A 60,948-nucleotide genomic window follows, 5' to 3' on the forward strand; every position below is an offset into this window, starting at 1 on the left:
CCGGCTAGTATTCTGAAACTTACCCCGGCTAGTATTTTGAAGCTTACCCCGGCTAGTATTCTGAAACTTACCCCGGCTAGTATTCTGAAACTTACCCCGGCTAGTATTTTGAAGCTTACCCCGGCCAGTATTCTGAAGCTTACCCCGGCTAGTATTCTGAAACTTACCCCGGCTAGTATTCTGAAACTTACCCCGGCTAGTATTCTGAAACTTACCCCGGCTAGTATTCTGAAGCTTACCCTGGCTAGTATTCTGAAACTTACCCCGGCTAGTATTCTGAAACTTACCCCGGCTAGTATTCTGAAACTTACCCCGGCTAGTATTCTGAAGCTTACCCTGGCTAGTATTCTGAAACTTACCCCGGCTAGTATTCTGAAGCTTACCCCGGCTAGTATTTTGAAACTTACCCCGGCTAGTATTTTGAAGCTTACCCCGGCTACTATTCTGAAACTTACCCCGGCTAGTATTCTGAAACGTACCCCGGCTAGTATTCTGAAGCTTACCCCGGCTAGTATTCTGAAACTTACCCCGGCTAGTATTCTGAAACTTACCCCGGCTAGTATTCTGAAACTACCCCGGCCAGAATTCTGAAGCTTACCCCGGACAGTACTCTGAATCTTACCTCAGCCAGTATTCTGAAGCGCTGGTCAGTCTGAGTACACCTCCTCACGATCTCCACAGCACTCTCATAGTTATCTATGAAACCACGATACACACCTAGCTGGCTCACCTGTGTGTGTGAGAATAGGTGTGAAATAAGACTCCTGTAGCTGATAGTGGGTCAATAAAAGGATGGGTGGATGGAGCAGAAGGAGTAACTCACAATCTTAAGGAAGAGGTCTCCAACAGTTAGTTGGAAGCCCATTTGGTCCTGCTCTTTCCCCGGCCTCTGCCCCGGGTCTGTCTCTGGGTGTATTTGTGGCCCCAGCGGCCCCAGGCGGTCCCTCAGGCAAGTGTAGAAGTCTCTGTGCAGGTCTCTGAGCTCAGGCACCTGATAGAACACAGATTGGACCTGCTGGCTGGATAGAACTGGCTGAGACGTCCCTGCTGTGGCCTTCAAGGCCTTCATAGGCTGGGGAAGGAAGGAGGTGAGGGAGGGAATAGGAGAGAGAGAGAGAGAGAGAGAGAGACAAAGAGTGGGTATGAGAAGAAAAGTTGAGAAAGAGGGAGGTGAGAAGAGAGTGACGAGCACAGCTTAAATGTTCACACGTTAGTAAATATAGACACACAGTACACATGTATCTGTCAAAAGCCTTTTTGACACCCACTCTCACAGCGCACACAAACGCACACTACAAATTCTCTCTAACACACTAAGCTTTACACACTGTCATACAGTACTCACACTACACACAAGCGTCTGGAAAAACAGCCCGAACTTTTCAACACGGGTGGGTCTGACCAACCTTACCATACCAACCCAAGTGGGGGTTATTTCTCTATTTGTGTTGCTTGTTGACACAAAAGCAGAAGCATGACTATTATAATGAGATGGAGATAAAGGAGAAGAGAAATTAAGAGATAAAAAAAGGACCTGGTCACTCGTTATTGCAAAACCACTTCCTATCACAGTCACTCACTACTAATGCTGCCTACTTGTAATTCCAATACAAAACCTCACCCACTTCCCTCAGCCCTAGTTCACTAGGTGTAAGCAATATGGAGAAAACAATCCTTTCCAAAGCTTAGGTGGAGATATTACCATATTACACCATGGGCTACCATACATTTTACACCTTATCCCTTTCAGGACTGTGAGGTGGAGTCAACAGGTAGAGAGGGAAGGGAGCATGGTTTTCATAATGAAATCAAGCCCTGGACAAAAGAGAGAAGTCATTCTCTCAACAAAGAATTACAGAAGTGTTGTGGCTACAGGAGGAAGCAGTATGCCACCCGACAACAGAGCCAATATAAAATGTGTGTTGTAATTGTTATTGCAAATGATGCTGTATGCCACAATACATAACCGCGTGCTTAAGGACCCTTGGATAAACACACCAAAGCCCCTGAGCAGTGTGTTCATGTGTGTGTGTGTTACCATTAACAGTGTCTCTAGCTCATTGAGGTAGATCTTCTCACTGTCCAGGACCGTTCTCAGGACCATGAGCCTCCTAACCAGCATCTCTTCCCAAGTACGCAGGACCTTAAAGACAGAGAGAACACTCTGCTGTAAATGTGTGTGTGTGTGTATGTGTGTGTGTGTGTGTGTGTGCAGTTCTGACCAATAGGAGAGGAAGGCGCCATGGAAGGCGCAATTTTTTTATCAGCTACAGGAGTCGTGCAATAACTCACGGGGGTGTCGGGCAGGTCCATGCTGTCTGTCTGGAGGGGGGAGAACACATCCTCCTCTTGGAACACATCATCCTCCAATGGATCAGGCCCTGTACCACCAGCAGCCTCCACTGAGATAGAGTAGAAACACACACATCATTTACACAGAAAGAAAACATGCATACAAACACACGCTTATGGCAAGACACACACTAATGTACTTGCCTGGGATATGCTGTGTCTCAAGGTAATCCACTGCCTCCTTGAATAGCTCCATTGCACTGATATAACTGTAACCCTATCTCTGGGTGTCTTGGTGAGGCGACTGAGAGTGTGTATCTACAGAGGCGAAATAAAGAGAACACTCGTAAGCAGCAGCCGTTAAACTTCCTGTTTCAGTGGAACCAAAAAAAGAGGGGGAAAGAGGGGAGGTGATAGCCTATCAGGACAGGAGTGAAACATTTGCGAAGCAGTATTGTCTGACATTAAACTGTCTGGACCAATATCCAGTAGCCTAATTTGCCAAGTAAAAAAAAAAAAAAGACAATGGGTTCTGTAGCCTATTCACAAATAAACTACTTCAACTTTACACAGGATGAGAGCAGTGAGCACCGCTCAGTTTGACGTCTCGGCTCATCATGTTGGTTAACCATAACGTTGATTTGAACCATAATCTCGAATGCAGCACCTTGGTCAGTGCAGGCAGGAAACGGACGGCACGTACACATGCAGCAGCAAGACTGTGACCCAGAAACACTTGTGATACTGATGACAAGCAAAATAATAATTTCAGCAGTAACTCGCTGCAATTGTAAAAGTATGGTAAAACTACTGACATGCTGTTGTAGAATATTTTTTTTTTATACACAATGATAGCCTATGGTTTAGATATAAAAGATGAATGTCACTGTGAACCAATCGCTTATTACAGGGACGGTAAAGGGGTTCTTTACTTATGCAACAGGGCCATCTTGTGGTCAACCTTGTGATAAACATTTTTTTTTTATCTGATAAAGTTGATCACGTCATGCCTTGTTTTATGATTCTACTCACCGTTGCGTCGAAGTTACATTATGACATCACATAGCATCGTGAAGTTAAGTTCTCTGTCTTGTGATAACAATTCTAGAATGGCTGGTTACTGTCATGCGAACAGATACATTCAGAAGTCTATTTTATAGATTTTTAGATCCGGTTTCATTTTCTTCTCTATCCTCAGAGCATCTTCTGAGAGATAAGGGGAAGAGAAAATCGGATCATTCAATATGCACTACCATCTATATAATTCAATTCAATTCAAGGGGCTTTATTGGCATGGGAAACATATGTTAACATTGCCAAAGCAAGTGAAACAGATAATATACAAAAAAGAAATAAACAATAAAAATTAACAGTAAATATCACACTCATAGAAGTTTCAAAAGAATAAAGACATTACAAATGTCATATTATGTATATGTACAGTGTTGTAACGATGTGCAAATGGTTAAAGTACAAAAGGGAAAATAAATAAACATAAATATAGGTTGTATTTACAGTGGTGTTTGTTCTTCACCGGTTGCCCTTTTCTTGTGGCACCAGGTCACAAATCTAGCTGCTGTGATGGCACATTGTGGTATTTCACCCAGTAGATATGGGAGTTTATCAAAATCGCCTTTGTTTTCGAATTCTTTGTGGATCTGTGTAATCTGAGGGAAATATGTGTCTCTAATATGGTCATGCATTTGGTAAGAGGGTAGGAAGTGCAGCTCAGTTTCCACCTCATTTTGTGGGCAGTGCGCACATAGCCTGTCTTCTCTTGAGAGCCAGGTCTGCCTACGGCGGCCTTTCTCAATAGCAAGGCTATTCTCACTGAGTCTGTACATAGTCAAAGCTTTCCTTAAGTTTGGGTCAGTCACAGTGGTCATGTATTCTGCCACTGTGTACTCTCTGTTCCGGGCCAAATAGCATTCTAGTTTGCTCTGTTTTTTTGTTAATTCTTTCCAATGTGTCAAGCAATTATCTTTTTGTTTTCTCGTGATTTGGTTGGGTCTAATTGTGTTGCTGTCCTGGGGCTCTGTGGGGTCTGTGTTTGTGAACAGAGCCCCAGGACCAGCTTGCTTAGGGGATTATTCTCCAGGTTCATCTCTCTGTAGGTGATGGCTTTGTTATGGAAGGTTTGGGAATCGCTTCCTTTTAGGTGGTTGTAGAATTTAACAGCTCTTTTCTGGATTTTGATCATTAGCGGGTATCGGCCTAATTCTGCTCTGCATGCATTATTTGGTGTTTTAAGTTGTACACTGAGGATAGTTTTGCAGAATTCTGCATTCAGTCTCAATTTGGTGTTTGTCCTATTTTGGAAATTCTTGGTTGGTGAGCGGATCCCAGACCTCACAACCATAAAGGCCAATAGGTTCTATAACTGATTCAAGTATTTTTAGCCAGATCCTAATTGGTATGTCGAATTTTATGTTCCTTTTGATGGCAAAGAAGGCCCTTCTTGCCTTGTCTCTCAGATCGTTCAGAGCTTTGTGGAAGTTACCTGTGGCGCTAATGTTTAGGCCAAGGTATGTATAGTTTTTTGTGTGCTCTAGGGCAACGGTGTCTAGATGGAATTTGTATTTGTGGTCCTGGCGACTGAACCTTTTTTGGAACACCATTATTTTGGTCTTACTGAGATTTACTGTCAGGGCCCAGGTCTGGCAGAATCTGTGCAGAAGATATTGGTGCTGCTCTAGGCCCTCCTTGGTTGGTGACAGAAGCACCAGATCATCAGCAAACAGTAGATATTTGGCTTCAGATTCTAGTAGGGTGAGGCTGGGTGCTGCAGACTTTTCTACTGCCCTTGCCAATTCATTGATATACACTGCTCAAAAAAATAAAGGGAACACTTAAATAACACATCCTAGATCTGAATGAATGAAATATTCTTATTAAATACTTTTTTCTTTACATAGTTGAATGTGCTGACAACAAAATCACACAAAAATTATCAATGGAAATCAAATTTATCAACCCATGGAGGTCTGGATTTGGAGTCACACTCAAAATTAAAGTGGAAAACCACACTACAGGCTGATCCAACTTCGATGTAATGTCCTTAAAACAAGTCAAAATGAGGCTCAGTAGTGTGTGTGGCCTCCACGTGCCTGTATGACCTCCCTACAACGCCTGGGCATGCTCCTGATGAGGTGGCGGATGGTCTCCTGAGGGATCTCCTCCCAGACCTGGAGTAAAGCATCCGCCAACTCCTGGACAGTCTGTGGTGCAACGTGGCGTTGGTGGATGGAGCGAGACATGATGTCCCAGATGTGCTCAATTGGATTCAGGTCTGGGGAACGGGCGGGCCAGTCCATAGCATCAATGCTTTCCTCTTGCAGGAACTGCTGACACACTCCAGCCACATGAGGTCTAGCATTGTCTTGCATTAGGAGGAACCCAGGGCCAACCGCACCAGCATATGGTCTCACAAGGGGTCTGAGGATCTCATCTCGGTATCTAATGGCAGTCAGGCTACCTCTGGCGAGCACATGGAGGGCTGTGCGGCCCCCCAAAGAAATGCCACCCCACACCATGACTGACCCACCGCTAAACCGGTCACGCTGGAGGATGTTGCAGGCAGCAGAACGTTCTCCACGGCGTCTCCAGACTCTGTCACGTCTGTCACATGTGCTCAGTGTGAACCTGCTTTCATCTGTGAAGAGCACAGGGCGCCAGTGGCGAATTTGCCAATCTTGGTGTTCTCTGGCAAATGCCAAACGTCCTGCACGGTGTTGGGCTGTAAGCACAACCCCCACCTGTGGACGTCGGGCCCTCATACCTCCCTCATGGAGTCTGTTTCTGACCGTTTGAGCAGACACATGCACATTTGTGGCCTTCTTTACATAGTTGAAGGGCACCAGTGGCGAATTTGCCAATCTTGGTGTTCTCTGGCAAATGCCAAACGTCCTGCACGGTGTTGGGCTGTAAGCACAACCCCCACCTGTGGACGTCGGGCCCTCATACCTCCCTCATGGAGTCTGTTTCTGACCGTTTGAGCAGACACATGCACATTTGTGGCCTGCTGGAAGTCATTTTGCAGGGCTCTGGCAGTGCACCTCCTGCTCCTCCTAGCACAAAGGAGGAGGTAGCGGTCCTGCTGCTGGGTTGTTGCCCTCCTACGGCCTCCTCCACGTCTCCTGATGTACTGGCCTGTCTCCTGGTAGCGCCTCCATGCTCTGGACACTACGCTGACAGACACAGCAAACCTTCTTGCCACAGCTCGCATTGATGTGCCATCCTGGATGAGCTGCACTACCTGAGCCACTTGTGTGGGTTGTAGACTCCGTCTCATGCTACCACTAGAGTGAAAGCACCGCCAGCATTCAAAAGTGACCAAAACATCAGCCAGGAAGCATAGGAACTGAGAAGTGGTCTGTGGTCACCACCTGCAGAACCACTCCTTTATTGGGGGTGTCTTGCTAATTACCTATAATTTCCACCTGTTGTCTATTCCATTTGCACAACAGCGTGTGAAATTTATTGTCAATCAGTGTTGCTTCCTAAGTGGACAGTTTGATTTCACAGAAGTGTGATTGACGTGGAGTTACATTGTGTTTTTTAAGTGTTTACATTTACATTTACATTTAAGTCATTTAGCAGACGCTCTTATCCAGAGCGACTTACAAATTGGTGCATTCACCTAATGACATCCAGTGGAACAGCCACTTTACAATAGTGCATCTAAATCTTTTAAGGGGGGGGGGGGGGGGGGGGGCAGAAGGATTGCTTTATCCTAGGTATTCCTTGAAGAGGTGGGGTTTCAGGTGTCTCCGGAAGGTGGTGATTGACTCCGCTGTCCTGGCGTCGTGAGGGAGTTTGTTCCACCATTGGGGTGCCAGAGCAGCGAACAGTTTTGACTGGGCTGAGCGGGAACTGTACTTCCTCAGTGGTAGGGAGGCGAGCAGGCCAGAGGTGGATGAACGCAGTGCCCTTGTTTGGGTGTAGGGCCTGATCGGAGCCTGAAGGTACGGAGGTGCCGTTCCCCTCACAGCTCCGTAGGCAAGCACCATGGTCTTGTAGCGGATGCGAGCTTCAACTGGAAGCCAGTGGAGAGAGCGGAGGAGCGGGGTGACGTGAGAGAACTTGGGAAGGTTGAACACCAGACGGGCTGCGGCGTTCTGGATGAGTTGTAGGGGTTTGATGGCACAGGCAGGGAGCCCAGCCAACAGCGAGTTGCAGTAATCCAGACGGGAGATGACAAGTGCCTGGATTAGGACCTGCGCCGCTTCCTGTGTGAGGCAGGGTCGTACTCTGCGGATGTTGTAGAGCATGAACCTACAGGAACGGGCCACCGCCTTGATGTTAGTTGAGAACGACAGGGTGTTGTCCAGGATCACGCCAAGGTTCTTAGCACTCTGGGAGGAGGACACAATGGAGTTGTCAACCGTGATGGCGAGATCATGGAACGGGCAGTCCTTCCCCGGGAGGAAGAGCAGCTCCGTCTTGCCGAGGTTCAGCTTGAGGTGGTGATCCGTCATCCACACTGATATGTCTGCCAGACATGCAGAGATGCGATTCGCCACCTGGTCATCAGAAGGGGGAAAGGAGAAGATTAATTGTGTGTCGTCTGCATAGCAGTGATAGGAGAGACCATGTGAGGTTATGACAGAGCCAAGTGACTTGGTGTATAGCGAGAATAGGAGAGGGCCTAGAACAGAGCCCTGGGGGACACCAGTGGTGAGAGCGCGTGGTGAGGAGACAGATTCTCGCCACGCCACCTGGTAGGAGCGACCTGTCAGGTAGGACGCAATCCAAGCGTGGGCCGCGCCGGAGATGCCCAACTCGGAGAGGGTGGAGAGGAGGATCTGATGGTTCACAGTATCGAAGGCAGCCGATAGGTCTAGAAGGATGAGAGCAGAGGAGAGAGAGTTAGCTTTAGCAGTGCGGAGCGCCTCCGTGATACAGAGAAGAGCAGTCTCAGTTGAGTGACTAGTCTTGAAACCTGACTGATTTGGATCAAGAAGGTCATTCTGAGAGAGATAGCAGGAGAGCTGGCCAAGGACGGCACGTTCAAGAGTTTTGGAGAGAAAAGAAAGAAGGGATACTGGTCTGTAGTTGTTGACATCGGAGGGATCGAGTGTAGGTTTTTTCAGAAGGGGTGCAACTCTCGCTCTCTTGAAGACGGAAGGGACGTAGCCAGCGGTCAAGGATGAGTTGATGAGCGAGGTGAGGTAAGGGAGAAGGTCTCCGGAAATGGTCTGGAGAAGAGAGGAGGGGATAGGGTCAAGCGGGCAGGTTGTTGGGCGGCCGGCCGTCACAAGACGCGAGATTTCATCTGGAGAGAGAGGGGAGAAAGAGGTCAAAGCACAGGGTAGGGCAGTGTGAGCAGAACCAGCGGTGTCGTTTGACTTAGCAAACGAGGATCGGATGTCGTCGACCTTCTTTTCAAAATGGTTGACGAAGTCGTCAGTGTTCCCTTTATTTTTTATTTTTTGGAGCAGTGTATATGTTGAAGAGGGTGGGGCTTAAGCTGCATCCCTGTCTCACGCCATGGCCTTGTGGGAAGAAATGTGTGTGTTTCTTGCCTATTTTAACCTCACACTTGTTGTTTGTCTACATGGATTTTATAATGTCGTATGTTTTTCCCCAACACCACTTTCCATCAATTTGTATAGCAGACCCTCATGCCAAATTGAGTCGAAGGCTTTTTTGAAATCAACAAAGCATGAGAAGACTTTGCCTTTGTTTTGGTTTGTTTGTCAATTAGGGTGTGCAGGGTGAATACTTGCCTGTCGTACGATAATTTGGAAAAAAGCCATTTGGCATTTGCTCAGTACATTGTTTTCACTGAGGAAATGTATAAGTCTGCTGTTAATGATAATGCAGAGGATTTTCCCAAGGTTGCTGTTGATGCATATCCCATTAATGGGGTCAAATTTGTCTTCACTTTTGTGGATTGGGGTGATCAGTCCTTGGTTCCAAATATTGGGGTAGATTCCAGAGCTAAGGATGATGTTAAAGTGATTTATTATAGCCAATTGGAATTTGTTGTCTGTATGTTTTATCATTTCATTGAGGATACCATCAACACCACATGCCTTTTTGGGTTGGAGGGTTTTTTATTTTGTCCTGTAGCTCATTCAAGGTAATTGGAGAATCCAGTGTGTTCTGGTAGTCTTCAATAGTTGATTCTAAGATTTGCATTTGATCATGTATATGTTTTTGCTGTTTGTTCTTTGTTCTTTGTTATAGAGCCAAAAAGATTGGACAAGTGGTTTACCCATACATCTCAATTTTGGATAGATAATTATTTGTGTTGTTGTTTGTTTAGTGTTTTCCAATTTTCCCAGAAGTGGTTAGAGTCTATGGATTCTTCAATTACAATGAGCTGATTTCTGACGTGCTGTTCTTTTTCCGTAGTGTATTTGTGAATTGTTTTAGTGATTCGCCATAATGAAGGTGTAGACTCAGGTTTTCTGGGTCTCTGTGTTTTTGGTTGGACAGGTTTCTCAATTTCTTTCTTAGGTTTTTGCATTCTACATCAAACCATTTGTCATTGTTGTTCATTTTCTTCAGTTTTCTGTTTGAAAGTTTTAGATTTGATAGCGAAGCTGAGAGGTCAAACAGAAAACTGTTAAGATGTTCTACTGACAAGTTTACACCTTCACTATTACAGTGGAACATTTTGTCCAGGAAGTTGTCTAAAAGGGATTGAATTTGTTGTTGTGCCTAATTGTTTTTTTGGTAGGTTTCTACACTACATTCCTTCCATCTATAACATTTCTTAATATTACTCAGTGCCTTTGGCTTTGATGCCTCATGATTGAGTATTGCTCTGTTCAAGTAGACTGTGATTTTGCTGTGGTCTGATAGGGGTGTCAGTGGGCTGACTGTGAACGGTCTGAGAGACTCTGGGTTGAGGTCAGTGATAAAGTAGTCTACAGTATTACTGCCAAGAGATGAACTATAGGTGTACCTACCGTAGGAGTCCCATCGAAGCCTACCATTCACTATGTATATACCCAGCGTGTGACAGAGCTGCAGGAGTTGTGACCAGTCACGGGAAATACTTGTGTTTAGCCGCTGTATGGACACCAGAGTTTAGACACACTGTGTTTGGGAAAAAGTGGACTCCCATTTGAGTCCATAAGGAGTACCGTCTGTGTCTTGTGTATGTCCTCAGTGGGTGTGGGGGGGTTGTCAGGGGGGCTATCAGGGGTGGCTGACAGGGGGGGTGCTCAGAGGGGTGAGATCCCCTGGGCTTGGGGTTCTTCATTTATCTGTCGACATGGTCAGGGTCTGGGGTGGACTGTTCTGCTGTGGTGTCGAGACTTTTGTCAGGAGCTGAGGCGGGCTGTTCTGCTGTTCTATGCGGGGGTGGCCACCTCTCTAGTGAGTTGTTCTCTGTCACACGCCATCCCCCTTACGCTCTCCTCCAGCAGTCCAGCAGTCTGATCCTCTCCTATAGTGCTCTGTTCTTCTCCTGCTCCTACTCTTTCTCCTGTAGATGTTGTCTCACCACTGTCCAGAGTGCAGATATGTCTCTCTCCACCTCCAGCTCTCCGGGTCTGGTTAAGGGGGTGTTGTTGTGCTGGACTGTTGTCTGGGTCTGTGCTGACTGGAGTGTAATCACCTGCTGTTCCAGCTCCAACTGCCTTACCTCCAGCTGGGTAAATGTATCCTTCATTTCAACGAGGGAGTTGTACTCTGTGCTGGGAGGTTGACTTTCCGCTTGGGGTTGCTCATCTGTGGGGTTTATAATGAAGAGGTCTGGTCTGACCCGCTCGGGGTGGGGGTATCTTTCTCAAGGGAGAGCTTCTCCTGCTGAGCTGAAACTGTTTGAGGTTGCCCTGTACCAATACTGTTCCAGACTTATGGCGATTCATATTTGCTGACTCAGAGTCCTTGTTGTCTAGTATCCTGAGTTTCCACCCATCGGTAACACCCCCCCCCCCCCCCCCCTTAACTGTGTGCAAGATGAGGTTGCTGATGGTCCCATTTTTATAATAGTCAGCAAAAAGTGTCTCTTGGGTTTCCATAAGGAGCTTCATTTTGTGCTCTTTTCGTGTCATATCATTCTTTACATACACAGGATACTGTATTTAAATTACTTTTGAACAGCCAGAGGCAGCTTTTAAGGCCTCTCCATTTGGTTGGAGTAGACTGTGCGACTCTCCTGCCATTGTTGGACTAAAGGGCTTTGACACCTCTCACTTGACACATCAGTGCTAATTAAAGTTGTATCAAGCTTGGCAGCCTTAATTTAGCATTCAGTCCTTATAAAGTAATGTAATGTATTTTTCTTCTTGGCTTTGGAAATAAAATATAGCTTCAGACTAAACATGAGTCACTCAGTTCCAGGTTGGATGGTGTTTTCAGGTTTCTGTTGTTTCCCAGAGCATTTGCTGTATAGTTTTGGAATAATAATCTTTGGTAGTTGTAAGCCTTCCAGGTGATTCCGTAATTCCATTCAAAATCAGGTTGTAGGTTTTGATTTGGAGTGAAGGTTATGTTGTAGAGGGTAGCATCCTATTTAGGTCCCTGACAAAAAAAATCCAAGTTTATCTAACTCTAAATCTATCTTTTTTTAAGAAAATGCTAAAAAATGCAGGAACTCATCTGCTCATGACCTCTCCTCTCTCTCTCAGGACCCTCCTCTATCTCGGGAGTTGCGACAGACCAGGGAGCACAGTGGACCTGGGCCGGCTGAGAGTCGGGGCACTCGGCTGAGAGTCAGACTCGGCAGACGTCATGTGGCCCTGGGCCACCTTCAGCAGTATTTCTTATGGATAGGACGCGGGGACTGAGCTCGGCACGATTCCGGTGTGAGTTATTTTGACCAAATGTATTACTTGGCCCTCAGGCCATTGGGCCTACACTCTGGCAGATGATTACACGGGCTGCTTTATATAATTAACATTTTGTTATTTCTTTTTCCATATTTTCTCATTGTTTCTGTGATAATTTTTTAAAAATTCACATTTAAATGAAATTCCTGTCCTGTGTTGTATTTTAGTATTTTGATACTCGTGCAAGGCAGTTGATAAGCATTACAACTTTGGGATAGGAGCCTCCCGAGTTGCGCAGCGGTCTAAGACACTGCATCGTGTTGCTACAGATGCTGGTTCGAGAACCGTGTCGGCTGCGACCGGGAGACCCATGGCGAAGCACAATTGGCCCAGCGTCGTCCGAGTTAGGGAATGGTTTGGCTGGCCGGGATGTCCTTGTCCCATCGTGCTGTAGAGACTCCTGTGGCGGGCCAGGCGCATGCACGCTGACACGGTCACCAGGTGTATGGCGTTTCCTCCAACACAAAACTTTTTTTTTTTGTGGATGGGTATTCATTTGTACAGTGGGGCAAAAAAGTATTTAGTCAGCCACCAATTATGCAAGTTCTCCCACTTAAAAAGATGAGAGAGGCCTGTAATTTTCATCATAGGTACACTTCAACTGAGAAAAGAAATTCCAGAAAATCACATTGTAGGATTTTTAATGAATTTATTTGCAAAGATTTATCATCTTTTTAAGTGGGAGAACTTGCACAATTGGTGGCTGACTAAATACTTTTTTGCCCCACTGTATGTATAAAATGTATAATATTAATATTTAAAATTACTAAATCGGGTAATTTTGTGTACATTTTTTTTAAATTTGCATCGGGCCGCTTCTGGGGGGATTCTGTTAAGATGCCTGCAAAGCCTGAATTCTGGTACAAGGAAACGGCCCGATGTACTTGGGCCAATTCTGGGCAGTCATTCATTTTGATTCCGGGCTGAGTCCGACACCCGATTCTGGGCTGATTCAATCAGTTCCGGTCCCCCGGAAGAGGGCCGCTTCCTGGCCGATTCCTCATTGCTAGCTGGGAAGGCTCGACAGGTGCTTAAGATACGAGCTTTCAAGACCATAAATCACTATCATCTCTTTGCTACAAATTTATATTTTATAGGTCCAATAATATTCTGCTACTCTGTGATAATATTTCATCTCCATCAAGTGCATACATTGGCATCCAGGCCTTATTAGGCCTACTTGTAACCTAGCCTATTGATAGGAAGATGACTGATAGCTAAACATTTACCAAGATTATTCATTTGATGATTCCTTCAATCTCTCTCCTTTCTCTTAGGGCTGTTTTGCTGTGTGTATATTTCAGAATTGGTCAAACACAGTCACACATTTGGTGTTTGGGAATCTGCCGCTCCTTCGCCTCCACGGACCTTCTCAGCAATTCTCAGCCGCAGTCTGCACACAGTGCACATTCCCTAGACAGCCTGGAGGGGGTGGGATTGCTACACTCAGGTATGGACCAAGCACCTAGCCATGGATTTATATTCTCTCTCTGTCTCTGTCTCTCTCTCACTCTCTTATTATTTCTGGGGTGTTATTAATTAGGGTCCCCATTAGCTGTTGCTAATGCAGCCGCTACTCATCCTGGGGTCTCTCTCTAACGTGAATGTCCTTGAGTGGCTTTCATCATCTTCTTTACTGCTTTCTGTGGATGGACGACCAGTTTCTTACACTCACCAATCCTTTCACCTTAACCCTGCATAACGTTATGGGACAGTCCCTTCCTGTCTCCTCAGAGTAATTTCTCTCTCTCTCTCTCTCCCTCTCCCTCTTTCAGGCTTTCCCTTCCCCCACTTTCTCTAAACACATACTAATTTCAAGAGAAAGGAAAGTCAACGATACAACACACCCATTTTACACAAACGACACAGGAAATGGGAGAGGAAGGGGTTAAGGACTTTTACAAGTGCACTCAAATTCAAACCCCTTGAGCCTTTGTGTGTGTGTGTCTGCCTAAGTGCTTGTGTGCATGTGTGTGTGTGTGTGTGTGTGTTACAAATGGTCTAATGTCCCCATAATGATGTTAGGGTGTATACAGAGCACTAATGAAGTAAACAGAGGAGATGGCTGTTAAATAAAATCTCCCATCTCTGCTCACATGAAAAGTTCAAATCAAATCAAATTGTATTTGTCACATGCTTTGTAAACAACAAGTGTAGGCTAACAGTGAAATGCTTACTGTCCCTTCCCAACAATGCAGAGAGAAAGAAAATAGAGAAATAATAGAAAAGTAAAACACGTAATAATAAAAGTAATAATAGATACATAATGAGGTCACATACACATATTTAGCAGATGTTATTGTGGGTGTAGTGAAATGCCTGTGTTCCTAGCTCCAACAGTGCAGTAGTATCTAACAATTCACAATAACACACACAAATCTAAAGTAGAAGAATGGAATTAAGAAATATATAAATATCAGGACGAGCAACGTCGGAGTGGCATTGACTAGGACTAGAATGATATGATAACTTAGCAATATACACGGGGCACCAGTACCAAGTTGATGTGCATGGGTACGAGGTAATTGAGGTAGATATCAAATCAAATTCATATGTTATTTGTCGCGTACACATATTTTGCAGATGTTATTGAGTGTGTTGCGGAATGATTATGTTCCTAGCTCCAACTGTAATACTTAACAATACAAAACAATACACTCAAATCCAAAAAAGAAAAAAAAAGTAATTAAGAAATAGACATTTTACAACGAGGAATGTCAGAGCCAGGAATAGAAATATACATGTACAGTGCCTTCGGAAAGTATTCAGACCCCTTGACTTTTTCTACATTTTGTTACATTAAAGCCTTATTCTAAAATGGATTAAATAAATAAAAAATCCTCAGCAATCTACACACAATACCCCCTAATGAGAAAGCGAAAATAGTTATGTTTTTTTTTTGCTAATATATTAAAATAAAAAACGGAAAAACTTTATTTACATAAGTATTAAGACCCTTTGCTATGAGACTCGAAATTGAGCTCAGGTGCATCCTGTTTCCATTGATCATCCTTGAGATGTTTCCACAACTTTACTGTAGTCCACCTGTGGTAAATTCAATTGATTGGACATGATTTGGAAAGGCACACACCTGTCTATATAAGGTCCCATTGTTGACAGTGTATGTCATAGCAAAACCAAGCCTTGAGGTTGAAGGAATTGTCCATAGAGCTCAGAGACAGGATTGTGTCGAGGCACAGATCTGGGGAAGGGTACCAAAAAGGGTACCAAATACAGGTGTGCCAAGCCTGTAGCGTCATACCCAAGAAGACTCAAGGCTGTAATTGCTGCCAAATGTGCTTCAACAAAGTATTGAGTAAAGGGTCTGAATACTTATGTAAATGTAATGTTTCTACAAACCTGTTTTGCTTTTTCATTATGGGGTATTGTGTGTAGATTGATGAGGGGAAAAAACAATTGAATCAGTTTTAGAATAGGGCTGTAACCTAACAAAATGTGGAAAAAGTCAAGGGGTCTGAATACTTTCCAAAGGCACTGTACATGATGGTGTGTATAGATAGACAGTATGGACAGTATACGAATAGAAAAGGTGTGTTCAGCAGTAGTTATATAGGATGAGCCTTGACTATAAAACAGTATATACAGTTGACGTCAAAAGTTTACATACTCCTTAGCCAAATTCATTTCAACTCAGTTTTTCACAATTCCTGACATTTAATCCAAGTAAAAAGTCTCTGTCTTAGGTCAGTTAGGATCACCACTTTATTTTAAGAATGTGAAATGTCAGAATAATAGTAGAGAGAATCATTTTTTGCAGCTTTTATTTCTTCTATCACATTTCCATTGGGTCAGAAGTTTACATATACTCAATTAGTATTTGGTAGCGCTGCCTTTAAATTGTTTAACTTGGGCCAAACGTTTCGGGTAGCCTTCCACAAGCTTCCCACAATAAGTTTGGTGAATTTTGGCCCATTCCTCCTGACAGAGCTGGTGTAACTGAGTCAGGTCTGTAGGCCTCCTTGCTCGTACACGCTTTTTCAGTTCTGCCCACAAATTTTCTATAGGATTGAGGTCAGGGCTTTGTGATGGCCACAAATACCTTGACTTTGTTGTCCTTATGCCATTTTGCCACAACTTTGGAAGTATGCTTGGGGTCATTGTCCATTTGGAAGACCCATTTGCGACCAAGCTTTAACTTCTTGACTGATGTCTTGAGATGTTGCTTCAATATATCCACATAATTTTCCTGCCTCATGATGCCATCTATTTTGTGAAGTGCACCAGTCCCTCCTGCAGCAAAGCACCCCCACAACATGATGCTGCCACCCCCGTGCTTCACGGTTGGGATGATGTTCTTCGGCTTGCAAGCATCCCCCTTTTTCCTCCAAACATAACGATGGTCATTCTGGCCAAACAGTTCTATTTTTGTTTCATCAGACCAGATGACATTTCTCCAAAAAGTACGATCTTTGTCCCCATGTGCAGTTGCAAACCTGAGCGGCCTTTCAGATGGTGAAGCGTGATTCATCACTCCAGAGAACGCGTTTCCATTGCTCCATACTCCAATGGAGGTGAGCTTTACACCACTCCAGCTGACCCTTGGCATTGCACATGGTGATCTTAGGCTTGTGTGCGGCTGCTATCACTTCGCATTTAGACGTTTCCACTTCACAATAACAGCACTTACAGTTGACCGGGGCAGCTCTATGAGGGCAGAAACTTTACAAACTGACTTGTTGGAATGGTGGCATCCTATGACGGTGCCACGTTGACAGTCACTGAGCTCTTCACCACGACCATTCTATTGCCAATGTTTGTCTATGGAGAGTCCATAGCTGTTTGCTCGATTTTATACACCTATCGGCAACAGGTGTGGCTGAAATAGCCGAATCCACAAATTTGAAGGGGTGTCCACATACTTTGTGTACATAGGGCAGCAGTCTCCAAGGTGCAGGGTAGAATTGCAGGTGGCAGCCGGCTAGTAACATACTGTAAGTTTATTCCTAGATATGTAAATATAAAGTGACAGATAATTAACAGTAGCAGCAGCGTATGTGATGAGTCAAAAAGGTTAGTGCAAAAAGGGTCAATGAAGATTGTCTCAAAAAACCTATTTGGTTAACTATTTAACTAACTATTTAGCAGTCTTATGGCTTGGGGGGTAGAAGGTGTTCAGGGTCCTGTTGGTTCTAGACTTGTTTACTATGTAACTGAGTCACAGAGGAGGGTAGTGCATTGTGGAAGGGTGTTGGTGGGGGGATACATAACATTTGATGCTTGGCAAGATTAAACACTTCTAGTGGCTGGAGCGGAATGGATGGAATAGTATCAAATAAATCAAACGTGTTTGATGCCATTCCATTTGCTCCGTTCCAGCCAATATTATGAGCCATCCTCACCTCAGCAGGCTCCACTGGTGTTATCTTATTCCAGTCAGTTGTATGTGTGCGTAAATCAACAAACTTAATCCTGGTGAAATAGGATCAACCCGGCGTATTCCTATATCCATGTCACGTTTCTGCTAATATTTCCCAGTTCCCCATATGCTGTGTAGCACAGTGCAACACTTCAGGTTTGAAGTTGTCCACCTTGGCTTAAACTTTAAACCATCTCCAATTGAATCCTATTCCCCATATGCACTACTCTTGGACCAGTACAGATCCTCTGGTCTTAAAATTAGTCCACTACTATACGAGTAATAGGGTGTCATTTGAAACTCAAATCAAGGTGGACAACTCCAGTCCTGAACAAGTCCAAGTGTGTGCAGGCTTCTGTTCCAGCCCAGTTTTGGCCCATTAAAGTACCTACCTTTGACTTTCCCTTTTCCGCTGCTCTGTCAGACTCCAGAGTGGAGCTCCAGCCTACCAGCGACACCACCCTGAACCCCAGGAGCTCCCACAGCAGCCGGCTCTCCTACCAGCGACACCACCCTGAACCCCAGGAGCTCCCACAGCAGCCGGCTCTCCTACCAGCGACACCACCCTGAACCCCAGGAGCTCCCACAGCAGCCGGCTCTCCTACCAGCGACACCACCCTGAACCCCAGGAGCACCCACAGCAGCCGGCTCTCCTACCAGCGACACCACCCTGAACCCCAGGAGCTCCCACAGCAGCCGGCTCTCCTACCAGCGACACCACCCTGAACCCCAGGAGCACCCACAGCAGCCGGCTCTCCTACCAGCGACACCACCCTGAACCCCAGGAGCTCCCACAGCAGCCGGCTCTCCTACCAGCGACACCACCCTGAACCCCAGGAGCACCCACAGCAGCCGGCTCTCCCTGGAGGACAAACCGCTTTCCCTGGAGGGGAGGGGAAGTTCAGTGATGGGAAATAGAGTGTAGGGACAGATTATGAGGAGAACTGACAGGACGTGAGGGACAGCACCAGTGAGTCCACACACCTTGAGGATGACGAGGATTAGGAGTCCCTCCAGTCCATCTATGAGGAGGAGGAGGAGGAAGAAGGGTCGGTGGTGGTAATGCCCAAAGCACATAAAAATAATAATAATAATAAGAAGAAGAGGAGGCAGGATGTGAAGGGGACCTCCACTGAGAGCCCATCCCCATACCTGCAGGTACAGACATTGAAGAACACAGACATTGAAGAACTGATGTTTGGGGTTGGGGGGGACAACACAAGTTACCTCCATTCGATGTTATTCAATGAGTCCCCTGTAAAAGCACTTATAAAGAGAATCCACTTTTGTCATTATAGAATCAGCCAAAGGGTTTGGGTTGTTTAAATGCGCTACTTCTGGTTTGAAGCTACTGTGTTTTTACATTTGCAAAGGAACCTAGAGGTTGTGCTCAAAGCCACGACACAGGAAGTGGAACATGTTTCTAGTTGGCTTTTGAATACCCTTGTTGTTCCTCTGGCTTAAGATGAAGCAGCGTTATAATATACTTCTGTCTTGTTCGTTTCTGACAGCGTTTAGTATTTTCTTTGGGTTTTGTCCTTGCAGGAGTTCCACAGTTTACCCAAGAGACTGGTTCCCTCTGAGATCAACAGAGTGCAGCTAATGTTTTTTGAAAGACAACAAATACTATTTTAACTCTGTCTGGTTAAACAATGATCAACAACTGACAAGAAGAAACAGAGCAAATGTTGATACTTTTAACCTCAAAATGATCATTTGGAGATGTGTGTTCTCTACAAACTCCTCTTTCAGTTCCTAGTGCTGGCATCTTGCCAGGTTTCTCTCAGAAAACATGCATGAAATGAAGACACTGCAACCAGACACCATCCTTAGTGAGCAAGAGCAAATTGCCCGCAGGGCACACCACATCCATTCAACATGGAAACTTGGGTCATATTTGGTTGAGATGTCGATCAATAAGATTTCAACCATTATTCACCCACTCAAAAAGATAGCTAGAAGTTTGCTGAATTTCGAATGTGTTATCACTATTTTTTCAACCATCCGAAAGCACGACCAAATTACAGTGGATAAACAATGTCTGATATTTGGTTTAGTTGTCATCTAAATGTGTTACCACTGCGCTTTCAACCAATTAAAAGCACAAGAAAGTTCAAATGGGAATACCATGTCAGATGTTTTGAATTTATACAACAAGTTAACGTGTTGTCACTGTGCTTCATCAAATAGCAAAACCAAATGACCTGGATTTCAGTTGAGATGAAATCAAATCAAATGCTATTCATCACATGCTTCGTAAGTAAAAGGTGTGGACTAATAGTGAAATGCTTACTTACGGGCCCTTCCCAACGACGCAGAGTGAAAGAAAATAGAGACATAATAAGTAAAACAAGTAATAATAAAAGCAAAAATAGATACATAGTGAGTAACGATAACTTGACTATATACAAGGGGTAGCATGCAGGGGTATGATGATGTAGATATGTACATATAACTAGGAATAAAGTCACAGATAGTAAAAAGTAGCAGCAGCGTATGTGATGAGTCAAAAAAGTTAGTACAAAAAGGGTCAATGAAGATTGTCCAGGTAGCTATTTGGTTAACTATTTAACTAACTATTTAGCAGTCTTATGCTATTCAGGGTCCTGTTGGTTCCAGACTTGGTGCATTGGTACCACTTGCCTGGCAGTAGCAGAGAGAACCGTCTATGACTTGGGTGGCTGGAGTCTTTGACAATTTTTAGGGCCTTCCTCTGACACCGCCTGGTATAGAGGTCCTGGATGGCAGGGAGCTCAGCCCCAGTGATGTACTTGGCCGTTCGCACCACCCTCTGTAGCCCCTTGCGGTCAGGTGCCTTGCAGTTGCCATATCAAGCGGTGATGCAGCCAGTCAAGATGCTTTCAATGGTGCAGCTGTAGAACTTGAGGATCTGAGGGCCCATACCAAATCTTTTCAGCTTTCTGAGGGGAAAGAGACATTGTAGGCCCTCTTCATGACTGTATTTGGACCATGATAGATCTTTAGTGATGTGGACACCGAGGAACTTGAAGCTCTTGACCGTCTGTGAATGAGATTACATTAAAATTATATAGTGCAGGAGATCAACTCTGTTTTAGATTCTGCACAGATTATAATAGCAATTGTGGAGATCTCCCCAGACCTGAGACCTTTGCATGCTAGGTTGAATAAATACTGTTACATTAGTTTGTGAGATAGCCTTAACTTAAAGGTAGACTCAGCGAAAGGACGTTGCCACGAGCAGCACCGCAGATATCTAATGCTTGGATAGCTTCATCTGGCTTAAGGCTATTCTTTATTAACTTCTATTTTTGGTTCACTTGTTAATAGGCTATTTACTGTGTTGCAAAAGTCATATTGAATTGTGTTTGTTGTATTTTGGGCAACTAACTTAATCTGTCTTAATCCCAGTTTGTCTACAGATGAATTATGAATACGTTGGATTCAGTGGCACATATGGAATTATCCAAGCAGAAGATATATCTCATTCAAATGTTGATATTTGGCTGTTGTCACGTCAACTCCCGCTCCCCCTATCCAGCGTTTGAAGTCACCAGTCTACTAACCACCGGTCCCGGCAACCGATCCTTTGCACACCTGGCAACCTTCATTACGCACACCTGCGCCTCATTAGGCACACCTGGACTTCATTACCTCTCTGACTACTTCCCCTTTATATAGCGCTCCATTGTTATCAACAACCAGGCAATTTTGTTTGTTCCATGTTTAGACACGTCTTGTTTTGTATCGTTCAATGTTCTTCGTCATTAAACTCACTAACTGCACTTGCTTCCTGACTCCTTGAATCTACGTTACAGTTGTGTTGACAACCAAACACAATTCAATATCCAGTTTGTCTGAACATTTATAATTGATATGTTGGATTCACATCTCCATCTCAACCCAATATCCAAGTTAAAGAATAGGACTAAATCGAATCAAACTTTAAACGCTCTTTAAATAAAGTTTAATTTGATTTAGTCCTAATATTTGATTTAGCTTTTAGGTTGAGATGAAGATGTGAATCAAACACAAAATGTTAAATCAACCAAAGCTTGAATCCAGAGGCCTATTGTATTGTTTATGTTATTGTTTATTTTATTGAAACAATAGCTGATGACTTTGCAAATGTTACATAGGCCTAAATAGTATAATTGATACAGTACAGGGACAGCATAAAGTATGGTTACATTTCATTTGCTCTGTTAAACCTACCCTTTGGAATGACTTCGAGAGCAACAGTGAATATAAGATCTCTCAACAATCAATCTCACGATAGCACATTGGTAGTAGTCAGAGACCATATAAAAGGTGACAGAATAGCTGTATATTGATCAACTAGTAGGAGGTGCTGCCCCGCCTATATATTGTTCTGATATTGGATATAACGTTGACGATCTAACGTTGTTTCAAAGGTACAAATTCAACATTTTATGCAAGGTTTATCTTTGTTGAAAATTGGTTACAATTATGACATAATCCTGTGGTTGAAATTTCACCCTCAAAATAACAGTTGAATACTTTTTTCAAATCCAATGTATTTTCCATGTAGATTCCACGTCACAATACGCTGACAAATTACATTGAAACAGCATTGATTCAATCAGTTTGTGCCCACTGGGTGGGCTGTCTGTTGGACATAAGAAGAAACAAGCAAAATGTACATCGATATAACAATTACAAGTTGGGAAATCAACAGCCAGTTTGACCAAGCGTCAAGTAAACATGAGAAGAATCAAGAGTACAACTGAAAAGAAAAGACCTTGAACAGTATGGGAGTTGACATCCTTCCCTCCCTTTCTCTTAGGAGTAGTGCAGGAGAGTGGAGAGAAAGAGAGCAGGTCAAATGGAAGATGGAGCAGATGCATCACAGTGTGTTGACTGTCCAGGGGAGGGAGGGAGGCTGATAAAGAGAGAGGAGGAGCAATTGAAGATATGGCCAGTTGGAAATTATTTACAGATGGGCTTGAATGAAGGGGGAGGGGAGAAAAAGAAGTTGAGGCAACAGATGAGAGAAAATTGCATGGGAAGGAAAGCAAGAGAACAGTGAAAGAGGTCTCCTGAGGGAGAGGCTTCTGAGGAAGCGAGAGGAGAGAAAAGAGCAGACATTTTGAGTCTGTTGTTATTTCAGCCTTTCCAAAATGATCATAATCTGCCTTACAGAGGAGTTCCCTCCCTATTGGTTGCTAAAAGAAAAAAAACACATTTCCTCAAGTCTTATTAGTGTTGTTTTAGTGTCTCCTTTATGCAACCAAATGAAATGGTGATTGCTGAATATGACGATGAAAACAAAATGTTTATTTGATGAAAACAATTGGAAAATGGGACTGGAGCGAGGTGTGTTGGTAAGATATACCAAGCTGACACTCAACAAGTAGGAGTGAACCAAGCTGACACCCAACAAGTAGCAGTGAACCAAGTTGACCCAACAATTAGGAGTGAGTGTGTTACCTATTTCTACTACTGTTGTATGCTGAGTGTCTGTGTGTGTCAAATCAAATCAAATGTTATTAGTCACATACACATATTTAGCAGGTGCTTTGTGGGTGTAGCGAAATGATCGTAAGGTTGGGTGTGCGTGTGTTTGCGCGCGCGTGCGCGTGCCTGTGTTTGTGTGTCCAGCTCTGTACTGTCCCAGCGTTGCACTTCCAACATAATGGATGGAGAGAGCAAAAATAAATGAGAAACATAGTTTTGTCTTGATTGAAACCGTTGAAATCAATTGTTTGTCTGCAAATATTTTCCATTCTTACATTCTCACAGAGATCAAATTAACTGCACATTCACTTCCTCCTTACAACTTGAACTTTTCAGTAAAGGGAAGTAGGTAAGTATTTTACGATAGCCTGCTGTATGTTAAATTAATGATTCACACTTTGGCCTCTTTGGAGTCAAGTCACATGCAGTAGCGGTGCGTGGGTATAGTCACTGGGGAAGCGTTGTGATAATTCTTTGTTTGCTCTATAACCTGTTAATTCATATGCCTTGAGATTGTGATATGTAGGCCTAAAGGCAGAGACAATAAGAAGAGAGTGGCAGAATAAATTTAACCACACTTTTATTTCATCACAAAACTTAATAGCAACCTCTATCAGGTGAAGTCCAAGACCTATAGCATGGTTAAGCAAGTTAATGTTTCCGACATTTCCGGACAGCTAAACAGCTATTGATTTAGAACCACAGAGAGTTACCGCAAGTCGCAAAGAAAACAGGAGCTGCCTCCACTATTCCAGCACCATTTCAACATCAAATTACCTCTGCTTAGTCTAATACAGTGACAACTAAAAGATACCAAAAACAATTTAGTCCAATCAACATAAGCTAAATATTATGTGGCTGTCCATGGTTCTGATTTCTTTTTCGCGTGTGTGTTTGTGTGTGTGTGCGCGTTCGTGCAAGTAGAAAAACATACTGCCTCACCCTACTTGTAGAGAAACATCTATGCCATCCTCCTCTCATGTTGACAAAACGGTCTATCACTGTCATACAGTGCACGCTTTTATTTTTTGTTGCCCTAGGCTACCTGGCTAAAATGCTTGTTCGCTAGCCTAACCTCCATACATGGGCAACCTTAGCTAGTTAACAATAGCCTTCTACATCTACTAGCTACATATTGAACTTCCATCCTCTCAGGCCAGTGGCACAACAATGTATGAATTAATAGTTGGACCAGAGTCGCTGTTATAATCATTGACCAGTACGGGGAATTAAGTAAAACCACAAGTCCAAATCCCTATCTCCATCCATGGCTAATTTGAGAAAGGGACAATTGTAGCTAGCTAGCTAGCCATCGGAGGACAAAAACACAACGAGATGCAACAACTCAAGTTGTTTCCGTTAAGGAAGTATGCTCTCAAAATGATTTGATAGGAGAGATGCCAAATCCAAGCTGGCTTCCCTTGACACAATATTTTTTCTCGCCAGGACCATTCACAGTTGAGCACGCTCAGTTTAGCTCAACACTGATTGGCAAATGTTTTATACTTTATTTATCAAGAGGCCAGATGCTCGCTGGCTTCCCTTGCATTCCGTTCAATGCTACAGGCGGCAACAATGTCATACTCATTTGGACCAGACAGCATCAGATAGATGGCCTACACTTAGAGACAGAGGGGCGCTGTTTCGCTCGCTCGGATGCTTTCTCCTGTGAGATACATTCAGCCTCATGCAAATTAAAGGACAATTATGAAACACAGAGAGATGAAAGAGAAATTAGCCAGGCTTCCCGTGGCATCAATGAATACCCGCCATTGGTCACATGTAGGCATTGTCTAAAAGCAGATGTTAATGGTCTACCACTGCACGCACAGAGAAAAACAGACACACGTACAGACACACGCACACACAAAATGATCCCCGATACCTTGACAGACTTGTTAAAAAGTGTAAGACAGGAAAATGCTTTATTTAAAAACACATATAGACCAAGCAGATCAAATCAAGAAGAAAGCAATGAAATCAACCAGAAACGAGTGGTTCTCTGTAGATCATTTGGTAGAGAATGGCGCTTCCAACACCAGGATAATGCGTTTGAATCCTGGGACCACCCAAACAATCAATGTATGCACACAAAACTGTAACTCGCTTTGAATTAAAGGGTTTGCTAAATGGCATATATTTACAAATAAGAACATTCAACTGAAATGTGGTTGGCATTTGAATCATGGGTTACACCTTTAGTCATTTGGCAGGCGCACTTATCCAGAGCATTAATCTTATGGTAGCTAGGTAAGACAACCACATATCATTAATCTTAAAGTAGCTAGGTAAGACAACCACATATCATTAATCTTAAAGTAGCTAGGTAAGACAACCACATATCATTAATCTTAAAGTAGCTAGGTAAGACAACCACATATCATTAATCTTAAGGTAGCTAGGTAAGACGACCACATATCATTAATCTTAAGGTATCTAGGTAAGACAACCACATATCATTAATCTTAAAGTAGCTAGGTAAGACAACCACACATCATTAATCTTAAAGTAGCTAGGTAAGACAACCACACATCATTAATCTTAAGGTAGCTAGGTAAGACGACCACATATCATTAATCTTAAGGTATCTAGGTAAGACAACCACATATCATTAATCTTAAAGTAGCTAGGTAAGACAACCACATATCATTAATCTTAAAGTAGCTAGGTAAGACAACCACACATCATTAATCTTAAGGTAGCTAGGTAAGACAACCACATATCATTAATCTTAAGGTAGCTAGGTAAGACAACCACATATCATTAATCTTAAAGTAGCTAGGTAAGACAACCACACATCATTAATCTTAAGGTAGCTAGGTAAGACGACCACATATCATTAATCTTAAGGTATCTAGGTAAGACAACCACATATCATTAATCTTAAAGTAGCTAGGTAAGACAACCACATATCATTAATCTTAAAGTAGCTAGGTAAGACAACCACACATCATTAATCTTAAGGTAGCTAGGTAAGACAACCACACATCATTAATCTTAAGGTAGCTAGGTAAGACAACCACATATCATTAATCTTAAAGTAGCTAGGTAAGACAACCACATATCATTAATCTTAAGGTAGCTAGGTAAGACAACCACATATCATTAATCTTAAAGTAGCTAGGTAAGACAACCACATATCATTAATCTTAAAGTAGCTAGGTAAGACAACCACATATCATTAATCTTAAAGTAGCTAGGTAAGACAACCACATATCATTAATCTTAAGGTATCTAGGTAAGACAACCACATATCATTAATCTTAAAGTAGCTAGGTAAGACAACCACATATCATTAATCTTAAAGTAGCTAGGTAAGACAACCACACATCATTAATCTTAAGGTAGCTAGGTAAGACAACCACATATCATTAATCTTAAAGTAGCTAGGTAAGACAACCACATATCATTAATCTTAAAGTAGCTAGGTAAGACAACCACACATCATTAATCTTAAGGTAGCTAGGTAAGACAACCACACATCATTAATCTTAAGGTAGCTAGGTAAGACAACCACATATCATTAATCTTAAAGTAGCTAGGTAAGACAACCTTATATCATTAATCTTAAGGTAGCTAGGTAAGACAACCACACATCATTAATCTTAAAGTAGCTAGGTAAGACAACCACATATCATTAATCTTAAAGTAGCTAGGTAAGACAACCACATATCATTAATCTTAAAGTAGCTAGGTAAGACAACCACATATCATTAATCTTAAGGTAGCTAGGTAAGACAACCACATATCATTAATCTTAAAGTAGCTAGGTAAGACAACCACATATCATTAATCTTAAAGTAGCTAGGTAAGACAACCACATATCATTAATCTTAAAGTAGCTAGGTAAGACAACCACATATCAATAATCTTAAAGTAGCTAGGTAAGACAACCACATATCATTAATCTTAAGGTAGCTAGGTAAGACGACCACATATCATTATTCTTAAGGTAGCTAGGTAAGACAACCACATATCGCAGTCATTTTAAGCAAACCTTTCCTCGATGGAGCAGCTTTCAGCAAAGTCAGGACTAGTAAGAAAGGAGAAGTGCACAAGAAGGGCAAGAACATGGTAAGCTGTTTAAAATGTTTTAAGCCTGACATGAACATTCAATGGTTATTAAGACATTAATAATGGTATAACATTTCTCTCCAAAAGACACATCTGAAGTATACAGTACATTCAACACACAGTATGGTTGCTATAGATTGGAGGGGTATTATATGTATGGCCCTCTTTCTTGGACGTCACTATTCGGCCATGATAGCAGAATTATGGAATTCTTTTTCAAACAATAAATGCAAACAGTACGCCCTATGTTAACCGTCACACAAGATAAGAAACAAAAAGTTAAAGCACTTGCTCAACATTTCTGATGAAATTGCACTTCTTGCTTGGCCATCTAGTTACCACTCTCTTTTCTGGGTCCTAAGCCATGTGAAGCTGTTGGGTGACCACGTGAACCTGCTGGATGCCTGATGTGGTCCGCGTCTTAACCTCACGAGCCATCTGGCACCAGGCACAGACGTAGCAGCAACACACCAACCCGACGTCCACACAGGTCGAACCCTGAGAGGGGGAAGAAAGAAGGAAAGATGGATAGAAAATGAAAGAAGAGGACAAGAACATGCCAAGAGGACAGAGTTAAAAGGAGGATAAGGATAGAGGTGGAGAGAAGAATAGGGCGTGTAGAAAAGTTCAGGGAAGAAGGAGAGAGATACGGTTGTAGTTAATACCATATTTAGCGTTATATTTAAAGGGGAATCAAGGCACTGACAACACTAAGAACAACAACATTTCCAAGCACACCAATGATATTTCTTAACGTCTCAAACGTCTGATAGTTTCCAACACCATTTCCCCTCAGAAGGGTAAATAAGAGGTGCTGTGGGTACCACCCCCACCTGCCCCTGCACCCTCTGTCCACACCCACCTCCCCTCCCCGCTTCCCCACCTCCATCTACGCTCTTTCCCAACCCATCCCACCCACCCACCCCGCCCTACCCTCTCCCAGGGCTCGTACTGTACCTGGATGCCATAGCGCTCTCTCATGGAGGAGCGCATGCAGCAGGAGACAGCCATAAAGGCACATGGGTCCAGCAGGGGCATACAGACACACCAGCCGTAGTGGGAGGCCGTCTGACACTGAAAACAGGGGAAGCACCAGGTGGCACAGCAACCTGGGGGGTGGCACAATTCAAGGTCATCATAGTATTATGTAATAAGTACGTAATACTTGATGATTCATATGCAGTGGATTACAACGTGAGGAAACAAACTTTTGTTCCGAGTGAAAATAGAGGTAAAACTATACAAAAAGATATGTAAATAAACTCATTTTCAACACATGCAGTTGAAGTCGGAAGTTTACATACACTTAGGTTGCAGTCATTAAAACTCGTTTTTCAAACACTCCACAAATTTCTTGTTAACAAACTATAGTTTTGGCAAGTCGGTTAGGACATCTACTTTGTGCATGACACAAGTTATTTTTCCAACAATTGTTTACAGACAGATTATTTCACTTATAACTCACTGTATCACAATTCCAGTGGGTCAGAAGATTACATACACTAAGTTGACTGTGCCATTAAACAGCTTGGAAAATTCCAGAAAATTGTGTCATGGCTTTAGAAGCTTCTGATAGGCTAATTGACATCATTTGAGTCAATTGGAGGTGTACCTGTGGATGTATTTCAAGGCACACCTTCAAACTCGGTGCCTCTTTGCTTGATATCATGGGAAAATCAACAGAAATCAGCCAAGTCCTCAGATTTTATTTTTTTTAGACCTCCACAAGTCTGGTTCACCTTAGGAGCAATTTCCAAACGCCTGAAGGTACCACGTTCATCTGTACAGTATAAACACCATGGGATCACGCAGCCGTCATCCCAATCATGATGGAGACTCGTTCTGTCCCCTAGAGATTAATGTACTTTGGTGCGAAAAGTGCAAATCAATCTCAGAACAACAGCAAAGGACCTTGTGAGGACGCTGGAGGAAACAGGTACAAAAGTATCTATATCCACAGTAAAATGAGTCCTATATCGACAAAACCTGAAAGGCCGCTCAGCAAGGAAGAAGACACTGCTCCAAAACTGCCATAAAAAAGCCAGACTACGGTTTGCAACTGCACATGGGGACAAAGATTGTACTTTTTGGAGAAATGTCCTCCAATCTGATAAAACAAAAATAGAACTGTTTGGCCATAATGACCATCGTTATGGTTGGAGGAAAAAGGGGGATGCTTGCAAGCCAAAGAACACCATCCCAACCGTGAAGCATGGGGGTGGCAGCATCATGTTGTGGGGGTGCTTTGCTGCAGGAGGGACTGGTGCACTTCACAAAATAGATGGCATCATGAGGCAGGAAAATTATTTGGATATATTGAAGCAACATTTCAAGACATCAGTCAGGAAGTTAAAGCTTGGTTGCAAATGGGTCTTCCAAATGGACAATGACCCCAAGCATACTTCCAAAGTTGTGGCAAAATGTCATAAGGACAACAAAGTCAAGGTATTGGAGTGGCCATCACAAAGCCCTGACCTCAATCCTATAGAAAATGTGTGGGCAGAACTGAAAAAGCGTGTTCGAGCAAGGAGGCCTACAAACCTGACTCAGCTACACCAGCTCTGTCAGGAGGAATGGGCCAAAAGTCACCCAATTTATTGTGGGGAGCTTGTGGAAGGCTACCCGAAACGTTTGACCCAAGTTAAACATTTTGAAGGCAATGCTACCAAATACTAATTGAGTATATACAAACTTCTGACCCTGTCACGCCCTGACCATAGTTTGCTTTGTATGTTCCTGTTACTGTGTTTCTGTGTTCTGTGTTCACGTTACAGGACTGTTTCGTCTTCGTTCATTTTGTCGGTTTATTGTTTTTGTTCGTTGTTTAAAGTATTCTATTAAAATGGATAATCATCACGCTGCATTTTGGTCCTCCTCTCTTTCGCCCGACGAAGAACGTTACAGAATCACCCACCACCAAAGGACCAAGCAGCGTGGTAACGGGCAGCAGCAGCAGCAGCAGCAGCAGCCGAAATCGCAGTACTCCTGGACCTGGGAGGAGATTCTGGACGGCAAGGGACCCTGGGCACAGGCTGGAGAATATCGCCGCCCTCGTGAAGAGCTGGAGGCAGCTAAAGCCGAGAGGCGGTGGTATGAGGAGGCAGCACGAAAGCGCGGCTGGAAGCCAGAGAGGCAGCCCCGAAAATGTATTGGGGGGGGGGGGGGGGGCACACGGGGAGTGTGGCTAAGTCAGGTAGGAGACCTGAGCCAACTTCCCGTGCTTACCGTGGAGAGAGATGGTCCGGGCAGGCACCGTGTTATGCGGAGATACGCACGGTGTTTCCAGTACGTGTGCATAGCCCGGTGCGGTACATAGCAGCGCCTCGTATCGGCCGGGCATCGAGCCAGGTGCCATGAAGCCGGCTCTACTCATCTGGTCTCCAGTGCGTCTCCTCGGGCCGGGGTACATGGTACCAGCCCTATGCACGGTGTCCCCGGTTCGCCAGCACAGCCCAGTGCGGCCTATTCCACCTCGCCGCACTGGCATGGCTACGGGGAGCATTCAGCCAGGTAGGGTTGGGCAGGCTCGGTGCTCGAGACCTGCAGTGCGCCTCCACGGTCCGGTCTATCCGGTGTCTCCTCCACGTACCAGGCCTCCAGTTCCAGCACCAGCCACAAGACCCACAGTGCGCCTCCAGGGTCCAGTATGCCCTGTTCCTCCTCCCCGCACTCGCCCTGAGGTGCGTGTTCCCAGCCCGGTACCACCAGTTCCGGCACCACGCACCAGGCCTACAGTGCGCCTCGGCTGTCCTGAGCCGCCAGAGGCGCCCCTCAGTCCAGAGGCGCCCCTCAGTCCCCTTGGGGGGGGGGGGGGGGGGTCGGGGGGGGCTACTGTCACGCCCTGACCATAGTTTGCTTTATATGTTCCTGTTACTGTGTTTCTGTGTTCACGTTACGGGACTGTTTCGTCTTCGTTCATTTTGTTGGTTTATTGTTTTTGTTTGTTGTTTAAAGTATTCTATTAAAATGAATAATCATCACGCAGCATTTTGGTCCTCCTCTCTTTCGCCCGACGAAGAACGTTAAAGACCCACTGAGAATGTGATGGATGAAAGAAATAAAAGCTGAAATAAATCATTCTCTCTACTATTATTCTCTACCCAATTTCATATTCTTAAAATAAAGTGGTGATCCTAACTAACCTAAGACAGGGAATTTGTACTAGGATTAAATGTCAGGAATTGTGAAAAACTGAGTTGAAATGTATTTGGCTAAGGTGTATTTAAACTTCCGACATCAACTGTATATATTACCTCATCTCAATTCCTTCTCTCGTTTCTCCCACTTCCTCCCACTTAGCCTCTCCCTCTTTCCCTCAGTCCCATCAGTCCCAACCATACCCCCACTAAGTGCTGGGTATGGTTGAGACAGAGTGAGTCAGATCTCAACTCTCCCTCTTTTCTTCACTCTCCAGCTCTCTAGAGAGCTCTCAACAACTACAGATCAATAACGGAAAACCATCAACCATCAACCGAACAGTGGTGGGAAAAGTTTTTAAAAATCATACTTGTGAAGTAAAGATACCTAAATAGAAAATGATTCAAGTAAAAGTGAGTCACCCAGTAAAAAAAACCGATTTGGTTTTAAATATACTTAATTATCAAAAGCAAACTCAGCAAAAAAAGAAACATCCCTTTTTCAGGACCCTGTCTTTCAAAGATAATTTGTAAAAATCCAAATAACTTCACAGATCTTCATTGTAAAGGGTTTAAACACTGTTTCCCATGCTTTCCCATGCAAAAATGTATGAACATGCACCTGTGGAACGGTCGTTAAGACACTAACAGCTTACAGACGGTAGGAAATTAAGGTCACCGTTATGAAAACGTAGGACACTAAAGAGTCCTTTCTACTGACTCTGAAAAACACCAGAAGAACGTGCGTGAACGTGCCTTAGGCATGCTGCAAGGAGGCATGAGGACTGCAGATGTGGCCAGGGCAATACATTGCAATGTCTGTACTGTGAGACGCCTAAGACAGCACTACAGGGAGACAGGACGGACAGCTGATCATCCTCGCAGTGGCAGACCACGTATAACAACACCTGCACAGGATCGGTACATCCGAACATCACACCTGCGGGACAGGTACAGGATGGCAATGACAACTGCCTGAGTTACACCAGGAATGCACAATCCCTCCATCAGTGCTCAGACTGTCCGCAATAGGCTGAGAGAGGCTGGACTGAGGGCTTGTAGGCCTGTTGTAAGGCAGGTCCTCACCAGACCTCACCGGTAACAACGTCGCCTATGGGCACAAACCCACCGTTGCTGGACCAGACAGGACTGGCAAACAGTGCTCTTCACTGACAAGTCGCGGTTTTGTCTCACCAGGGGTGATGCTCGGATTCGCGTTTATCGTCGAAGGAATGAGCGTTACACCGAGGCCTGTACTCTGGAGCAGGATCGATTTGAAGGTGGAGGGTCCGTCATGGTCTGGGGCGGTGTGTCACAGCATCATCGGACTAAGCTTGCTGTCATTGCAGGCAATCTCAACGCTGTGCGTTACAGGGAAGACATCCTCCTCCCTCATGCGGTACCCTTTCTGCAGGCTCATCCTGACATGACCCTCCAGCATGACAATGCCACCAGCCATACTACTCGTTCTGTGCGTGATTTCCTGTCATGTCAGTGTTCTGCCGTGGCCAGCGAAGAGCCCGAATCTCAATCCCATTGAGCACGTCTGGGACCTGTTGGATTGGAGGGTGAGGGCTAGGGCCATTCCCCCCAGAAATGTCCGGGAACTTGCAGGTGCCTTGGTGGAAGAGTGGGGTAACATCTCACAGCAAGAACTGGCAAATCTGGTGCAGTCCATGAGGAAGAGATGCACTGCAGTACTTAATGCAGCTGGTGGCCACACCAGATACTGACTGTTACTTTTGATTTTGATCCCCCCTTTGTTCAGGGACACATTATTCCATTTCTGTTAGGTACATGTCTGTGGAACTTGTTCAGTTTATGTCTCAGTTGATGAATCTTGTTATGTTCATACAAATATTTACACATGTTAAGTTTGCTGAAAATAAACGCAGTTGACAGTGACAGGACGTTTCTTCTTTTGCTGAGTTTAGATGTAATTGCTAAAATATACTTCAGTATAAAGTAAAAAAAAAAAAAACTTTTTCAAGTTAAACATTTTGAAGCTTGGTTGCAAATGGGTCTTCCAAATGGACAATGACCCCAAGCTTACTTACAAAGTTGTGGAAAAATGGCAGAAGGACAACAAAGTCAAGGTATTGGAGTGGCCATCACAAAGCCCCAGAGGTGTGGACTCAAGTCACATGACTTGGACTCGAGTCAGACTCAAGTCACAAATATGATGACTTGCAACTCAACTTGACTTTAACACCAATGACTCGTGACTTGGACTTGGACTTGAGCCTTATGACTCGACCTGACTTGATAACCTCCCCAAGCCCAAATATAAAAAATTATGCTATTAAAAAAAGTGCGCAGTGCATCAACTCTTCATTTAACGGATTACATTTTTACATTTTAGTCATTTAGCAGACGCTCTTATCCAGAGTGACTTATAGTAGAGTGCATACATTTTATTACATTTTACATACTGAGACAAGGATATCCCTGTGTACAAGCCTACATCACCCGATTGCACCCCATAGCGATCCTCGATAGTCGATCACTATTGGGGGGGGGGGGGGGGGGGTTCTTTCTCATGGCTACCCATGTCATTCCATGGAAATATAACGTTTATTTGGAAAGTAATAAATATATAGATATTTTTAAAGCATTCATGATTTGCGTACATGTAATATACTATTACTCTTGTTAAAAAAATGAAATGGTATTACATTTGGTGAAGAGCACATTATGACTTGTTTAGGACTCGAAACTCAAAGTTAAAGACTTGAGACTTGACTTGATGGTCTTGATTTGAGAGTTGACTCGGACTTGCCAGTCTTGACTTGGGACTTGAGTGCTAAGACTTACTTGTGACTTGTAAAACAATGACTTGGTCCCACCTCTGCAAAGCCCTGACCTCAATCCTATAGAAAATGTGAGCAGAACTGAAAAAGCGTGTGCGAGCAAGAAGGCCTACAAACCTGACTCAGTTACACCAGCTCTGTCAGGAGGAATGGGCCAAAATTCACACAACTTATTGTGGGGAGCTTGTGGAAGGCTACCCGAAACGTTTGACCCAAGTTAAACAATTTAAAAGCAATGCTACCAAATACCAATTGAGTGTATGTAAACTTCTGACCCACCGGGAATGTGATGAAAGAAATAGAAGCTGAAATAAATCATTCTCTCTACTATTATTCTGACATTTCACATTCTTAAAATAAAGTGGTGATCCTAACTGACCTAAGACAGGGAATTTTTATTAGGATTAAATGTCAGGAATTGTGAAAAACTGAGTTTAAATGTATTTGGCTAAGGTGTATGTAAACTTCCGACTTCAACTGTATTTTCCAGACGTTGAAGTTAGGTCCAATTTAGGTTCTGAATGAAAGGTGAAAATAAGTCATTTATAGACGTCTATGTTTAGGCCAAATCAAGGCTGGTCCAGATCGGACCAAAAACCAATGTCCATGGATGTGGAAATCAAGGCCGGTCCAGGAACTGCATAAAAAAAGATGTAGCCTACGGTGTTGCCTGAAATTGAATTGTATGAATTCCCATCTATGTGGTAAGTCTACCGTTTGTAAAACCCCAAAAACAACATCCAGACAGGACCAACAAAAATATGTCCCTAAGACATCAGCTCGTGGTCACGTAGGCCCACAGTTTGTAAAACGTGCCATTGCGTTGGCTTTATTAGTCCTGATTCCAGTGACTAATCAATTTGGTCATTTAAGCTCTGAATATCAGCTACACAACTTTAGCAGGAGCCTATTTGCAATGTATTTACACAGCGGGAAATGCAGGAGTATTATGTTTTGCTATGATCAGCTTGTCAAAAATGGACAGATACAAACTTGAAACCACTGATCAATGGGGTGACAATGGGGTGAAACTCCTGGACAACAGTTGTGATTGTCCATTCCATATCGTCCATTTGACTTCTACTTGTCCTGTTTTTAGGATATGTTTGTTAACATGACCTCGTCAATCTGCTGCCGTATCCCGTTTAATGAGCGGGCGGGCAGTGATGTTCATGTAAAATGTCATAATGAAACAAACTCTATCCCTCCCTGTAACCAGTGTTGCCAACTAATTTTCAGGGTAAGTTGCTAGAGGTAGGTTTGCGCCCCCCCTTGGGTTGTGCCGTGGCGGAGATCTTTGTGGGATATACTCGGCCTTGTCTCAGGATGGTAAGTTGGTGGTTGAAGATATCCCTCTAGTGGTGTGGGGGCCGTGCTTTGGCAAAGTGGGTGGGGTTATATCCTGCCTGTTTGGCCCTGTCCGGGGGTATCATCGGGTGGGGCCACAGTGTCTCCTGACCCCTCCTGTCTCAGCATCCAGTATTTATGCTGCAGTAGTTTGTGTCGGGGGGCTAGGGTCAGTCTGTTATATCTGGAGTATTTCTCCTGTCTTATCCGGTGTCCTGTGTGAACTTAAGTATGCTCTCTAATTCTCTCTTTCTTTCTCTCTCTCGGAGGACCTGAGCCCTAGGACCATGCTTCAGGACTAGCTGGCATGATGACTCCTTGCTGTCCCCAGTCCACCTGGCCGTGCTGCTGCTCCAGTTTCAACTGTTCTGCCTGCGGCTATGGAACCCTGACCTGTTCACCGGACGTGCTACCTGTCCCAGACCTGCTGTTTTCAACTCTCTAGAGACAGCAGGAGCGGTATAGATACTCTCAATGATTGGCTATGAAAAGCCAACTGACATTTACTCCTGAGGTACTGACTTGTTGCACCCTCGACAACTACTGTGATTATTATTATTTGACCATGCTGGTCATTTATGAACATTTGAACATCTTGGCCATGTTCTGTTATAATCTCCACCCGGCACAGCCAGAAGAGGACTGGCCACCCCTCATAGCCTGGTTCCGCTCTAGGTTTCTTCCTAGGTTTTGGCCTTTCTATGGAGTTTTTCCTAAATTGTCAACACTCCCTGTAACGCTGTACATTCGTTATCTGGTGTCTGTCTCCCTTTTATTGACATTCCTGGAGCGCAGCCCCCCTTGGTCTCCATGGTTCCTGATGACGTCGACCCCTTAGCTCTGGCTTTGTAATTCTCCAATCGGGTTCTCCTTGACCCTCCACCCCCCCCCCCCCCCCATGGCCCTTCCAGTAAATGTTAGATTCACACAGGAAAACACAGCTCAGACCCCTCCCCGGGTAGGCCTGCAGTTTTCTTTTTTCAATTGAACTGTATAATGAATGTGTAGGCCTACTCTGAATTAATCGAACAAATAATAATAATAGAAATATACATTTCAAAATAAAACATACATCTAGATTTGGTTCTGGGTTTGGAGATGAGCATATTATGGAAGTGACTCGATGTGACTTACATGTGCCCATGTCAGAGCAGCAGTCAAACAGTCCTGTGCTCCATTGCCCTGAGCTCTGGGTGGTGGTTACAGTGGTGATCTGCTGCTGGACAGCCATGGCTACACCACACCACACCCAAGGAGGTAGGGAATGAGGAAAGAAGAGAGAGAGAGGGAAGTAAGACAGGGGAGCGGGAGAAAGGAAGGAAGGAAGGGAGGGGAGGAAGAGAAGAGCTTACATTTAGTGGGGAGAGAGATGTACTGGGCTGATAAGGGCGTTTAAATGCATGAAAGGATGTAGTTAGATATTATACATTTGCATGTTAAATGGTTAACTACTATCTTGAACAATAATAATTTCTAACTTAAATAATGTTTATAGTAATGTATTTATATAAAATACATGTTTAGCATTTCCAAAAATGTTTTGTTGTTGCTGCAAACAGGCTGTGCCTGTATCAAATAATGTCGAACATTCATATTGAATAATACATTCATACGAAAAATAAAAACTGTTGAAAAACAACGTGCTTCTTCATTTATATCGCTTATCTTGTCGAATCTTGAATGTTTTGTAAATAAAATGCAACCAACCAGGAACACTTATTTTCTAAATAACTGTTAAAGTTTATATCCATCTCTAATCCAATAGTTCCGGTTTCTAATGGGAAAAGTATAAACTCATCTCATTCGATTTAAACAAAAAGCCGTTAATAAGTCATGCAATATGAAAGAACGTACTCTTTAATACATTAATATACATTTACGGAATTTGTAGTCTTACCTTTCTTGGTATTCAACTACAGCTTGAGTAGAGAAAGGGTGGACACTGGTTGCAGCAGAGTGAACAACTGTGTGCAGCAGGCTATTCCAAAGAACCGATGATCACATCTATAAGGTCATTGCGGATGTAACGGTGGTCCTCCTCCTCTTCAACCGAAAAGGAGGAGTAGTGATGGAACCAAAGCGCAGCGGGTTGTGAACACATAATTTATTAAACAAAACACGAAAACACGAACTCCACTATAAACTAACAAAACAACAAACGGTGTAGACAGACCTGGACGACGAACTCACATAAACACGAAAACGCACGAACAGGGAAAATAGCCTACACATAAATGACGATGAACAAAACAAACCGAACAGTCCCATATGGTGCGACAAACACTGACACAGGAGACAACCACCCACAACGAACACTGTGAAACAACCTACCTAAATATGACTCTTAATTAGAGGAACGCCAAACACCTGCCTCTAATTAAGAGCCATACCAGGCAACCCTAAACCAACATAGAAACAGACAACATAGAATGCCCACCCAAACTCACGTCCTGACCAACTAACACTTACAACAAACTAACAGAAATAGGTCAGGAACGTGACAGCGGAAAGCTGGAAAATCGGTTCCTATTATAAAAGTTGGCATAGGTTACACTTTTGTCTCTGCCTAAATCCACCATATTGTAGCAAAAAACCTTTCGGAGTACTTTAATTATTGTGTGTCCAGTGACATTTTGGTGGATATCAGGACGATAGTATTTGGATATAATACATACTCATATTATAATTGTTAGGGTCCTCCTCTTTATAGTCAGGACAAACATATTTTCACGAGTAATATTTTCAAAATCAATAAATCATAGCACGTTTTTGGGTTCATTTGACCTGATAAAGTAAAATCATGTTGAAAAAGTATGGTAAAAGTACAATTTATAGTCATAAAACATACATTGAAAATGATAGTGTTGCTGCTTCCTGATTTTTTATTTTATTGTTGGTTATGTATCAAAATACCGCTTTCAGGTATCCACATTCATAATCAATATCCTGCAATAAGTCCTTGATATTTTGAAGACCAATACATAACAGTTACTCGCTACACACACGTCACACTTGTGTTCTGATTACTTGTATTTTTCTAAATTAGTACCTTATAAAATACACACGCACCAATATTTACCAAATGGTCACTCAAGCCTGGAATTGATTAGCTTGTTCTACTGTAATCAATAGGGTGCGCAAATTAATCAGTCACATCAAAATTGTATATCAATCAATGGAACTGGGACCGTTTGCGCTCTTCTGACAGACAAATCTCAATTATATACTACATATATCTGTCGATAGATGACAACTTGTCGTAGCCATTTATCAATGTAGAGTGCATTCAATTCAAGAATTATGGAGTCTATTGTGTTCTTGGGAACCTTCAATGCTGCAGACATTTTTTTGGTACCCTTCCCCACATCTGTGCCTCGACACAATCCTGTCTCGGAGCTCTACGGACAATTCCTTCGACCTGGCTTGGTTTTTGCTCTGACATGCACTGTCAACTGTGGGACCTTATGTAGCAGGTGTGTGCCCTTCCAAATAATGTCCAATCAATTTAATTTACCACAGGTGGACTCCATTCAAGTTGTAGAAACATCTCAAGGATCATCAATGAAAACAGGATGTACCTGAGCTCAATTTCGAGTCTCAAAGAAAAGGGTCTGAATACTTATTTCAGTTTTTTAAACTGTTTTCGTTTTTTTCGTTATGGGGTATAGTGTGTAGTGGGGACAATTAGAAAATATTTTTTGAATCCATTTTAGAATAACGCTATAATGTAACAAAATGTGCAAAAAGTCAAGGGGTCTGAATACTTTCCGAATGCACTGTCTAATATGTGGTCGTAATTCTGCTAAAACTGCACTAGATGGCAACGTCCCAACTGTTTTAGGATCGTGCTTAAAAGAGCCTTGCACGCCACTTAACGTCACACATGTTCTTCCCCTGTTAATCCTAATTTGAATTGAATTTAAAAAGTGATTGTATCGAATTTATTGTATTGGAATATTTGTTATGTTTATTGATAAAGTAAATTATGTATGTGGTAACATACAGGGCCTGTACCCCTCCGAGTAAAAGTCCTATCCTGTATCAGAGCAGCACATGTTGATGGAGAAATGTTATTGTTTAGCATGAGTTTTGGTTATTTAGATACCCAAAAGCATAGTCTCCAGTTGAAGATGGGAAAAGTACTATATTGAAATGTGGCCATTAGGCACTGTGCACACTCGCTCACTTTGTGTTAGACAAACAGCCAGACAGAGAAAGAGGACGGGGGGGGGGGGGGGTGAGAAAGAGAGAGAATTCTCTCACTCAGACTAGACCATTGCATTGAATGTCTTGGACGTACTCAGATTGATGAGATGATCACTCAATTTTTACACGTGTTAGAAACTATGAGAAGAAAGAGGCCACGATGAAAAAATCCAATACCCAAAATACAGCACCAAAAGAGGGATAATGTCGATACCAAACGGGACTGGAGAGACGGGCGTAAAGGACTACACCTATGTACGGGTTTGTGCGTCGACCGTCTCCTTCATAATATTGGCGTTCTTCAACATCGTCATTAACTGGACTATAGTGCGCGAGGAGCGACTTCGGGGCCATGCGCGCTTTGTGTTAGTTTTTCACCTGTTGATGTCAGCTCTGGTGTACTTTGGCATGTGCTCTGTTTTCTACCTCCAGATTTACCTCGGCGCCAGGCTGGTGGCATCCATCTGTGTGGCCATGGTAACTGTCCTAATCACCAGCGCGTCCAATATACTCCTGACTCTCACTGCTATGGCGCTGGACCGTTATTTTGCTGTCTGTCACCCTATGAAGTACAGTTCTGTCTGGCATTGGCCCTGGTTAGTTGGACTACTGACGTGGGGGCTCGCGCTGGTTATTCCCCTCACTCTGCTCCCCAAGACGGAGCTGGACGCCACTGGTCCAAATGGGGAATGTGGACGGGAACAGTTGAAGAAAGGTGAAGTGAAAAAAATCTTGCTGATATCTGTGTGTACGATACTGATTCTGTACAGTTATGTAAGGATACTGTTTGAGGGGCGAAGGTTGGGAGTGATAAATCGACGCAATAGTGTCGGATGCAAGACCATCGCCCTGCACTTTACTCAACTCGCTGTGTACATCCTCCCCAACTTTGTGCTAATAGTTATCCAGAAACAAGAACACCTTCAGCCGGGGACCAAAGAACTGTCAGCGGTGGTTAGCTTTGCCTTCTTTAGTTTGGCGCAGTGCATAGCACCAATCGTCTACGGTTTGCGTAAAGAGGAACTCTTGGAGCAGGTGCATCGCCGGTTCCCTTGTTGTTCCCGCCAACTGAAAAGCGTTCTCGAGTGGACCGTGCGTGCCACGACGCCTCGTCTGCATCCACAGCCACGGTATGTGTTGAAATATTTGTGGTTAAGATAAATGCCAAAATGTGTTACTCACTTTATGCACACTCATTTGTCGAGCCCAGTGACTTGGAGAATGATGAATGGATGAATACTGAAAGACAATAGGCATGACTAAATACTCACTTGTGTAGACCAACCAGAAACAGTACGGATTATTCACAAAACCTTATGATTTTATACTGTATATTCTCTGACAAAGTTAAGAAAGTTGATAGCTATCATTTGCTGTGTTTCCTGCTTCCCCTTTTTGTACTTCAGTTTTGGAAAATGTGGGATGTGAGACTACAGACAAAGCTATTCTTACCATAGTTGAAAAAAATGAAACAATAATGTCTCTGACAAACATCACATGGCTTCGGAGACATCTTGTTTTACTCAGATGCATGTTTGGCTTATTTTCCACAGGGAAAGAACATTGACATCCCAGACACTCATCTCACTGGAGCCTCCACAGACACCAGTATAAGGGAAGAGGGAGCCCTCACTACTAACTCAACTACTCCTGTAACAGACCCATCAGTATGTCTCCAGTGCTCCATAGGCTGGGCTAAAGACGTTTTGTACCAGACTGATACTGCCACCCGAATGCCATGGAGACGCTGGTGGAATGGAGGGTGTAGCAACTAGACATCACAACACATTTGGGAGCATATTGTATATCCATACAGTGTGGATTCACCCTCTTTTGTTGATTCATTCATACAGTACTTGAATATCCAGCATCTGCACAAAGCTGTGAAAGTGCTTCTGTTCTACCCAGGATGTAGTGACTTTATAGGAATGGGTATCACTGTGAACATACCGGCCCCAGACCTGTATTATGTTAACTGTACAGTGTCAGAGAAGAGTCCAACGAGGATTTGACTAATTTGACCGAAAATATACAGTACAAAACAGTGGCACAGCCAGAGATTTGTTGATGGGTGGGCCAAAAATATACACTACCGTTCAAAAGTGTGGGGTCACTTAGAAATGTCCTTGTTTTTGAAAGAAAAGCACATTTTTATGTCCATTAAAATAACCTGCAAAACACCAGTCTCAACGTCAACAGCGAAGTGGTGACTCTGAGATGCTGGCCTAGGCAGAGTTGCAAAGAAAAAGACATATCTCAGACTGGCCAATAAGAAGAAAAGATTAAGATGGGCAAAAGAACACAGACACTGGACAGAGGAACTCTGCCTAGAAGGCCAGCATCCCGGAGTCGCCTCTTCACTGTTGACTTTGAGACTGGTGTTTTGTGGGTACTATTTAATGAAGCTGCCAGTTGAGGACTTGTGAGGCATCTGTTTCTCAAACTAGACACTCTAATGTACTTGTCCTGTTGCTCAGTTGTGCACCGGGGCCTCTCAATCCTCTTTCTATTCTTGTTAGAGACAGTTTGCGCTGTTCTGTGAAGGGAGTAATACACAGCGTTGTGTTGCTAGCTAACACAACATAGTTAGCTAACACAACGTGCCATTGGAACACAGGAGTGATGGTTGCTGATAATGGGCCTCTGTACTCCTATGTAGATATTCCATAACAAATCTGCCATTTCCAGCTACAATAGTCATTTACAATGTCATTAACATTAACAATGTCTACACTTTATTTCTGATGAATTTGATGTTATTTTAATGGACAAAAAATTTGCTTTTCTTTCAAATACAAGGACATTTCTAAGTGACCCCAAACCTTTGAACAGTAGTGTATATATTTTTCCTACAATAGAGGAAAATGTATAGTTTTATAGCTCATTTCATTCTATTCTACACATTTTGCCATGAGGCTGAGAGAAAATTTAGCATTTTTAAAGCTAATTGAAGCAAAAAAAAAAAAATAGGTGTGTTGATTGTATTAAAGGCACTGGATTATGAGCTGTCTGGTGTGCTAAATGAACAAATGAAATAGATCGTGACATGGTGTATATATAGCCATAGAAGCACAGTGACATTATGCCTCAATGCAATCATTTTCGTGGCTTATTGGGGGTGTGGCTTTCAGTTAGTTCTTTTTGGCAACCCATCCCGTGAGAGTGAATGTCATTCCAGTGAATCTGTTGTTATATTTCATCAAATCTGACTAACCCAGTGCACTGCTTGCTATGAATTTTATCGTATGGTGTTTGCACGTTTAGGTAAAAAGACAAATAATGTCTTGTTTGGAAAACAGACAAGTAAAGAGCATTTTTGCGCAATCTCATTGGGTGGGTGTGGCTTCCCTGCGCCTACTCCGCTAGTACAAATCCCCCAGAAGACACCAGAATTGACTGCATGAGCATTGTGCAATTTAGCCTACTATGCAAAAGTTGATTCCTTAATGATAATTGAAGCAGCAATTACTTTATTTGTGAGACAAAGTCAAGACAATACATACTACTTGAAATTAAAAGACTCCAATTAATTCAAGCAGGAGCCAGATTGAACATTATTGTCCATCACCACCATATGGACCCGTGACAGATTTTCAGTAATACAAGAGTTAATACTGTGAACAGCATGTGATCTGGAGCAGTAGCAGCTCTGTGGTTGAGCTCGCTTCACTTCAGTTTGTCAGACTTGGTGCTCACTGTACACTCAGACAAGGGGAAATTCTCAACGGCAAACCGCAAGAGTTCCTCATTACTGGTGCAGCAGATAGCCTACATGAAAAAACAACCAAACTATGATTCGTAGTGCACATTCACAGAGAATGAAGCAGGGGACAATGTTTGACATCGACACATTATCAGTCTTCATACACCACAACTCATTCCTGTAATTGCCTGGTTAGGTTCGGTAAACGAGGATGTTGATGAAGTGAAACTACGATTAAGGTTCAGATGAGTGGACTGGAGGGGTTTCCCTGCTCAGACCCACATTACAAAAGGTTTTAGTCCTGGACTATAAATTGCTTTTAATGAAGACTTGTCTCAACATGTTTTTTTGTTTAGGTTAAGTGTTAGTGTACCTGGCCTTTCTCTCAAACTAACAGAATTATACTGTTATGAATACTTGGGGTACCACCAGGTGACATAAGGCATAGACGAATCGCACGGTTCTGCACTCTGTTCTGGGCAGCCTTCTCCAATTCGTTCCACCCCATGCTGGATCTTTTGTTGTCTTCTTCTAGCTCTCGCCCCCAGGTGTTTCATGGCCGCCCTCTTTTCCGTTTCACATGTGGGGAAACATATAATAAATAACAAAGGGTAACATTTATCAAACAAACAACTTTTAAAGGGCAGTTCAAGTGACTATACTTCAGTTAGACATTGTATTTATTTTGTCAACACATCACAATACCTCCTTTGCCACGTGGTGCAGTGCACTGGCCAAGCTTAGAGACAATAAGCTAGCAGGACAGCTCAGTTTGCAGAAATGTTCCAATGCTACATTCTGGTGCAGACAGACAGAAGACAGAGATTTCCTTCCGAACCTTGAACATTACAGAGGCGTCTACCATCATGTGACTGCTATGAGAACAGGCACTGGCCAAATGTGTGTGTGTGGTTTCAAAAAGACCTGACAATTCTCCAATGACTCAGTTAAAACTATTATCTTCACTTAATATGTATGTAGTACGTACCTGACAACAATACTAAATATTGTTGTTCCTTGCAATCAAAATATGTAAAAAACAGCATTGAAATGGGCACTGTAAGGCTAGCAGACATTCTGGGGGCAGAACGGGGCAAATAAGAGCCATGTAAGAATCCTGCGAGGGCATCAGAAACTATGTAGCAAAATGTCCATAATATCTCGATGTAAATTGAAGTCATTTTGGTAGATTAGACCCTATTACAGTTTATTGAGCTAATATTAATTTTAGCTGAGGAAACGGCTGCACTTTGGTTATAGTAATGGTAGATGTGAAGGAATTACTTTACCAGCACATTTACTCTACAGAAAACATTTCCTGTTTAAGTTATTATGAAAGTCATTTGAATTTCTAGCTAACGTGTAGAACTTTCTCGATATAAAGTCACAAAGAGGTACTGCACAGCATTTTGCGATTTGTTTCCAAGGCAAAGATTTTATAACCTAACGGGTTAAGTTGTTGCATGTACCGTATGAATTAATATGGACTGAAACTAAGCAGGACTAACCAATCACACAAAAAGGTATGAAGATACACATAGAAGCCCAGCTTTCAATACATCAATGTATCTAAACAAAATAGCCTTCCTTTGAAATTATCCATAGAACGGCTATGGGAGGAATGCTTAAAGTCTCTGCGTCTCATTGACTTAAATAATTATATAAACATAATTTAACACATTCAGCTTACTGGCGATGCGGACGGAGCATTTGATAAACAGATCATCTTGCTTGCAGTGTTACATTAAGCTGAACAATCATATATATATCATAGAACGATCGTGTTGACATTACGTACATATGAGCTTTAACATTCATGGTGCATTTAAGAGCTCCAACCTCAAGTTCCAGCATTGGATTACAGATTCGAGACACATTGACAGTACTGTCATTGCTCTGGCCAATTAATAAAAACAAGTATACATTTCTCAGGATGGAATCGGGTGTCATATTCAGTCCCTTGGCACTATATGGAGGATGATATAACTGATATAGAATGCACAGAGCAGAGGTGAAAGTTTCGAGAAGGAGGTCAGAGGTGGAGGTCGGAATGTAAGAGAAACAGAGTGTGGCTGTAGTCAAAGAGAGAGAGGAAAGGGGAGATGGAAAGAGGGAGGGAGAGGCAATAAAGAGAGGAGGGAGAGCTAAGAGCAGGGATGAGAGGGGGCATTTAGAAGCCCAGAGCCGGAGGGGAGACCGCTCCTCCGTTTTCCACCACGACTGTAGAGATGGCCCTCAGGTTCTTGAAGATCTGCTCGGCATTGCGGGAGCTCAGAGTCTTGATGTTCTGCATAATCCTCTCACGGGCCTGACGAGGGGAGGAGAGAAAGGAGAGAGAGTGAAAAGAAGAAGAGGAGAATGTTAAATGAGCACGTTGAGAAGCAGAGAAGGCAAGAGGAGTACTTGTCTTTATCTATAATCAGACAGAACATTGCACCTGCACATCTCAAAATACCAGTTCTCACACAACATATTCTCATGCTGGGCAGAGGGATAGCCCTGACTCAGGGAACATGACACCCTGGGAAAGGAAAGAAGGAAAGGCGATACCTAGTCAGTTGCACAACTGAATGCATTCAATCAAAATGTGTCTTCCACATAAATGTCTCTGAATCAGAGGGGTTGGGTCAAACCAAAGTCCACCAAACACACACACAGTGTGATGATGAACGTGTGAGGTACAGAGACAGAGATTGAGTATGTGTGTAGCAGTGTACTACTTTATACCGAAACAGGACGACCACCATGGCGTACAGGTCAATGGCATTGTCAGCAAGTCTCTTCAGCACAAACTACGCATCTGTACCAACGACAAACAAACAGAGTCTTTACAATCAAACACCCTTCTGATTGACACAATCACACAACAACCATGTTCACCACTGCAGTGGCTTACATACCACAGTATCAACATCCAATCCACTGTCATAGCAGCACCCATCCAGTCACGTGGACGGCACTCTTATTCACTCAACTAGGATCGTCCTGCCGTGTTTGAGGAGCAGCACCTCAACAAGGGCTCCCAACTGCTCACTGGCTTGAACCGTCCACAGAATACAGACAGAACAAAAAAATATTAACAGCAAACTGAGGAACACGTACAGTCAGGCACAAACACACTAATATACTCACCAGTTCTCCACTATGGGTTCCCTGTAGTGTCAGCCCTGTGCCCCAATCTGCCTTCCGACACGTAGAGACAGGGAGAGAGAAGGATGGAGGAACAATGCATGATGTTCGTAAAGTGTGTGTTCGTTAAGTGTGTGTGTGTGTGTGTGTGTGTGACCAACCTCTTGGCCTGCTTGGTGAGTTCTCCAGCCAGCACCCCAGCGTTGCCCAGTGGCTTTTTCAGAGTCTTCTGTAGGCGTTTTGGCTGGATATCAGCATTCTGTACACACACAATTTGTGTTCAATTTGTATAGCTAGATTCACATCTTAAGAGTGATGCTATAAATGGTATGTACAGAGAGTTCAAGTCAGAAAGGAAGAGAACAGAAAATAATATCAAAGCAGGTTACTGCACCTGATACAGTCCACACAGCTCACAGTACAGTAGGGGACTTTACATTCTGACAAATATGTTTCATTAAATCTTTGCTTCCTGGTATTCTACTTAGTAACCTTTGACTCTCTCTGTTAGCCGGAAACTGTTGAGAGCCATGAATCGCCAGAGGATGCCACTAGTTCCCTTGAAGATCCAGAAGATTCTGTGCTCAAGCAAACACACACACACACACACACACACGAACACACACACAAAACAACAAAACATGTCAACATTTCAAGTTGATAAGGAGGTTGAATCTAAGCTAAGACTGACTACTAATATTCTTACTGCGTGAAGCTCAATTTAACAACCTAGACATCTTTATTTATTTTCTGAACTATCCCATGAACAGTGAATGGTTTGGCCAGTTGGATGTAGAACCAACAATATGATGCAACAGAGCCTCCGCTTGCAATGAGTATGTTTTTGTCGCTGACAGTATCACTCTGAGAAGACACAGTGAGCTGAGAGGAAGCAGAAGAGGATTTATCACTGCTCTGAAAATAGACTGAGTGGTACATACTGTAGTGTCTATTGGCTTCGTGTTCACACTGGCCAGATGTACGATGTTATTAGAAACCGTTTACCAGCAACATTAGAGTAATAAAAATACATGTTTAGTGATATGGTCTGATATACCACGGCTGTCAGCCAATCAGCATTCAGGGTCGAACCACCCAGTTTATATTCTACTAATACTAAACTGAGCTGCTGTATTCCTGATTAATGGTCAACAGTACAGTGCAGTACAATAACTAATAGAGGACGACCTACAGCAGTTGTCACAAGCTCCGGTACGGGGGAGCTACCTGGCTTGCAGGCTTTTGTTTCCAGTCCATCAATAATACACTTCATCGATTAGGCTTAGTTAAAGATTGTGTATTAGTGCTGGGCTGGAACAAAAGCCTGCACACCCAGGGGCTTTCCTGGACCAGGGATGGTGAGCAGATTAATGATCTGTTATTCATTACATTTTTATTTAACCAGGTTAGTAATTGAGAACACATTCTCTCTTACAATAACGACCTGATCAAGATAGGGCAATATCTTGCTTGGTATAATTTGGGTTGTACCTTTTATTCTATGAGCTGGGGCCAAGAGGTTTTAAACACATACCTTTACAAACAGTGACCAACATTGTGTCTGTGACCTACATTTTAGCTCAGCGAGGCTCGTCTCTTGGTGCTGTATCATCTTCAACGATCTTTCACAACTTTTTCCTCGGAACTTGTATGTCATTTTCAGCAATGTTTCCATGACCCCTAACAACAGTGCCTTGTTTGAACATGACTTAGGTTTCTGAAGTGTGCGTTGCTGTTTATTCGGGTGGGTCTAATCCTGGAGGCTGATGTGTTAAAAGTGCATTCCAGACGGTGTCTATTGCACAAGTTATCACTGGCTAAATCTATGACATTGTTGGCTAGCTCCTCTGAACAACAGCCTCTTAACGAGAGAGCACATTTTCTATGTCAGGAGAAATCGTGCCTCATTAGCTCATTGATATGGATGTATCCAAATAAATGTCACTAGAAAACAGCTTAAGCAAATGAAACTACTGTTGTTTTTCTGTCTGCACTGTTTGAAGTGACTGTAAGTTAGCCATAGTTGGCTAGCTAGCAAGCAAGGGATAAGAACGTTGCCAGCCACTGGGTCGCGTCCATAGATACAGAACAAAAAGACTGAACGACTGGGTCGCGTCTCTGGCAACCAAACTAATAGAGCGAATGACCAGCCGGCTTGGGTAGCAACCCTAGAACTGTGTTCGAATACCCATACTAACATACTGTATACTACATACTTAATGAGTATACATACTATATACTATTAGTTCATTTTAGTATACTGTAAACGAACGGTATCGTTTCAGTTGAGTGTACTAGAGCTTCACCTGTCTATCGGAAGTTGATGCTATTACTATGCTACATCTTGCTAGCTTGTTAGCATAACAAATGACTAACTAAACATTTTACGAATTCGGTTGTGTTCGTAAATTCTATCTGGAGTGCCACAAAAATAATAATGTGGTTGCGTACAGTTTGTATTTGTTTAACGAGGCAAGTCAATTAATAACAAATTATTATTTACAATGATGGCCTACACTGGCCAAACCCGGACGACGCTGGGCCAATTGCATGCTGCCCTATGGGACTCCCAATCATGGCCGGTTGTGATACAGCTTGGACTCAAACCAGGGTGTCTGTAGTGACGCCTCAAGCACTGAGATGCAGTGCCTTATACCGCTGCGCCACTCATTTATGTTACTGTAGGCTACATTTAAAAAATAATAATAATACGAAAAAAATATATATATATACACATATATATATATATTAAAAATAAACAAATAATAAATAAAAAATCTATCCTTAAATTTATTTTATTTGTGGAGTGCCTTTATTACAATTATGAAAAAGAAAGCATGTGTTGGAACAAGGTAACAGCTTATTTTTATAACAAAAATACCCCTACCATGGTCAAGATATCAGCTGCCTAAACAACATTATAAGCGCCAAGTGGCCTTGATAAATAGTAAAACTCAGCACAAAAGCAATAATGGAATTATAATGAATATAATATGACAGCAGTCAAAAATAGTCAATTATTGTCAGCTGGTGCTTGTTTGCGTCTTCACGCAATGGCATCAGTTGAGTTTCCTTTAGCTGTTATCCCTTCTAATAGTTGACAAATGTTGTAACTTTCACTTGCTTGACACATCTTTGTTTGGTAGTGCTAATATTCTCCGGTTTTCTCATTATTGTGTCCCAGTCGCCTCGTTCTTCTTCAGCAAGGTTGCAACGGCTGTGCAGGTTACTTATTTTGCGCAGAGGGAGGAAGCTCCCATCTCGCTTTGTTCATGGTGCAAGCCAGACTTGTTTTCTTTGCAAGCATTGCCATTGACAGTGAAGTGAATAAATTGTCGATGGTGACATTTCTCCCCTTGCCAACATAAGACTACATCATCACTACATTCTCCTACAATCGCTCAGCTGCTGCGGATATTTTTTCCAGATATTGAAAGCCATTAAGCATGAATAATTACGCACGCTCTCACTGTGTAGCTGTCACGTCCTGACCATAGAAAGCTTTTCTTTTCTATGGTAGAGTAGGTCAGGGCGTGACTGGGGGGTTGTTCTAGTTTATATTTTCTATGTGGGGTTCTATGTTTGATTTTCTATGTTGGTGATTTGTATGATTCCCAATTAGAGGCAGCTGGTTATCGTTGTCTCTAATTGGGGATCATACTTAAGTAGCATTTTTTGCCACCTGTGTGTTATGGGATATTGTTTATGTTTAGTTGCCTGTTAGCACAGCATTGTCGTCACGGTTCGTTTAATCTTTATTTGTTTTGTATTTGCTTAAGTTAAACTTTATTCATTAAAAGTATGTGGAACTCTACGTACGCTGCGCCTTGGTCCGACCATCATTATTACGAACGACGTGACAGGAGCATACTCCAAGTAGGCCAGAGTAGACTGATAAGACTGCTTTTAGTCGGTGGACTGATATAGAGTACATAACATTTGATTATAATTAGTGTATCAATACAATAGAATGTTCAGCCCTGTTCTTCATTCACAGTTGGTTGTTTCATTCAGTAAATAGGCAATTAGGCATCGTTTGCTTCCCCTCGCTCATCAACTCGCCCATTCTCCCCATCATCCTTTACTTAATTAATTTAATCTGTTATGTGTGAAATTAGTTTCGGTATGGTTTAGGTTCAGTTCCGAGGCAATTATCGGGGTGATTATTAGCTGGACACAGCACTTTCAACTGTCAGAAGGAGCAGAGCAGACCCTTCTGTCAAGGAGGGGAAACTGGGGGAAAACATTTTTTTTTTTTAAATGACATGCCCTCCTAAAACTAGTTCTAACTCCATTTCTGCGTGATATTAAGATTCTAACACTAACAGTGTGTTATACTGTAAAGTCTTCTTTATAAAAAGTAAAGGACAGAGGGTGACATGACTTAAATAATGGCAATCCCCAAAACATGCAACCAAGACCCAGTATTCAAGCCTGTGTCTCAAGATGTGATGTTTCTTATTGTTCACAGTCCTCTTTCTCTGACAAAGCTAGACTAAGTATACGCTTCCTCAATTTGTGACAATGAACAATAGTATTTGTGTCACTCAATTCAACCTTTTATAGATTTTGGGGCATTTCTTTTGGAAACCCCAATAGGTAAAGCACAATGGTGGCAAGGAGAACTACTCTCTTACTGTGGGTTAAGATACATGAATATATCTTATTTTGCAGACTTTTTTCTTAAGTCAGATCCCTCTCATGCTCATTAGGACCTGTCTCCCTCAGGCGGACCATGCTGCCAACAGGATCCAGTTTGACAAGATCCACAACTATAGAGCAATCCAGGAAAAGGTGGCCCACATAGCAATGATGTACTGTCACAGAGGACAGGTCACCACATACACAACACACACAGCTTCTAATTTTCATTGGCTGGCAACTAACACTGTTGTGGTCCATGCAGTCCAGATTGACGCTGCCATCAGTAAGATCTTTGCCTATTTGCCTTTACATATTCAACCCTATCCATTGGACAACAATGTCTGCCATCTTGTTTCTCTATGTTTGTCTGTGATCTTCCTTATTATGTGGAAGTCTAGCTGTTAACAGGGGAAGTGGAAATGGCTGTGTCAGAGTTCAAATTTAGGGGGACAATTTGCTGGAAAGCCTTCTTGACAAATTAATGATCCTGTGGTGTGTGTGCATGTTGACAGTTTCTCTATTTAACCTGTCTAGCCCGTGGGCCCCCCACATTCCACTGAAAAGGCAGCGCGCGAAATTCAAAAAATATTTTTTCGAAATATTTAACTTTCACACATTAACAAGTCCAATACAGCAAATGAAAGATAAACATCTTGTGAATCCAGCCAACATGTCCGATTTTTTAAATGTTTTACAGCGAAAACACCACGTATATTTATGTTAGCTCACCACCAAATACAAAAAAGCACAGACATTTCTTTCACAGCACAGGTAGCTTGCACAAAACCCCCAAATAGAGATAGAATTAGTCACTAACCGAGAAACAACTTCATCAGATGACAGTCTTATAACATATTATACAATAAATCTATGTTTTGTTTGAAAAATGTGCATATTTCAGGTATAAATCATAGTTTTACATTGCAGCTACAATCACAAATATCACCAAAGCAGCTAGAATAACTACAGAGAGCAACGTGAAATACCTAAATACTCATCATAAAACATTTATGAAAAATACATGGTGTACAGCAAATGAAAGACAAACATCTTGTGAATCCAGCCAATATTTCAGATTGTTTAAGTGTTTTACAGCGAAAACACAATATAGCATTATATTAGCTTACTACAATAGCCAACCACACAACTGCATTCATTCACCGCAAAGGTAGCGATAGCGAAAAAACCAGCAAAAGATATAAATTTATTCACTAACCTTGACAAACTTCATCAGATGACAGTCCTATAACATCATATTACACAATACATATATGTTTTGTTCGAAAATGTGCATATTTAGCGGTACAAATCGTGGTTTTACAATGTGAATACGTAGTCAAAATGCACAAAATTGTCCGGAGAAATCTTGGAGAGTCACCTAATCTAATCAAATAACTCATCATAAACTTTACTAAAAAATACATGTTGGACAGCAAATGAAAGATACACTAGTTCTTAATGCAACCGCTGTGTTAGATTTTTAAAAAATAACTTTAGTACGACATACAGCTTACGTTATAGTGAGACAGCGCCCAAAATCAGGGCGGAAAATATTACTAAACATTTTCAACAGAAATACGAAATAACATCATAAATGGTTCCTACTTTTGATGAGCTTCCATCAGAATGTTGTACAAGTTGTCCTTTGTCCAGAATAATCGTTGTTTGGTTGTAGAATGTCCTCTTCTCCTGTCGAATTAGCAACCAAAGCTAGCCATGTGGCGCAAACGTGCCCAACTTCACATAACGCAAAGAAAATGCCGAAAATCGCAATAAACGCTCAATAAACTGATATAACTTGGTTTAAAATAACTACTTTATGATGTTTTAACACATATATCAAATAAAATCAGAGCCGGAGATATCTAACGTCTATACCGAAAGCTTTTCAGAACGCAATCTGGGGTCCCTTCTCGCGCCTTTCAAGACAATGAAAATTCTGGTCACGTCATTCCAAAAGCTCTTGTTCGGCCTCAGATCAAGCTAGACACCCCATTCCACCTCTCACTGCCTATTGACATCTAGTGGAAGGCGTATGCAGTGCATGTAGATCCATAGATTTCAGGCAAATTAATAGGAAGGCCCTGGAACAGAGCCTCGATTTCAGATTTTTCACTTCCTGACAGGAAGTTTGCTGTAAAATGAGTTCTGTTTTACTCACAGATATAATTCAAACGGTTTTAGAAACTAGAGAGTGTTTTCTATCCAATAGTAATAATAATATGCATATTGTACGAGCAAGAATTGAGTACGAGGCCGTTTAAATTGGGCACGATTTTTCCCCAAAGTGAAAATAGCGCCTCCTATCCCAAAGAAGTTTTAACAGGAAGTAGTGTGGACAGTAACTGATGAGTGAATTCAGATTATGGGAGGCATGGGCTTCATTAAGGTGAGATGTCTTGCCAATTCTGAGCTCACTCATAGGTTATAGGTGTGGTTAACACTAGAACCGCTAAAGCAGTCATTTTGACTGCACACGATTTGTATTTTGTTTTTTATTGGGGGCATTTCATCAGTGCATTTAGCAACAGAGGAAGCAAAGGCAGACTCGAGGCCTTAACCTCGAAGTGCTTTGTGTTGGGGTGAGCTGCAACCACCACCCATGGGCTGTGAGCTAAAGGATTTCCTCTCAAACATACAAACAACCACGATTCCCATCGAGAACAGGGGCTAGAAGTAGCAAAATAATCAAATGACTGAGAAAGACCCACCACAGAATACACTTTCACTACATCTTTGATTATGGTAACTGGGGTGTTTGCATGATTGCATATCATTTTGCAGTTGTACCGTGTACTGTTCGTTAGTAACATGATTATCTGCTGTTTTTCGCCACATTTTCACAGCTCCTGCAAATAAATAATCTGTAAATAATAAATACATAAATGTAATCACGCTGCACCCTAAAGCTTCCACAGGATATGGCACTGTAGAAACCAGTGCCAACCTGTACAATGTATGGTGGGGAAATTCCATCCCACCCACCACAAAGGAAACAAGAGTGGCAAAAGGCTGTAGGCAGCAGACTGAAGAAAGAATTAAAAAAATATGTGTTAGCTTACCAACGAACTGAGAGACTGAGAGGAAATGAAAGGGAAAGCATTTCTGCTGAAGGGATGCTAAGTCTAATACTACCAATTGACAAAATATCATGTCACAATATTCTTTGAATTTTTTACAGTTTGACAGGTATTTTATGTTTTTGAACAATAAAAAAGTTCTGAATATGCTTTGAGTAGATCATGACCCTTGAGTGGAAACACGAATTATAAGTTATTTCAATTGCTCTTTCTCCATTCTGAATGTTTTATATTGTTCAATCCAACTTCAAACAAAAATAATTTTCAGCATTTTCATCAATTTCTGCATTTTTGTTATAATTTCCACTGTGCCCCACAGAGCTGCATAATATGGTCCAAATATCTATGCCTAAATAATTGCTGGTGTTGGAATCATGGAAACATAATGATTAATCTAATTCTATAGTTGGAATATAGTGGGCAGCACCTTTAATACATTGTTTGACATGATAATAAATTAATAAGCCAGGGAGGAATTCTTGACAGGGTAGGAACCAAAGTGTTGGTCAGTGTTTCCAGGGATGCTAATCTGATGTTACATCACATGTTTTCTTACCTCGTGTAGCTATCTAGCTAACATATTCATGATTCGCCTATTCCTCTCTGATTTGGAAGATACCGTTGCACAAACAACATTCTTATGTAGGCCTACACCAGCACTGGTACCAGGCTGTATAGAACTCCACAATGGAGACGTCCTAGTACCCATAAAGCCTAGCAGTGAAACAGGGAAATGGTTCCAATCATTTCCCCACCATTCATTCAAATAAGGGCTGTGTTTTGAGTAGGCTTACCCTGGTGTGACATTTTGATAACCATGTAAAAGGTGACTTTTATCAATATATTCAACTCTATTTACTCTCAGATTTGAAAACACTAATTAGCATCAAAGTAGACATCATGCAAGACTACACATCCCTGCAAGCTCCTGCACGTCATCTCTAGCTGACACCTTTGCTCACAATTATTGTGTCAATTTAAAACCTGCACAAGACAGTTCACGGAACTTAGCCAATTCATTCATTACAAATGTTGCTAACATTAGATAGCTAATCCAGAGATTCGTACCTTTGCCTCGATTTGACAGTCTTGTCCAGATCATCATGGCATTTGTAGTTCTTTGACAGCCACATTAACAGCTAATTAGCATTTAATTTTGCATGGATAAATACAGACGAATATGTTGATTATAAGTCACCTTGTTGTAGAGAAATTTACGCGGTTATCGAAATGTCATGCCAGGATAAGCCTACACGAAAAACAGCCCTTATTTTAAGTGTTTATAAAATCTATGGGAAAAATGACTGGAACCATTTTCTTGTTTGACTGCGAGGTTTTATGGCTATTATGACTTATACTGTGGTATTCTATTAACTAGCTAAGTTTGCTCTGACTTAGTACATTTAGCACGCTAGCTAGCCAGTTATCTAGCGATTAGCATTAGCGGCTAACGCAATTTATTTGAGCTAGAACTTGCTAAGAAAAGAAAAACTAGCAGACAGTAGTTTGCAGACATTACAATACACAAACTAAAAGTGTAATTATAGAATGCTTGTAGAAAGCAGCATCGTTCTCACAAACATCTTTTTGCATTTGACCATGGAGACAGCAGAATGAACGGCACTTGTAACTACGTGGTTGAGCAACTGCTCTCTCCTTGAGTGACGGGTCAGGGCTTGGTGTGCAAAGCAGCATTCAGCAGGACGAGAGGGAGAAAGACAACTCAAGCAGCAAACAGTAAACCGTAACGTCGGACATTACACGCTCCAGAATTGCATATCACATTTAACAAAACAAACAATGCCGTCATAGAAGGTAAAGTAAAAACCCAAACCGGTTCCTGTATCAATACTGAAATAGTAAAATAAGGTAAACGCCCAGACCCACATGGGTGGGTTCCAATCTTAAACCATAGGGATGTGGGCATGTCAATGTAAATAGTCCAGGTGGCTATTTGATTAATTGTTCAGCAGTCTTATGGCTTGGGGGTAGCTGTTAAGGAGCCTTTTGGTCCTAGACTTGGCGCTCCAGTACCGATTGCCGTGCGGTAGCAGAAGGAACAGTCTATGACTTGGGTGACTGGAGTCTTTGCCAATTTTTTGGGCCATCCTCTGACACCGCTTAGTACATAGTCCCTGGATGTCAGGAAGCTTGGCCCCAGTGATGTACTGGGTTGTACGCACTACCCTCTGTAGTGCCTTACGGTCAGATGCCAAGCAGTTGCCATACAAGGTGGTGATGCAACCAGTCAGGATACTCTCAATGGTGCAGCTGTATAACTTTTTAACGATCTGGCGACCCATGCCAAATCTTTTCAGTCTCCTGAGGGGGAAAAGGTGTTGCCGTGCCCTCTTCACGACTGTCTTGGTGTTTTTGATAGTTAGTTAGTAAAACTCTCGACCCGCTCCACTACAGCCCCGTTGATGTTAATGGGGGCCTTTTTGGCCCACCTTTTGCTGTAGTCCACGATCAGCTCCTTTGTCTTGCTCATATTGAGGGAGAGGTTGTTTTCTCTGACCTCCTCCCTATAGGCTGTCTCATAATTGTCGGTGATCAGGCCTACCACTGTTGTATCGTCAGCAAACTTAATGATGGTGTTGGAGTTGTGTTTAGCTACACAGCCGTGGGTGAACAGGGAGTACAGGAGGGGTCTAAACACGCACCCCTGAGGGGCCCCAGTGTTGAGGATCAGCGTGGCAGATGTGTTGTTGCCTACCCTTACCACCTGGGGCGTCCCGTCAGGAAGTCCAGGATCCAGTTGCAGAGGGAGGTGTTTAGTCCCATGATCCTTAGCTTAGTGATGAGCTTGGTGGGACCTATGGTGTTGAACGCTGAGCTGTAGTCAATGAACAGCATTCTCACATAGGTGTTCCTTTTGTCCACATGGAAAGGGCAGTGTGGAGTGTGATTGAGATTGTGTCATCTGTGGATCTGTTGGGTCGGTATGCGAGTTTGAGTGGGTCTAGGGTTTCCGGCATGATGATGTTGATGTGAGCCATGATCAGCCTTTCAAAGCACTTCATGGCTACTGACGTGAATGCTATGGGGTGTTAATCATTTAGGCAGGTTACCTTCGCTTCCTTGGGCACAGAGACTATGGTGGTCGGCTTGAAACATGTAAGTATTACAGACTCGGTCAGGGAGAGTTTGAAAATGTCAGTGAAGACACTTGCCAGTTGGTCCGCACATGCTTTGAGTACACGTCCTGGTAATCCATCTGGCCCCGCGGCTTTGTGAATGTTGACCTGTTTAAAGGTCTTGCTCACATCGGCTACCAAGAGCGTGATCACACAGTCGTCCGGAACGGCTGGTGCTCTCATGCATGCTTCAGTGTTGCTTGCCTCAACGCAAGCATAAAAGGCATTTAGCTCGTCTGGTAGGCTCGCATCACTGGGCAGCTCGTGGTTGGGTTTCCCTTTGTAGTCTGTAATAGTTTTCAAGCCCTGCCACATTCGATGAGCATCAGATCTGGTGTAGTAGGATTCAATCTTCTTGTCAATAGGGGGACGCCATTTCGACTTTGTAAAAATTCGTTCCCAAATTAAACTGCCTCGTACTCAATTCTTGCTCGTACAATATGCATATTATTATTACTATTGGATAGAAAACACTCTCTAGTTTCTAAAACCGTTTGAATTATATCTGTGAGTAAAACAGAACTCAAGTTGCAGCTAACTTCCTGTCAGGAAGTGAGAAATCTGAAATCGATGCTCTGTTCCAGGGTCAGTTTATTAAATTGCATGTTATCTATGAGTCGACATGCACTGCATACGATTTCCCCTAGATGTCAGTAAGCAGTGAGAATTGGAATGGTGTTGCTAGGCAGATCTGAGGCCATATAAAGGCTCATGGAACCGGGGGTGCACTCTTTTCAACGTTCGTCATGGCGCAAAGGAGGACCTCAGGATGGCATTCTGAAAAGCTCTCGTTATAGGCCTTAGATATATCCGGCTCTGATTTTATTCGATATAGGTGTTAAAGACATCATAATGTAGTTATTTTAAACCGAGTTATATTAGTTTATATCAGTATATTGCGATTTTCGGATATTTCTTTGTGCTGCGTTATGAAGAGTTGGGCACGTCTGGGCCATATAGCTAATGTTTGCTGCTCATTCCTAAGTTGAAGACGGCAATCTACAACCGAGCAACGATGATTCTGGACAAAGGACCACTTGCACAAGATTCTGATGGAAGCTCATCAAAAAGTAAGAACTATTTATGATGTTAATTCGTTGTTCTGTTGAAAAATGTAAAACTATTATTCCGCCATTAATTTCGGTGCGGTCTCGCTTTAGCGCACGCTGTATGTCGTAGTAACGTTAATTTTAAAAATCTAACACAGCGGTTGCATTAAGAACTAATGTATCTTTCATTTGCTGTCCAACCTGTATTTTTTAGTCAAGTTTATGATTAGTTATTGATTAGATTAGGTGCCTCTCCCAAGATTTCTCCCGACATTTTGTTGGCAGCTTGGCTACTATTCTCATTGTATAACCACGATTTGTGCCGCTAAATATGCACATTTTCGAACAAAACAATATATGTATTGTGTAATATGATGTTATAGGACTGTCATCTGATGAAGTTTTGAGAAGGTTAGTGAAAAAATTAATATCTTTTGCTGGTTTATTCGCTATCGCTAACGTGCATGAATCAATGCTGCTGTGTGGTTGGCTATTGTAGTCAGCTAATATAATGCTAAATTGTGTTTTCGCTGTAAAACACTTAAAGAATCTGAAATATTGTCTGGATTCACAAGATCTTTGTCTTTCATTTGCTGTACGCTGTGTATTTTTCATAAATGTTTTATGATGAGTATTTAGGTAATTCACGTTGCTCTCTGTAGTTATTCTAGTTGCTTTGGTGAGAGTTGTGATGGTGGCTGCAATGTAAAACTATGATTTATACCTGAAATATGCACATTTTTTCAAACAAAACATATGCTATACAATAAATATGTTATCAGACTGTCATCTGATGAAGTTGTTTCTTGGTTAGTGACTATTTATATCTTTATTTGGTCGAATTTGTGATAGCTACCTATGCAGGAAAAAAATGGTGGGAAAAAAAAGTTGTGTCTTTTGCTATGGTGGTTAGCTAATAGAAATACATATTGTGTCTTCCCTGTAAAACATTTTAAAAATCAGAAATGATGGCTGGATTCACAAGATGTGTATCTTTCATTTGGTGTCTTGGACTTGTGATTTCATGAACATTTTATTATATGATATCCCTGTGGCTTTAGGCTAGGCTATGCTAGTCAGCTTTTTTGATGGGGGGGATCCCGGATCCGGGTTTGTGACTCGTTAGAGGTTAAACCTGTATTGACACTTTGACTGTTTGATGGTTTGTCTGAGGGTGTAAAGCGATTTCTTATAAGCGTCCGGATTAGTGTCCCGCTCCATGAAAGCGGCAGCTCTAGCCTTTAGCTCGGTGCAGATGTTCCCTGTAATCCATGGCTTCTGGTTGGGATATGTACGTACGGTCACTGTGGGGACGACGTCGTCGATGCACTTATTGATGAAGCTGGTGACTGAGATGGTATACTCCTCAATGCCATTGGATGAATCCCGGATCTCAGTTTGTGCTAGCAAATCAGTACTGTAGCATAGCATCTGAGTCATCTGACCACTTCTGTATTGAGCGAGTCACTGGTACTTCCTGCTTTAGTTTTTGCTTGTAAGCCGGAATCAGGAGGATATAATTATGGTCAGATTTGCCAAATGGAGGGCGAGGGAAAGCTTTGTATGCGTCTCTGTGTGTGGAGTAAAGGTTGTCTTGAGTTTTTTCCCCTCTGGTTGCATATGTGACATGCTGATAGAAATTTGGTCAAACAGATTTAAGTTTGCCTGCATTAAAGTCCCCGGTCACTAGGAGCGCCGCTTCTGGATGATAATTTTCTTGTTTGCTTATTGCCTTATATAGCTCGTTGAGTGCGTCTTAGTGCCGGCATCGGTTTGAGTTGGTAAATAGACGGCTATGAATAATATAGATGAGAACTCTCTTGGTAGATAGTGTGATCTACAGCGTGTCATGAGATACTCTACCTCAGGCGAGCAATACCTCTAGACTTCTTTAATATTAGAAATCGCGCACCAGCTGTTATTTACAAATAGACACACACCCCCGCCCCTCGTCTAACCAAACGTAGCTTCCCTGTCCTGCTGATGCAAGCTCTATAGTATCTGTGGCATTGTTCAACCACGACTCTGTGAAACATAAGATATTACAGTTTTTAATCATCCATTTTATTTTACAGTGATTGCACGTTGGCCAACAGTACGGATGGTAGTGGGCGTTTACTCACTCGCCTACGAATTCTCAGAAGGCAGCCCGACCTCCGCCCCCCTTTTTCTCCATCTTTTCTTCACGCAAATGACAGGGGTTTGGGCCTGGACTCGAGAAAGCTGTATATCCTTCGCGTCGGACTCATTAAATAAAAAATCTTCATCCAGTTCGAGGTGAGTAATCGCTGTTCTGATGTCCAGAAGCTCTTTTCGGTCATAGGAGACAGTAGCAGCAACATTATGTACAAAATACGTTAAAAAATACCTGTGTGTTGGTGAGTTCCAAGCCTCCCATGTCAGCGGGGACCTGCAGCCCGAAGACTCCCCATCTCTATCAGACCCTCTATGGTGTGGTCCTCCACCTTCCCCAGCATGTCAGTCTTCATAGGATCACTACCCTCCTACTTGGGAGAAGGGGAGAACACATTGACCAAATACAGTATGAATCAATGTCATTTTTAAAACATGAAATACAGTTAACTGCCAAAATAAAATAATACTTGAGTAAACGAGGGATACAAAGTATATTGAAAGCAGGTGCCTCCATATAGGTGTGGTTCCTGAGTAATTAAGCAATTAATATCCCATCATGCTTAGGGTCTTGTATAAAAATACC

The 60,948-nt window shown here is 42.7% G+C and overlaps 3 protein-coding genes and 1 long non-coding RNA gene across 7 annotated transcripts in view; 1 reads left to right on the forward strand and 3 right to left on the reverse strand.

Moving 5' to 3' along the window:
• LOC139534536 (active breakpoint cluster region-related protein-like) overlaps positions 1-2,643 on the reverse strand; it is a 14,323-nt gene extending 11,680 nt beyond the window's left edge. Inside the window, exons 1-5 of one of the 2 annotated variants that reach the window (XM_071333739.1) lie at positions 2,497-2,643; positions 2,293-2,402; positions 2,039-2,143; positions 824-1,072; positions 623-730 (exon numbers count right to left, since the gene is read on the reverse strand). In XM_071333739.1, coding sequence (XP_071189840.1) covers positions 623-730; positions 824-1,072; positions 2,039-2,143; positions 2,293-2,402; positions 2,497-2,548 — 624 coding nt within the window. In that variant the 5' untranslated portion in view covers positions 2,549-2,643. Of the gene's footprint in view, positions 1-622; positions 731-823; positions 1,073-1,345; positions 1,446-2,038; positions 2,144-2,292; positions 2,403-2,496 lie in introns of those variants that run through there. The other variant, XM_071333740.1, reaches the window with a different exon arrangement.
• A 24,348-nt stretch (positions 2,644-26,991) lies between these two features.
• Positions 26,992-37,590, reverse strand: LOC139534537 (cornifelin homolog A-like). The gene is made up of 4 exons (XM_071333741.1): positions 37,179-37,590; positions 36,416-36,514; positions 27,946-28,097; positions 26,992-27,486 (listed from the first exon to the last, which is right to left on the reverse strand). Exons 2-4 carry the CDS (start codon positions 36,510-36,512, stop codon positions 27,346-27,348), a joined length of 390 nt encoding a protein of 129 aa, XP_071189842.1. The 5' UTR covers positions 36,513-36,514; positions 37,179-37,590; the 3' UTR covers positions 26,992-27,345.
• A 1,945-nt stretch (positions 37,591-39,535) lies between these two features.
• LOC139534538 (olfactory receptor 4E1-like) lies at positions 39,536-43,517 on the forward strand. Its single transcript, XM_071333742.1, has 2 exons — positions 39,536-40,617; positions 41,041-43,517. Exons 1-2 carry the CDS (start codon positions 39,692-39,694, stop codon positions 41,099-41,101), a joined length of 987 nt encoding a protein of 328 aa, XP_071189843.1. The 5' UTR covers positions 39,536-39,691; the 3' UTR covers positions 41,102-43,517.
• Positions 43,518-43,641: 124 nt separating this feature from the next.
• LOC139534539 (uncharacterized) lies at positions 43,642-46,983 on the reverse strand. 3 transcript variants are annotated; one of them, XR_011666966.1, is made up of 5 exons: positions 46,481-46,983; positions 46,323-46,369; positions 46,091-46,227; positions 45,918-45,990; positions 43,642-45,498 (listed from the first exon to the last, which is right to left on the reverse strand). It is a non-coding gene; the product is annotated as an uncharacterized lncRNA (long non-coding RNA). The 3 variants fall into 3 exon arrangements; XR_011666965.1 differs by having other exon boundaries at positions 45,628-45,990; XR_011666964.1 differs by having other exon boundaries at positions 43,642-45,990.
• Between the last annotated feature and the right edge of the window lie 13,965 nt (positions 46,984-60,948).

The sequence above is a fragment of the Salvelinus alpinus genome, chromosome 11, assembly GCF_045679555.1.
Source record: "Salvelinus alpinus chromosome 11, SLU_Salpinus.1, whole genome shotgun sequence".
NCBI lineage: Eukaryota > Metazoa > Chordata > Actinopteri > Salmoniformes > Salmonidae > Salvelinus > Salvelinus alpinus.

Excerpts from the sequence above, each read along its gene's own strand:
- LOC139534537 (XM_071333741.1), bottom strand. The coding sequence starts at position 36,512 with ATGGCTGTCCAGCAGCAGATCACCACTGTAACCACCACCCAGAGCTCA. Across the intron at positions 28,098-36,415 it reads CTGCTCTGACATGGGCACAT|GTTGCTGTGCCACCTGGTGC; the intron begins GTAAGTCACATC and ends GCCACCCCCCAG. Across the intron at positions 27,487-27,945 it reads GAGAGCGCTATGGCATCCAG|GGTTCGACCTGTGTGGACGT; the intron begins GTACAGTACGAG and ends TCCCCCTCTCAG.
- LOC139534538 (XM_071333742.1), top strand. The coding sequence starts at position 39,692 with ATGTCGATACCAAACGGGACTGGAGAGACGGGCGTAAAGGACTACACC. Across the intron at positions 40,618-41,040 it reads CGTCTGCATCCACAGCCACG|GGAAAGAACATTGACATCCC; the intron begins GTATGTGTTGAA and ends TATTTTCCACAG.